General features: G+C 34.9%; 3 protein-coding genes and 1 long non-coding RNA gene across 5 annotated transcripts; 1 reads left to right on the top strand and 3 right to left on the bottom strand.

The window, feature by feature from the left end:
• Window positions 1-7,728: 7,728 nt before the first annotated feature.
• Window positions 7,729-13,676, bottom strand: LOC112006222 (uncharacterized). Of its 2 annotated transcripts, XR_002882306.2 has the most exons (5): window positions 13,405-13,676; window positions 12,222-12,416; window positions 9,523-9,594; window positions 9,203-9,270; window positions 7,729-8,004 (listed from the first exon to the last, which is right to left on the bottom strand). It is a non-coding gene; the product is annotated as an uncharacterized LOC112006222 (long non-coding RNA). The 2 variants fall into 2 exon arrangements; XR_002882305.2 differs by lacking the exon at window positions 7,729-8,004 and having other exon boundaries at window positions 8,919-9,270; window positions 13,405-13,674.
• Window positions 13,677-19,344: 5,668 nt separating this feature from the next.
• On the bottom strand, window positions 19,345-20,759 carry LOC112006220 (probable mannitol dehydrogenase). Its single transcript, XM_024038517.2, has 3 exons — window positions 20,235-20,759; window positions 19,989-20,142; window positions 19,345-19,743 (listed from the first exon to the last, which is right to left on the bottom strand). Exons 1-3 carry the CDS (start codon window positions 20,580-20,582, stop codon window positions 19,538-19,540), a joined length of 708 nt encoding a protein of 235 aa, XP_023894285.2. The 5' UTR covers window positions 20,583-20,759; the 3' UTR covers window positions 19,345-19,537.
• A 14,972-nt stretch (window positions 20,760-35,731) lies between these two features.
• On the bottom strand, window positions 35,732-39,734 carry LOC112006221 (probable mannitol dehydrogenase). Its single transcript, XM_024038518.2, has 5 exons — window positions 39,431-39,734; window positions 38,118-38,231; window positions 36,626-37,139; window positions 36,371-36,524; window positions 35,732-36,118 (listed from the first exon to the last, which is right to left on the bottom strand). The coding sequence occupies exons 1-5, from the start codon at window positions 39,526-39,528 to the stop codon at window positions 35,913-35,915; spliced, it is 1,086 nt and encodes a 361-aa protein (XP_023894286.1). The 5' UTR covers window positions 39,529-39,734; the 3' UTR covers window positions 35,732-35,912.
• A 20,208-nt stretch (window positions 39,735-59,942) lies between these two features.
• LOC111997560 (RNA polymerase sigma factor sigB) lies at window positions 59,943-65,622 on the top strand. The gene is made up of 7 exons (XM_024029660.2): window positions 59,943-60,354; window positions 62,431-62,621; window positions 63,157-63,759; window positions 64,141-64,371; window positions 64,525-64,665; window positions 64,780-64,980; window positions 65,129-65,622. The coding sequence occupies exons 1-7, from the start codon at window positions 60,246-60,248 to the stop codon at window positions 65,408-65,410; spliced, it is 1,758 nt and encodes a 585-aa protein (XP_023885428.2). The 5' UTR covers window positions 59,943-60,245; the 3' UTR covers window positions 65,411-65,622.
• The last annotated feature ends 6,467 nt before the right edge of the window (window positions 65,623-72,089 follow it).

Below are 72,089 nucleotides of genomic sequence, written 5' to 3'. Positions count from 1 at the left end.
GCAACCTACATCTCATGATCAGGTCCATTATTCTCTCAGGATTTAGAGTTGATGTAAATAGAAGTCGTGAGCTTTATTATTCATTTGACAGTCATTAGGAGAATAATAAATCTCACAGCGGTCCAGTTCAATATGTCTTAACTCTTAAAACATATCAACATACCAACTAGAAGTCTCCACTTCCATGATCAAGACAAATCATCTTAGTTGATATGTTATAGTCTTCGCAGATGAAATGCCCAATTTCATCACCGACTANTAATCCTTTGACAAAACGCACTCTACTTGTAATTGGGTAGTTCTAGGTGTTTTTAATACTTCAAGAAACAAGGTTTCAAGGTCAAGTGTTGAAGTCATCAAGTCTGTCCAAGAAAAAGCAAGCTGAAGTGCAATTTCGTTAAAGCTCGACACCTGCTCGATAGCTACCTCGACACCTGCTATTTGTCGAGATTTAAAAAGTCAGATTTTTTGATTTGATTTTCTTGAGATCCATGAATATGCTTTTGGGCCTTTTTTTCTCCAAACCCTAAACATATAAAAGGATTGTTTTAAGAGCCGTCTAGGGTGACACAAGTTGCAAACTCAGTGAGCAATCTTTGTTCAAGCAAATTGTAATCAAAAGACGAAGTTCTTAACCTAGTTTATCTTCTTTGAAGAAGTTGCTGTGTATTTGCACCATAGGCTTTTGTGACCAAGCATCTTCCTGATCTTCATTGTGTAGGATGAACTGAAGAACTTTGCAACCAACCTTTCTTCCTTAAGTTGGTGTTCTGAAGTCGCGTACTGGGATCCGCGCATTGGTTAGTCACGTACTTGGGAGCTGTGCATCAAAGGTGGGAACTATCGCTATAGATCAAGTCCAATTGGGTATTGGGGTAAGGGGTCAACTGTAGGTTGGTAAGGTACTTGGGATTTCTTTACTTGTAACCGCTTGATTTGATAATAGTGGAGTTTCGAGAGTGGTGACCTGAAAATCACCCAGTGGGGTTTTTGCCGCGAGGTTTTTCCCCATTCATAAACAAATCACCGTGTCTTTTATTTTCCGCTACATATTTAGTTATTTGGTGATTTGTTTGTGTTTCCACGCAATTGCATGATTAATTGATTAATTAACAACTTTGGCTAATTAATTAATTAGGGTTAATCACAAGGGGTCATTCAGATTGTGGCCTATCAATTACAAATGTTTCATATCTCATTATCTAAATTAGGTTATGATATAAAATATCACAAAAAAAAACTCAAAAACTTATATTTTATCCAATTTTATTACCATTATTTAGTTAAGCCCAAAACCGGCCCTACGAACCAAATAAATACATCCTATTCTATTTGAAGCCTAAGAATACTAATGCTTGGCAATATTTGAAAAGCCTATTATTCAAATCCATGACAAATGAATTTTATCAATGAAATTTAAATCCATAATCAAAGCCAATGGTTTAAACCCACGACAATTTATTTATCCAAAACCCAATTTACATTAACAATATCAAAGCCCAATTAGTAATATCAAAATCCAGTTCTCGCTGGCAATATTTAAAACTCAATTTTCATTGGCAACATCAAAACTCAATTCTCATTGGCAATATCAAAGTCTAGTTCTCTCTGGCAATATTTAAAAACTCAATTCTCATTGGCAACATCAAAACTCAATTCTCATTGACAATATCAAAACCCAGTTCTCACTGGCAATATTTAAAGTCTAATTTTCATTGGCAACATCAAAACCTAATTCTCATTGACAATATTAAAACCCAGTTCTTGCTGGCACTATTTAAAACTCAATTTTCATTGACAACATCAAAACTCAATTCTCGTTGGCAATATCAAATCCCAATTCTTATTGGCAATATCAAAAGCCCAACATACGTTGGCACTATTAAAAGCTCAAGCTAACTACTTGACACTACTCTATCAAAAGTCTAAGGTTATTAATGCTTGGCAAAATACTATATCATAATTATTTCACTTAAAAGTCCAATAATGAACAATACTTTAGATTCTTAAACATATTACTGTAATATTACAAGCTCATGGAATTTATGAATTATTTATTCTCAAAACCCATGACAATCATCTTATAAAAGCTCATGGAAAGTTATAATTATTAGACCCATGACATTTATTTATTTCATATTATAAACTCATATTCACTATCTATCTTATATTGCAACATTCATAATATTTATTACTAAAACTTATGGTAATTATTCATCCTATATGTTTATTATGATTATCTATAGAGAAACTAATGAGAACATCACATTATTCCATTATAGTGGTTGTTACCATATTTATTTAAAATCCATAATAAATATTATTTTTAAGAACAATATTGAAGGTCATTATTTAAAAAAACCCCAAAGAAAATATCATTTACAAAGTAATCCATAGTAAAAATTATGAGAAACTATACAAGTTGTTATTTAAAGCCCATGAGAATTAATACCCAAAATCTATCATAAATATTTATTAAAGATCATGGATTCATTTTATTTATAGTAACAACTAAAACCCATGAGGAGTAAAAAACCCATGGCAAAGCATGTCTTTAATGCCTATATTGTAGGCCCAAGAATCTCATGAAGAAGGGAATAAGCCCAAGCAAAAAAAAGGGCCACGTGGCCCAACTAAAATGCTAAAATGGAGCAAAGTTCCAGCCTAAAAAGGTCCCAGAAAGAGGCTTGAAAGTGGGCAACCAGCCCTTATTCATCCCTAACCAAAAAAACAACTAGAAACCCCTACAGAGAACCAAGCCTTTAAGGATGAATTAGGGGTTGTCCCATCAGTTTTCTACCACCCTCTACCTGACATGAACAGTGCCCGAAGGCTATCATATCAATTGAAGTCTAAAGGATGATGGGACTTCATCATCTTCGTCAAGACTGCACCTTTAGCGAAAGGGGAGCTGAAATCAAATTATCCAAATTTCAATAAATTGATGCTATAAATGATAAAAACGTTTAAGACATGATTCATGTGCCAAGCCCATGAATCTTAAAGGGGAAAAATTGGGAACATGTGGTTTGGAGGGCATAAAGGGATCTCCAGCGAAACTCCCTGAGGTAGAATTAGAGCTTGACACCTGACTTGAGGTGTTGAATCTTACTTTTTGGGGGTTCAAATCTCAGTTGCTACATTGTGATTTGTTCTTGATAATATGCCTTAGTCACATTGATTAAGCTCAACCCCAGAAATCTTGGCATTAAATGCAAAGCACTCTAGAATCCTATCATTACCCAAGGAAGCAAGGCAGCCCCTAAAGTAAATCTGATAGGCCACAATTTGAATGACCCTTTGTGATTAAACCAATTAATTACTTAGCTAAGTTATTAATTAATCAATTTATCATGCAATTGCGTGGAAGTACAAACAAATCACCAAAAACTAAATGTGCAGCGGAAATTAAATAACACGGTGATTTGTTTACGAATGGGGAAAACCCTAACAGCAAAAACCCCACCGGGTGATTTTCAGGTCACCACTCCCGAAACTCCACTATTATCAAATCAAGCAGTTACAAGTAAAGGAATCCTAAGTACCTTACCAACCTACAGTTGAACCCTTACCCCAATACCAAATTGGACTTGATCTGTAGCGACAGTTCCCACCTTTGATGTGCGGCTCCCAAGTATGTGACTAACCAATGCGCGGATCCTAGTACGCGACTTCAAAACACCAACTTAAGGAAGAGAGGTTAGCTGCAAAGTTCTTCAGTTCATCCTACACGATGAAGATCAGGAAGATGCTTGGTCACAAAACCCTTTGGTACAAATACACAGCAACTTTTTCAGAGAAGATGAACTAGATCAAGAACTTCGTCTTTTGATCACAATTTGCTTGAACAGAGATTGCTCAATGCTTTTGTAACTTGTGTCACACTTGACGGCTCTTAAAATAATCATTTTATATGTTTAGGGTTAGAAGAAAAGAATGCCCAAAAGCGTATTCACAGATCCCAAGAAAATCAGATCAGAAAATCTGAAATTATAAATCTCGATAGATAGCAGGTGTCGAGGTAGCTATCGAGCAGGTGTCGAGCTTTAATGAATTTGCACTTCAGCTTGCTTTTTCTTGGACAGACTTGATGACTTCAACACTTGACCTTGAAACATTGTTTCTTGAAGTATTAAAAACACCTAGAACTACCCAATTACAGGTAGAGTGTGTTTTGTCAAAGGATTAGCCAATTTACATAAATAAGTGACATATGTTCTTAACAAGTGAAAACACATATGTCCTAACAAAATCTCCTATTTCTGGCCAAAAATCTCAGGAAGATTAGCCTTGATCCATCATTTCTGATTAGTCCTAAGTTTTTGGATTCTTGTGAATTAATACTTCTCTAAAACCCCATTATAAAAACATAAACACCTCAACCCACTAGAGGACAGCTACCCTCTCTGAAACTTTGAGTTTGTTTGCTATTTTGCTCGTGGTTTAGCTTCCCTCAAACTCACCAATCATCATCTTTAGTCCACACTTATCTAATCTCAGATACTTTTTTCCCCCTTCACACAATCACAACCCATAAATGTCTCTCAACTAGTCATAAACAGCCTACCACTCACAAAAGGCCTTAATCTTAGCATTAATCTCATCTCACTCAAAAAAAGCTCACATTCATCTCATTCATGCCTTATAAATACACACTCACCAAAATCTTAGCTTAATACTTGCTGCACTGAGTTAGGGATCTTTCTCTCCCTTCATTCCATCCTATTTTCCCTATTTTATTTGTAATTATGGAGTCTTTAATCCTTATTTTTTATTATTATTATGATGAATGCCATAATATTTTGGATACTATGGAAGTTTTCCCTTATGTTGACTTAATAATAATAAGAAAAACATATGATTTTTACTATGTAAACACACTTATTAACCTGGAATTACCCTACTACTAAAGATAATACTGTACCTCTAGAAGACTGATTAGAACTATGATGTTGTGAAAGGACTAATAATATAACAAACTAATAGCAGTAACGTGTTTATTGTGCTTTATTATTGTTTTCTTGTTAGGGTGTAGCCTTTATCTCTTGCTTGGGTGGATTTACATAACACCGAAAGCCTTTGGGCTTTATTTCAAGGGCCCATTGTCGAGTTTCGGCTTAGCTACCTTATATTCTATTTGGGAATATCAAAATTTTCCCTTCAACAGGTATTTAATGGTATTTTGGTAATTTTGGAGGTGAAGAGGGTATTCAAGAAGTTTTAAAAGTATTTGGATCATATTGGGTTAAATAGGTGGGTTACTAATTAAATGGGTTGGGATGGTAATGGATAATTAATCTATATATAAGCGGGTCATAAATGAATAAATGGGTAATTACACACCCAACTCATTTATGACTCAATTCACCCGTTTGCCATCCCTACCTTAGGCTAGAACCAATTTTGTAACTAAAATTTGTACTAATTTTATTAATAAAACAATATGAAATGTCACCCATAGAAATATTACTTACTAAGGAAACTCACACACACGATCAAAGCTAATGCAAGAATCACGGCGTTAGTCCATTGATGATGATTGCCTAATCATCCCAATCTTTATTTCGATCCCTCCAAACCAAAAACTTCATAGCGTACCCCCTTTATGGCACTTTGATTCCTGCCTATGATGCAAAATTTAATAAAAAGAAAATTTTTTAGATATTGACCAAAAAAAAAACACACAAAGTCTTACAATTTTCTTGTACGAGTTTGTTTGTTTGTTTGTTTGTCTTTTTTTTTTTTTTGAAATCATTCCATACTTGCATGATAGTTTATTATCAATATTGTAAGCTACATCTCTTTCAAAATTTTAGTTAAATAAAAATTTTCTTGGCCTTTTCTTTTTGTTTGTAAGGGCCTAATAGATTGTTAAGAGGATCAAAATTTAAAGTCAAAATTTGACTATGAACTTAGTTGTAATTTAAGGCTACAACTCTTCTTAAAACAAATTAGCATAACTACATAATTTGAAACTGTAATTGTTAAATTGCATGTTCTTTATGTTTTTAAAATAAGTGTCAAGTTTCTTGTCAATTAGATGTTATTTATTATTCGATTTATAAACTTATTTTTTATGTATAATTTTATACTACAATAACTCAAAATTTAGATATATGATTGATAACATAACTATTGATCTTTGATATTTTTGAAAAAAAAAAAAATGTAATCTAGTGATGAATTTGTTAAAATTTGCATCCAATAAAAAAAAAATTAAAAAGGGTTGTAATTTTAGACTACAACCAAGTTTCTTGTCAAACTTTGTCCAAAGTTTAATCATGTTGGACCTAGAAAAATTTAGGGTGGTCATAAAATTTTTAAAATTTATATATAATAATTTTTTTTTCCAGGTCAGGGTGGTCTAGTGACCACCCTGGCTTCAATGTGAAGCTACCCCCCATCGACTTCCAAGCAAGGTATTTGTGGTACCTTCTGGGGCCTTGGTTCATGATCAGGGTGACCCCTAGGGTCGGCTCAAGGCCTAAGGCCCCTTATTAAGAAAGACCTCCAAATTTGGGCAATAAGTAATTTAAAAAAAATTGTGAGTAGTATATTTTTTGCTCTACTCTTAAAAATGTCCAAAAATTGAGTTATATTGGAAATATACAAATTTTATTATATAGGGCTTACAAATTAACATGTCATTAATCACATGAAATAATTCAAAATACCCATTTATTATCTTGTTGAAGTGCCATCAATCACGTTTATTGGCACATCAATTTGTTAACCTATTGTATTAAAATTTGTAGTAACATTTGTATGATCCCAAAAAAAATTGTGGATGAAAAATGTTAAAGCTATTACAAATTTTATTACAAAAAAAATTATAAATTGATGCGACAAAAATATAATTAGTGTCACTTAAACAATATAATAAATAAATAAATAAATATTTTAATCTTTTTTTTTATTAATTGGTGACCTATTAGTTTGTAAGACCTATGTAGTGAAATTTGTAATTTCTCTATTATGGCTCAAGTAAATTACTTGTATCGTATTAAAAATTATGAATAATGAATTTTAAATAAAAAATTTTAATTTACAACATTAACTAAGTTAATAGTAAATAAACTAAAGATTATACAAGTGATAGTAAAAATATAAAACAGTCATTTAAAATTACTGTCTTAGGCCTTAAATTATATTGAATTGGCCTTGACACCTCTTCAAGAACGCCTTGGATTCACTACAAGAAAAAGGGACTATTGCAACAGGACAAATGTGTTGCTATTGCGGCAGTTCCTCCCACCACTGTTGTGGTGCCGCTATAGATCTATTGTGGTAGTAACAAAAAACACTGCAATAGATCTATCGGCAGTTTTGGTCTATTGTGGTGGGCAGAAAACCGCTGCCATATGAGGTTAAAATTCGGGTCAATTGACCTTTTAGTAGCGGAATATGTGTGTTGCTATAAGTGACAACGTTTAGCGGCGGACAATAAGCGCCGCTATAGGACTTCATGTACGATCGACCATATGCACCTTTTAGCGGCGATTACGCCCGCCGCTATATGTGTGAAGCTTTAGTGGCGAGCTATAAACGCCTCTATAGGGCTTTAAATATAATATAATTCTAAACCTTTAGCGGCGCTTTTTGCCCACTGTTATAGGTTAAAATTTTTTCCCCCTGGGTTTAAAACCACAGTCCCATTACAAACAACCTGTAATAATTTTAATTTTACTGAAACAGTACCACAAATGAACTAATTAACAACACCACAAATGTCTCCAAACTAACATTATATTAACATAGAAATATATTATCAAATACATAACATTGTCTATGACCATCATTAAAGTTCCAAGCTAATACCATAATCAAAGTTCCAAAGTGTTTACAAATATCCTCTAATACTTGCAAAAAATGCAGTTGTAACAATGAAGTTCTTTATACACAAAAGAGTCCTCAAACACCAAGATAAAATCTATAAGCTTCTTTGGTGATGGGATGCAACTAAAGATTTTTGGATAGGTGGAGATTGTTGGACCGGAGGAACATCTTACATACAAATTATGATTACTCAATAAGTGCATATAAATGGAATAGAATGACAAGAAAATATTACCAAGAAAAAAAATGGGAACAAGTTCAAACAGTGTCCTATATATATATATATATATGATCTAACTGATTTGGATAGAATTGTAGTGCTACTTAACTGAGGGCTCTTGCAAAAGTCATATCAACTAATAGCTAGCATCAAATCTATTTTTAGCATTGCACAAAACTTTTGATTTCAAATGGCTAACTAAAGAAATTAAGTGCACCTGGTAAATAAATATCAAATGGCTAACTAAAGAAATTAGCATAGTATAAAATATAGTCAATAAACTAGAGGAGCATGCGTGAAAAATAAACAAGTACAGTCATCATAAAAATTGAATACTGAGACATGTTAAGGTCTCTATTATGGAAAATAGAGTTCCACCATTTCTAAGAATTGAATTACTTTTAATAAGTCTTTAAAGTAAATGTTGGAAGGTCCAACAGTTGGGGCATGTTACTATGTGAAACTATAAATCTCAAACCAATTAAAGTTGTGGTTTTGCAAACTAAAATGGCATGACTGGCTGCTTGGTTACAGAACAATTTGAAATGGGATAAATGCTACTAGCCAACTACATGCCATACATGCTAGATGCTATAATTAGGGTGGAATGTAACTTATCAAAATAAAATAGGGTGTTCTAAAGACAAAAAAGCAAAAAACCTAACATACTACCAACTGCTACTATCATTTAATAGCATCCAAACTATAAACATACTATAAGTATGTCTATCACATTCCAAAGTAGGCTGAGAAGAGTATTATCATATCTATGCTGGCCTAATTGACTAGTCAAGTGACCCAACAACTAGCTATGTTCTTAAGAAAATAATGAATTTAAACGTATGCAAAAGTTATCAACACATTTGGTAACTATAACATCATTACTAGCAATATTCTTTAGGAATGAACATCTCTTTAAATATACTATTTCATTTTAGCGTTCCTCATATGTGAAAAAGATAGAAAGAAGCCCCTAAAATGAATTAGTCGAATAAAAACAACTCAATAAGAATCATCCAAAATTACACAAAATAGTCAACACTCCCAATATCTTCTAAAACCACCTTATATCTCCATGCAAGCCACCTGCTTGCCCCAATTCAATAGCCCACCACAAACACACACAGAGAGAGAGAGAGAGAGAACCTTAAGTCACACAAACAAGTTCACTTGCTTTGTTCACACGAACTTGTAATGCTTCTTCTTTTTGCAATCTGCCAACAAGGAAAAAGAATATATATAAACACAATAAAATTATATTTGTTTTGCTTTAAATGTAGATTAGAAGTGGTTTAAATGTAGATAAAATGCATTTAGAAACTTTATATATATATATATATATATATAAGTAAAACTATTAGCAAAGAATAAAGATTATAAGAGAAATAGAAATTTGTGGGAAATGAACATCTGACGAAGGCAAAAAGAAATCTACAAAGTTGAAACAAAAAGACTGATGGACTGACCTTAATAGTGTCATAGTGGTTCCATCCAACCTTAGATGAAAGCTTGCCCAACAAACAATACTTATGTCCAACCTGAAGCCTCAAAACCATCATGAATGACCATCCTTTTGATCTTATCATACGGAATAAATTTAAATATGAATAAACATCAAATCATTTTCATTAATTAATCTAATTTAGTGCTGAATTCATAACAATCCTACCTCAATTCCTACCTTTAACATATAAGACTCTTAATGAAGTAATAGTCATTGTTGCAATTCTTATGCCTAACAATTCAAGTTAACAATATAGTTAGTTGGCAAACCAGTCATGGAACCTCAATAATCATGGGAAATGCATAACCATGTTTCATGCTAGAAACTTAAATAAAAGCAGAAGTTTTGATTTTGATTTTGATTTTGATTTTTTTGTTTCCCAATTTGTCTTCCCATGATGTTTTTGTGGGATGACAGCCTACATGATAGCCTCCAATAACCCCACCCCATCCTCCCTCTCTTATTACCTTCAACAAAACTTCTGCTAATAATAAATTTTTATGACGTGCTAGATGTAATAAATTAATTCACACACCCTTTTTGAGTATAGAATTTAGATTATGACTTGCTAGACGTAATAAATTAATTCATTGTTAATCACTGCCCTTCTTGTATTGGAAAATTAGTTGTGTTTTACAAGAAATCTTAACTCATCCCATAAATAGAACTGGTGTGCTAATTGTACTTTAATCAATGTTATTATGATATTAGAATTTTTATGGAATTTTTTTTATTTACAATTATTATAATTTATGTACTTATAAAATATAAAATTATGTTAACTATTTCAATTTTTTGGGTCATATTTATTAAATAGGTGAAACAAGTTGTCTTTACCTAGACACGACTCCAATGAGGGTTATGCTAGGAATGAGGGGTTTTTGACATGATTTTTAAATGAATCATGTTTGTGTCGACCCATGTAATTGAATCTCTCTACCATGACACGACTCTAACGATGCCTACCTCAATACAACATGCATATGACCCACCAACACAAATTGCCACCCCTATTCAATGCTCTTTTTTTTTTTTTTTGAGAAAGCCTATGTTCAATACCTTGTTGTACTTCTACCACACTTGTAATTATATTTACCTTACTTTTATACAACTCTAGCTAGGTTAAGGGCCTATAAGACAACTGTACAGTTATTTACACAACATAGTAATATGGTACATGTCAAAATGTCTGAAGAAAGGTGTGTTCAAGATCACAATGAACCTAATTAATAGGAAAAGAAAATGAAGAAATAAGCCCCCTGTAGTTACAGCATTACATATATGTAAAGTTGTGATTTACAACTATTTTATGTTGGCTTTAATTCCGTACCAAATTTGATTGTAATTATGATCAATCTTATGTATCCTGTATTTAATGTGGGATTTTATTGTAAGGGTTGTGTGTGAAAGAGAGTGTGAAGACTCAAGGCAAAATGAAGGGCAAGAAGTTTTCGTGAGTAGTTTGCGAGAAGCCTTCCCACGAAGTAAAGCATGTGCTTAGCATATGACTGGAATGCGAAGAGTAATGAAAGATGGTGACAACTGGGTTTCGCGAGTGTCTCATGGGTAAGGCCTTCCTGTGAGATAGTCGCGAAACATTCTGTTTTGCCAATTTGTTATTTTGATACACCCTGTCCCTAAACACACTATATATACCCACATTACCACAGATGTTGATGAGTGTTTTTCAGAGAGAAAACCCTAACCACAACCTTTAAAAGCGAGAGATTGTTATACCCACAATTCTCTACACAATCCATTATAGTTTTCCTCAACTCTTACCTCTCTATTTCCATATCCTTGAAAAGTTGATAGCCCAAACACTTACCACACCCATTCTGAGTGTCAAGTGAGGTTTTGGTGTTATTGGAAAGCATTGGAAGCAGCCAAGCTTTGGTTGATGCAATCGGGTGTATTACGAGATTTGGAGAACTAGACAAGACACAGTTCCGAGAAGTTTGTTGGAATAGGAGTTTAGAGGGCTTAGGTGCATTGGATAGATTAGGCTTGGAGGGTCTCTTGCTATTTATGTATTCCAACTGATTGTCTAGTAGATCGATTTACCGCTTGGAAGGCGGCGGAGAGGTTTTATATCAAGTATTTCGGTTTTCTCTTTGATAACACATTGGCATGTTATCTTGTATCTGCATTCTTCTCCCCTACTCTTTTAGCTTTTATTATTCTGCTGTGTTTTGTTGAATATGGCTTCGAGTAGTCTTATTATTTGTTCGCTCGCATTTACTTTATTCCGCACTTAGTTTAAGTTAGAGTAAAATCCATCGAACCGTAATCTTTAATTTGAGAGTCTAAATAACTATTGTGTTTTAACACATAACCGAGCTTTCAATATATGTTTGTTCTCCATCTCTAAACATTCAAGAGAAAAAATATAAATAAATTAAACAAACACCTCTTTACAATGTCAACTTACATATTATTTATTTCTTTATTCATATTTCAAGACCCAAACCGAAAGCACCCACCTGTTTTAAGGAATACCTTCACAAGGTGCAACTCATTAAATTCTGACTTTCTTTGTGACAGAATTGAAAGAAACCAATTTTAAACACACTTATTACCATACTCATGTAAAAAATTTAAGTAATACAGCAGCACAATTTGAATATTAAATATGGATAGCATTGTAAATGTAAAGAGTACCATGATGGGAATGTCGAGGCTGTGATTCGAAGATGGTGACACTGTATTGTGAAGATGTTGAATTGTTGTGGATGACCTGGAAGACATTGAGATGAAAGATAACTTGCGATGAAAGGTCCTGTTGTTAGGTCTAATACCACTGGAGAAAACTGCAAAGTGTTGCTAATAGTTCACTTTAAGCAAGGACACCATTCTCTGCAAGATATAGGGAGGTGCATGAGGCTCGGTAGGCACAATTTATAATTTAAAATTTTTTACCAAAATGGATCCTTTAAAAAGGTAGTATATCAAATTAACTCCTGAAAAGAGTGCTTGATAGTGTTAGTCCAACTCTTGCAACTCTCCAATAATATTTCTCTCATTTGTCCAAAAGACAACAAGTGATAACTGTTAGTATTTCATAACAATGGCTCACGAAACATTCAATCATATTCATTGTCAATACAAAATTAAGGTAATTGGAATCCATGACCAATAGTTAATTAAAATTCACAATACTTTCAAACTAATTAAATTCCTAAGCCACGTTTAAAAATTCCTCTTTCCAAATCTCACTCAGTATTTTTATCAAACAATTTATATTCCACTAGATTACGGCGTACAAAGGTCATTGATAAATTTTTATTAAATTAATCTAAATGGGATACATCCACCGTGCTGTGCGCTTTGTGATTACATCAAGGATGTCTTCCAACCATAGTACCATACATCCATAGATTCAATAACCCATGCATTGCATTTCATGTCACACTTAAGCCGACGAGGACTTTGGTCAGACAGATGGTGTTCATCTTGTACAAATAATAATAATAATAATAATAAAACTAAAAGCAAGAACTAACATAATATCAAGTACATTAATTCATTTATTCCAGTTTTATCAAAGATCAAAAGGAAAATGCCTAAGCAATTTTAAACACACTTATTACCATACTCATGTCAAAAATTTAAGCATATGTTCTCGTTAAAATTATTCAACAGAAAATAAATTAAAAATAATACTAATAATTCCAAGCCAAGAACAATAATGCATAAAAACAGGCACATAAGCCAATACCCATTTCAAGATTCAACTAAAATAACAAGTAAGAAATGATAAGAATGTCCACAACCAAAGAAACCGAACCAATCCTACACAGTCCCAAAAGGCTAACTAGAACGATCAAACCCACAGGTACGGTACCTGGAAATGGGCTTCGATCAGTGGCATTAGCAAAGGCACTTCCTCTCGTCGATGTGGTAAGTAGACGAACAGCTGGTCTACTCCTTCCTGAAAATGGCCCGTGCTTGATTGAGAGAGAGAGCCAAAGAGCTCAGGCGGCGGCAGCAGCTGGTGAGGATGGCCGGTGAGGATGGAGAGAAAGAGAGAAGAAGAGTGACAACTTAGAGAGGGGAAAAAAATTTTGGGGAAAAAACAAAAAAAGTCAGATTTGGGATGGTTAGATTGAGATAACATAACCATACAAGTACACAACATATGTCCATCACGTATCATACTTAGACTTGAAATCTAACCTTTGAATTTGAAGAGTGTAATGAAAGGTTAATTTTGATAAATTATGGTCACAATCAAGCGGTTGTGTTTGTTTTTAGATTCCTTAAAACACAACTGGATTAACCTAGTTAATTAGCCAAGTTATTACTTAGTTTAAATTTCGGATCTAAGTTAACATAATTATATAATCATATCAATGTAAAGTGCAGAATATAAAGAATACAAAGATATCATGACCTAGGAAAATCAAACCGGTAAAAAACCTGAGAAAGATTTAATCTAACTATCCTCAAGGTAAACCTGAATCCAATATGAAAGAATCGAAGTTTTACAATTGCGGCTTAGACCACTAACATCCTATTGCTATCCATCAGTAAAAAACTTACTGATATGACCATGTGTAAACTCTGAAACCACGAACTCCTTCTTTCTTGGATTCTCCAGCAAGTACAAGCACTCTCGCTTGCGTATCTTTAAGCTCTTTAGTGCAGCAACTGAATGATCATCAAGCTTTCAATGAAATCTCCTTCTTGATAATCCTAAGCATGTGTGAAGGCAACCACCTCTCAGATCTCACAATAGATTCACACACACAACAAATAAAGCAACGTCTAAAACGTGGCTAAGGTTTGCCTTTTATACCTAAGGCAAACATAAAACCCTACACGTCATATGGGCTTAGGGCTGAGTTGGAAATTCTACAGAAAAAACAATCTGCACAACTTTCAATCGATCGAGTCTAATTTTCGATCGATCGAGTCAGTCAGAATTGCACACTCAATTCTACAGTTAACTTGATTCCAACTTTACATAAACGACATACTTTGAGCAAGTCTAAAATAATTAGTCCCAATACCACTAGACTTGATGAAAGTAATATTCAAATATTGATCATTGGGGGTTTCAATCGGCTAGTGGCAGCGGTGAGTGCTAATAGAGAGAGGCCCAATCTAGGGTTTGAGAGTGAGAATGCTTGGTGGTGGTGGGAAGATCGATCTTTGCGTATTAAGATCAACGATGTGAGATTTTAATTTGAGAGAGAGAGAGAGAGAGAGTGTGTGTGTGTGTGTGTGTGTGTGTGGAGTGTGTGTTTTTAGAGGGATACAATTGGATGAGAAATGAAAAGGTTAGGGTCTAAATTGATAGATCTAGGTTGGGGGGGTGGGGAAGGAAAAAATTGGACTGATTATGGTAATTCAAAGGTTTATTACGACAGTCACAAAATTGCCGCTATAGACTGAAACAAACGCCGGTAAATCTTAGCCATAGCGATGGGTTTATGGGGCACCACTATAGCTAGGTATAACGTGCTAAAACATACATATTGTGGCACTCCATCAACCTGCTGCTGTAGTATGCCGCAAAAGACTAGATTTATAGTGGCGATCCACTTGAACGCCACAATAGGTGATGTATAGCGGCGATCCGCAAAAATGCTGCAATAGGTGACATATAGCAGCATTTTTCGCACCCGCTGCAAAAAGTCCACCACAATAGATTAATCTTCTTGTAGTGATTTATACCTAGGTAGTTAGGTTATTCTATGTAACTCGTTCGTTGTTTGCACACCATGTAATATGGTTGAAGTAGAAACATATGATTTCTTGTATTTTGCAAATTAGACTAGAGTGAAAAAACATGGGCATTTCGATATACCAGAAGAATGCTAAATTGTGAAGGAACTCCCTTGAACAATGAGTGTGGTTATTATATATAAAAACATAGAGTGATGATAATTACATACCATGTGTGTGGGATATGGGTCCGTTTGGATAGCACTTATTGTTGCTGAAAGTTGCTAAAAACTGATTGTTACTGAAAACACTATAGCAAAATAATTTTTAAATGTGTAAATAGTGTTGTGGAACCCACTTTTAATATTAAATATTGTGTGAACAGTGCATGAACAGTGCGTGAACAGTGCACGCACAGTACATGCACAGTGAATTTTGTCTCCAAAGTCAAAAAAGCCGGCAGAAGGAAAAAAAAAAAAAAAAAAGGCAGAAAACGTGAATCATAAACGTGCCGCAACTTTAAGTGCAATCCAAACGCAGGCTATGTACAACATGGTTTTAAAAATTGGACCAAATCGGCTGGTTCGACTGGGAATCGGACCTTAGTCCGGTTCGGTTATTATTTAAAATTGGAAATGAAAGAAAAACCGAGCAAATAGGACAAACTGCTAGTTTAACCACATGACCAAAAACTGGTGTGGTTAAACCGGTTTTAGCAATTCTTCATAAATACTTCAACTATTGTGTTTTTTAACCCAAGAAAAAAATAATAAATAAAAAGAGAGAGATCTTGTTTTAGATTTAAGAAGAAGAGAGATTTGGTTTTGAAAATTCTCTCTCAAGTATGAAGTGGTGAAGCCTAAGACACCCACAATGACCCAAAAACATCAGATTTACTTTACTTACCTTTTGCTCAAGAGAAAAAAGAAATTAGATTTACTATATTTTTGTTGAGGAAAAACCAAAGAAGCCAAAAGATAAGTAGATTTATAATGATCAGTCTGCTTCAGTTGAGGCTTTTTTTACTGCTTTTGCCTCTTGCATAGGCACTTATTTGAGAGAGAGAGAGAGAGAGAGAGAGAGAGAGAGAGAGAGAGAGAGAGAGAGAGAGAGAGAAAAGCAAAAATGAGATGGTAAAATTATATGCACATAACTATTGTTGAACCAAACGTGTGGATGTATGGATTTCAAAATGTGTGGTAGTTGGGATATTAACGTGTAAATGTGTGGAGGGGGAAAAAAAAAATCAAGAGGGCAATGATATTGCTACCTATTGGTACACTGACTTTTTGTTATTTGAAAGGTTAAAAATAACTAAAATATTTTATAGTGGGCTTATGGGTTATGGGTGCTTATATATGTATTTTTTTTTTTAGTTGAATTATTTTGAGCGGTGTCTAAAAGTTGGTAAGCTAAAGTTTAATATTTTACTATTATTAATTTTCTAGTTAAAATGACCAGTTATAAAATGATTTATTTATTTATTTTTATAATTATTTATGACGTTATAGGTTCGACCATCGGTTGAACCTCAGTTCAACCAAAAAATTGGAGGTTCAACCAAAAAATTGGTAACCAATCCCTTTTCGTTTCTTTCACCAACCAGTTTTAAAACCATGATGTACAAGTGCAATTGTGTTGAGCTAGAGTGTGTTCGGTTTTCAAGGTCAAGGGTGTTGTGGTTTAATGGTGTTGGTCGGTTCTCATGGTCAGAACTTGAATTTGAATCACTCCAACAAGCCAAAAAAAAGGGTATCTTGGTCAGAACCTGGCTTCATTGATTTGAATTGATCTCAAATATATGCGTATACATAAGTCACCCAGACCCGAGGTAAATCTTGGATGCATGAAACACCACTCTTAAGAATATGTGGAGTCCACATTTATGAGGCTTATATATATAAATGTAAGAACTAAGAAGGGTATCGTATCACTTGATGGATAAAAATCGTAAGATACTCCATTTGGAGATTTACGGGTCATATGAACTATTTAGCTGTTTAGTGGCGAGTGAGTCTTCTAAGCTGTTTTTTTTTTTTTTTTTTTTTTTTTNAATAAGACTAACAACCTGTTTTGATCATAGTTTGCCAACAATACAAATTAGAGTTCTAATACATTAGTTCCTAAGTATTTAGAACCTAACAGGTTGGATTTAGAGAAAGGCACGTCAAAGTTTAGTCAAAGTTGGTGAAACATAATCAAGCTTAATAGATGGTTCCGAGACCACTAGACTTGCTGAAATTCATATTTAAATCTTGATCAATAGAATGAAGAGTACGGTGGCATACTGGTGTTGGTGAAATTTGAGACCAATTGGATAGTTAGATTGAGTAAACATAACCATACAAGTACACAACACATGTCCATCATATGTCATACTTAGATTTGAAATCAAATAGTTAGACTTGAAAAGTATAATGAAAAGTTAATTTTAGTAAATTATGGTCATAATCAAACGATTGGATTTAGAGAAATGCATAGTCAAAGTTTAGTCAAAGTTAGTCAAATCCGATTAAACTTAATAGATAGTCCTGATACCACTAGACTTGGTGAAATTCATATTCAAATTTTGATCATTAGGATTGAAGAGTATGGTGAAATATTAGTGTTGGTGAAATTTGAGACCAATTGGATGGTAGATTGAGAGAATATATATAGCCATATAGGTATACAACACATGTCCATTACATGTCATACTTAGATTTGAAATCTAACTGTTGGATTTGAGGAGTGTAATGAAAAGTTCATTTTGGTAAATTATAGTCACAATTAAACAGTTAGATTTAGAGAAATGTACGGTCAAAGTATAGTCAAAGTTAGTTAAACCCGATAAAACTTAATAGATGGTCTCGATACTGTGGACTTGGTGAAGTTCATATTCAAATCTTGATCATCAGGATTGAAGAGTATGGCGATATATTGGTGTTGATAAAATTTGAGACCAATTAGATGGTCAGATTGAGAGAATATATAAAGTCATATAGGTACACAACACATGTCCATCACGTGTCATTCTTAGATTTGAAATCTAACCATTGAATTTGAAGAGTGTAATTAAAAGTTCATTTTGGTAAATTATGGTTATAATTAAATGGTTGAATTTAGAGAAATGCGCAGTCAAAGTTGGTTAAACCCGATCAAACTTAATAGATGGTCCCGATACTACTGGACTTGGTGAAATTCATATTCAAATCTTGATCATTAGGATTGAAGTGTATGGTGACATATTGGTGTTGGTAAAATTTGAGACCAATTGGATGGTCAGATTGAGAGAACATAGTCATATAGGTACACAACACATGTCCATCATGTGTCATACTTAGATTTGAAATCAAACCTTTGGATTTGAAGAGTGTAATGAAAAGTTAATTTTGGTAAATTATGGTTACAATTAAACGGTTAGATTTAGAGAAAAGCACGGTCAAAGTTTAGTCACAGCTGGTCAAACCCGGTCAAACTTAATAGATGGTCTCGAGACCACTAGACTTGGTGAAAATCTTATTCAAATCTTGATCATTGGGATTGAAAAGTATGGTGAGATATTAGTGTTGGTGAAATTTGAGACCAATTGGATGATTAGAGTGAGAAAAATAAACATACAGGTACATAGCACATGTCTGTCATGTGCCAAACTTAGATTTGAAATCTAACCGTTGGATCTGAAGAGTGTAATGAAAAGTTAATTTTGGTAAATTATGGTCACAATCAAACGATCGGATTTAGAGAAAGGCGTGGTCAAAGTTTTGTTTAAGTTGGTTAAACCCGATCAAACTTAATAGATAGTCCCAATACCACTAGACTTGATGAAAGTAATATTCAAATATTGATCATTGGGGGTTTCAATCGGCTAGTGGCAGCGGTGAGTGCTAATAGAGAGAGGCCCAATCTAGGGTTTGAGAGTGAGAATGCTTGGTGGTGGTGGGAAGATCGATCTTTGCGTATTAAGATCAACGATGTGAGATTTTAATTTGAGAGATTTTTTTTTTTTTTTTTTTTTTTTTTTTTTTTTTTTTTTTGTCACGCAAGATTCAGAACAGTTCTTCTACAGTACGAGGAAGAAAGGCAATGAAACAAATCTAAAGAAGGGAAGAGATTGCAAGGGACAATAATTCACTGAATGTTTAAAATCCCAAACCAAAAATCAATTTATTTCTCACTTATCACAAATACAACTCTTACATCTTTACCAAACTATGAGGAAGAAATGTTTCTAAAACTGAAAACAAGACTAAAAGTACCTGAAGATAACTTAATCCACTAAAAGGTAGTCGTCTCACTAGTGAGCCATGCTAAAAAGGCAGCAAAATTCAAGAGCTCAACTTCAATGTGTTTCCAATATCAATGACAAATCGGTATCTGACATCGGCTTTCACGAGTCGCTCCATGGCAGTGTTCACATAATCAATTGGAATCACCTCAATGTCAGCAGTAATATTGTGTTTGGCTGCAAAATCAATCATCTCTTGTGTCTCTTTCAGGCCTCCAATGCAGCTACCACCAACTATCTTCCGTCCTGTCATTCCAGAATATTTATTAGTACACAATCAGCAACCATAAGAGGCTTCCACCTAAGGGCAAAGAGCAATGAAGTAAGAGAAGATAGCAAGCACCTAAATGCCAATCAGCAAGCGCTCAAACAAGCAATTAGGCTTGTACAATGCAAGGGTATAGAACACACAAATTCTTATATGATTACAAGTCAATATCAGCTCCTCCTTTCTCCACCAAAGTAACAATTCTTAAATGTCATATGCTTACCCAAGAGTATAGGAAAGATAGGTAGCTCAAGTGGCTTCTCGGGTGCACCAACCATAATGAGCTTGCCATGTGACTTCAATAGACCAATTAGAGGTAGGAGAGGGTGCACAGCAGAGACCGTATCAATGATACCATCCAACGTGCCCAGAGCAGCCTATATAGTTGATAAAGTTAGAAACATAGATACAATACACTTATGTTTAACTCACTTCTACTTGTCAATGCAACATGTTAAGAACCAAATACCTGTATCTGACCTTGGTCTGTGCTAACCAAAAAAGAGTCTGCACCAAGATGTTCTAAAGCTTCCGTTTTCTTGTTAGGCGATGTACTAATCACTGTGATCTTAACCCCCATAGCTTTAGCAAACTTCACTGCAACATGGCCTAGACCACCAAGGCCAACCACACCCACATGCAAACCAGGTTTGTCAAGCCCATAAAATTTCAAGGGGCTGTACACTGTGATCCCAGCACAGAGAAGGGGGGCACCAGCATCAAGTGGAAGATTGTCTGGAATACGGATCACAAAGTGCTCATCCGCAACCATGATGTCAGAGTAGCCTCCATATGTGGTGGTTCCATCATGGTACATGGCACCATAAGTAAGAATCGCTTTGGGGCAGTAATTCTCAAGGTTGTTGGAACAGTCATTGCAAGAGCGACATGCTCCAACAAGGCAGCCCACGCCAACCTTGTCTCCAACTTTGAATCTATGTACCTTGCTCCCCACCTCTGTCACCACGCCCACAATCTCATGCCTGCATTATCCAATTCAGTTGACATGAAATCCATTCACGCATTTGATTGATAATGTGTTTACATGTAAAAAAAAAGATAAATAGCATATAAGTTCAGGCATTTTTAGGAGTGTTGAATTGAAATGGCTATTTCATTTATTTGAATTGTGAAAAAGATCTTGCAATGTTCGTGTTCATTCATCCAAAATTGGTTAGAAAAAAAAATTCAGGACATATTCTTCTTCCATAATTTTTTGCATTTAAAACTTCTCCTACTATAATTCTTCAGTTCTATCAATTTTTTATGACTCAGTTTGATCCCTGGCAGGCAACTGTATTTGGGACCTAAATGTCACAATTAAAAGCATCAATAAGTGTCAATCAATTGACTATAAGGCTATCAAATGTGCCAATATAAACCACTTATTTTATGCAAGAATAAATTAAATCACATACTTCCATTATTGTGACAATCAAAATTCCCAATCTCACTCTAAAAAACTCTATCTTAACCGCAAGACATTTGGCGCACTAATACGCACAAAAATGACATTTTTTTCTGAAAAAAACCCGTTGTGTTATATTGAACTCTGTGAGAGAGAATTTTTGCTTTTTTGTTTAAGGCTTTCCCTAAAGTAAGGAATAAAATAATGAGCTATACTGATAGAATAAAGTGTGTGTGTATATATATATATATATTATTTTTTTTTTTTCTAACTACTTGGATTGTGCTAAAATGGTATGTCTGCAGGACAACAGGGGAGAAAGATGTAACGTTCAAAATTCTTTATTGTGGAATATGCCACTCGGACCTTCACATGGTCAAGAACGAATGGGGCATGTCCACCTACCCGCTTGTGCCTGGGTATGTTTCTTAGAAATCATCATATTTTTATATATTATCCATTTGGTACTAGGTTGATACTTTTTTGTTTTGTTTTGGAGAAGGGTGTGATTTTGACTGACTAGACTTAATGGTTTATTGCTTAATTATTATATCAGGATTGAGTTGCCAAAAGAAATTCCGCAAAACATATCAGTTTTCTGATGCACAAAACAATTTTTTGTTTTCCTGAAACAGTTTAGAATACCAAAAGCTCAATCCTTTGACCCGATGTTTTCCTGAAGCATAAATCATGATTTTAATGATGTTGCTAATATTATCGTCTGTTTCCACAAATTCGGTAAACGTTTTATCATAGCTTTTCCCCTGTGGTCTCTATCACCACATAATGAAAATAATCTTTACCAAAAAAAAAAAATTGACAAACAATGTTAAATGGCTGGATGTCTCATTTACATGCAAATGAGTTGCAGAATGTTTGGCTTATACAGTTGCCTGCCAGGGATCAAANCCCCCCCCCCAAAAAAAAAAAAAAAAAAACACCCTCAACAAACATATATGGGTAGCTTTGAACTCAATCTACCAATTAACCATTTGAAGAAACTCACTCATGTTCTTCTAGGAGTTTTCTACTATCCCCATGTAGGATGACCATTCGGTAAAAGCCATCAAACCATTTGAAATAATGTCTATTTATAAAACTTCAATTTTATTTCTTGATATGGACAAAGAATACCCCATTACTTTTTTAATAAGAAATAATTTTCCTTCCATATCAAAGAAATATTTTTCTTCCACACCAAGCCCGATAACAAAACAAAACCCAAATAAGAATTTACGAAAATTTATAACAGTCTCTACTTGGACTCAAATTCTATCAAACAATTTTCAAGTTCTATACAAAATATCTCCTTGAAGAAGACAATTATTGTATTCATTGCCAAAGTCAATTTTGCGTGCAAATCTAAATCCCAAGTAATATTGTACATGATACAAATATCGCCTTTATGCCAAGATCAATATCGAGCTCTAATACCTGTTAATGTGCAATAGCAAAAACTCTGATACTAATTTGTTGTAATTTGGGGCTAGCAAAAATGTTTTCACCCAAATGAGAAACACAAGCACACAAGACAACAATGTTAAACGTGGTTCGACTAATTAACTTCAAGCTTTAAGTCCACCGGTGACGCCAATGGAAAAAATTCACTATCAACACAATATGAATTACAATTACTCTTATCTCACACCACTCACAAACTTTGCAAACTTAGACAAAATCTCTCACAATTAATTACAAATACAAAATGACTCACGAACTTCACGCAGTAAAACTCACAATCACAAATCTCCAATGCACTCATAACTCTTTTACACTAACAAAACAAACAATTCTAAAGCTATGTTAAATTCAATATATTTATATATTAAAAAAACTAGTGATATTACTCGTAAAATTGATAGGAATTTGTCAAATAGTGATCCATTTGACAGGCCATAACACAAAAGCTAAAAGGAAAACTATCCTTTACATGTAAACACACACAAAGTAACAAATATTAGACACACTTCAAAAGTGCACAATATTGATCACTTTTTGTGCATCTATAGTGGACGTTTACATTGCGAACATAACCGTAAACAATGTAAGCGTATAAAAGTCCATGAAAGCACGGTCCAAAGTTGTGGTCTGGGGCATTGTGGCGTTGAAGCCAAAGGAATCCAAACAAAAGCTGACCTTTTATTTGTAAATGGTATGGTAAAAAGTTACAATGACAGAAAAGCATTTATAGTGCCTCCAACAACTAGTGGAAATTTCTGGAATATGACTTTTCAATGTTTTAAATGACCAAAATGGCTCTTCTAGGTCATTCCAATTTCGACCCGTTGTAACAAATAAAAGAGTCGGTGAGAAGCTGCAATCATGAAAAGTTTCCCCACTCCCAACTATATATTAGCGTTGTCTGTAAGTCCGTCTGAAAATCTGATGAATCCTTAAATCCTAATTACTATCACTCGCATTAGCTCATCGAATACGTCAGTCCAGACCGAAGGAGCATTATATATCACACGCTCCTTAGCGGACCAGACAGTGCCAGCCATACAATCATAATATCTCTCTCTCTCTCTCTCTCTCTATATACCCCAATGGCCCAGTGTTCGTTGTGCTTATAAAATCATATTATTGTTCGTTTTTGTTTCATAGTTGTTGCTTAATTTGTACTGTACATGTGACAAGGTTAGAGAAAACTTAAATGGCGAAGTCACCAGAGGTTGCACACCCCAAGAAGGCCTTTGGCTGGGCAGCCAGGGATTCTACTGGGATACTCTCTCCCTTCAATTTCTCTAGAAGGTCATCTCTCTCTCTCTCTCTCTCTCTCAAACATTCCATCTTGTCTGTTTCACTTATGTTTTAGTTCTTGAAAAATGTAAGGAATTGAAAAAGGAAATGTTTATAAGTGACTATCAACAGTTCACACAAATACATGCTACGTGTTGTACTCATTTGGATAAGCCAAAAAGAAAGAAGAGGAAAAAAGTGTTATACTCGTTTGGGAAAAATCTAAAACCACGAATGTATGTTAGTTTGTTATAACAAGTGTAGCAGAGATTTGAATCTTGACTAAAAGATATCAGATTATAACATTATATTACATCCAGCTATACACTTAAATTCACAACATGCTTAGTGTAACATTGTGGTTAGTACAACTAATTTTTTATTTATTTTCGATCATTAAGTTCCTGTGGTTGATCATGATGCAAATACTGCAATCCGATCCCACAATAACACCCAGGATTGGGTGCCAATTTTGTTTTTGTTTTTTTTTATACATTGATAGTTTTTTTTTTTCTACATTAATAGTTGAGAGTAAGAGGATTTGAACCTAAATGTCACAATTAAAAGCATCAATAAGTGTCAATCAATTGAGCTATAAGGCTATCAAATGTGCCAATATAAACCACTTATTTTATGCAAGAATAAATTAAATCACATACTTCCATTATTGTGACAATCAAAATTCCCAATCTCACTCTAAAAAACTCTATCTTAACCGCAAGACATTTGGCGCACTAATACGCACAAAAATGACATTTTTTTCTGAAAAAAACCCGTTGTGTTATATTGAACTCTGTGAGAGAGAATTTTTGCTTTTTTGTTTAAGGGGGGGGGTGGGGGGTGGTGTGGGTCAGTGTGAATGTTATTGGGTATATTGGGACTTTAGGTTTATGAGTTTGTATGAGTGTGGTTTGTGAAATATTTTCTCTATGTTTACAAGGTTTTTGAGTATTGTTTGTGTGAGTCTGTGAGTTTGATTTGTGAGGTTTGATTGAGTTTAGAGTTAGCAAAACTACATTAAATATTGTTGGATAGTTTGGTTGTTTTTCTTGTTTGTGTGAAAATGCTTTTGCGGGTCCCATATCACAATAAATTGGTATAAATCTTCTACCATTGCATAACATAATTTTTAACAATATTAGGTTGATGAATCTAATTTTTATAAGTTAAAAAAAAAATTCTATCTAATTAATTCAAAAAATATAATTTTAACTAAAAGTTAGTTTTTAAAATATTAGTAAACGAGGTAAACAATTTTTGTCACTATATTTTACTTTATATGATAAAAAATTAAATTAGACAATTAGTTAGTGAATAAGCTTAAGCTTATTCCACACACACACACACACACACACACACACACACACAAACCAGAATTAAACATTTAATCTATTTTATTGATGAGCTTGAGCTCAACTTATGTTTGAAATAAAAATGAAATAAACAACCCATAATTTTTAATACATAGTTGGACGTAGTTTACCGCCTTAACCGTTCAGAAGATAACAACTTTCAATTCAGTAAATATCTAACAAAACCTCTTATCTTTATAACTTTTTTTATAAGATGACCCTTGAAGCAACTCAAATTTTTAGAGGCGGATTCCTATTGCTGTGGGCCAAACTTTAAACAATTCTAAGAAAAATACACCACAAAAATGATAAGAGCCCATTTAGTAAATAAGTTTAAGTAATATTATTTGTAATTTTTTAAAATACATATAAGTAAAAAAAAAAATATAAATATATATAATATTATTTAAAAATTAAAAATAAATTATTTAACGACTCTACTAAACCAGGCCTAAATCTTCCTAAAAGGTTTTGAATGTTTGGTCCCCAATGCATTCGAAACGTTGAATGTTGGGTTTGCCTCTTAAATGCCAATTTTTATGTGCATAACACCTCCTTAAATGCGTTGGACAAGCTGTGGCCACCGGCAACAGACATGTGTACGTGGCATGAACTGTTTGATGGTGAATATTTTGTCTGTCGTTAAAGATTTAGAACGTGTCTAGCTACGTACGGTGTATTTAAAAGTTTATAATGGTGGTTGTACGTTTTTTGAAATCACATGTGAAAGAGGCTTTGATTTAAAGCCATTATTTCTTCCTGATCGAGCTGCTACTAGCTAGGGCCTCCACCATGACAACAAAGACCAATTGTTACATTCCTTTCACCATTGTCCCAACTCCCAAACTGAAGCATCTAGCTAAGATTCATTGTTCCTTTCGAATTTTTTTTTTTGAGGAACTTGTTCCTTTCGATTTTGCAAGGGATAATTAAGTTGGTCCTGTCCTCTTGCTCTTCTTGCTTCACTTTTCAGTCATCAAAATGATTCTCTTCCAACCTCAAGGAAATGACTTAATGATTTTTAAGATCTCATGATATATATAAAGTTTTTAGTTCGAAACCTCTAGAATCTCTCTCAAGGAATTTCTCCCTGTTATAAACCGGTGAGTGTGAAATGGAGGAATTGTATAAACTCAAGAGTATAGTCAATTACTCAAAGAAATTTGGACACCCGTGTTTGTCCAAAAAAAATGATCCTCTTCCATCCCCCGTGTTCATTAAAACTTTGCCCTTATTATTAAGTAAATCAACCTTTTTCTCTAGTATTTAGTATTTTAACTTATTAAGCAACTACCGCTTTCATAACATCAAAGAAACCTAATGTCTTTATAGATGAGGTACGGATGCCTCACTATCAAGGTTATCAAAATCGGGATCCTACGTAGGATCGTAAGAGGTAGGTAGAATCATAGATTGTAAGATCGGATCGTAGATCGTAATATCTTACATATTTTCAGATTTTAAGCAAAAAATCTATTGATAGTGACTTTATCTGTTATATAATCACTTAAAATAAGAATCCATCCATTAAAAAAAAAATTGCATCATAAAATGTAATTTGCACACACTACATTGTTCTTATGTCGTTCTAACGAAACAAAATATATTTAACTTTTAACATAATGTATCTAAAAAGTTTAGTACATGTTTAATTAGCAACTAAGTACCAAAATATTATCTACACATATGGAAAATGTTTTCCAAATTCTAAGTTCCAAATCTAAAATAAGTTAGGCTAATTAGCATATAAAAACTAGCTAACTACAAATTTATAATATATAATCCAAAAGAGAATTCTCAATCTAAGGTAAACTAGCTAATTACAAATATGAAATCCAAAAGAGAATTTTCATTCTAAGGTTCTTCTAATCTAATCACTGTCATTGTCACATCCCATTTCATCATCTAAATAATTTAGGTTTTGTTTTTGAAAACGTTAAGCTTAAGTACTATAGGTTTTTTTGAGATTTTATGTTGACATAAGGGTAAATTTGGGACTTCAATTCATTATTGGGCTTTTGATAATCTATTGGGCTTGTGGGTTTAGGTGGATTATCTTACTCAAATGAATCCCACTTAAAAAAAAAAATAATAATAATAATAATAATAATCAAGCCAAATGGTAGGATCGGTAGAATCCCATACGATCCTACGATCCTATGCGATCCTACACGATCCTACATATGATCCTACCATTTTTGCGATCGTGCTATGATTTTAAACTTTTTGGTGTGGTGAGATTGTAAAATCATGCGATTTTACGATCCGGATCGCGATTTTGACAACTATGCTCACCATACAGATGCCTCGTCAAAGAAAACAACTTTTTGCTCAATAATTGATTTTTTATTTTTTATTTATTTTTTGCGGCTGTGACATATGTCACATTTTGGTTAGGGGCTTGACCTAAGTTTTTTGGGTAATTAAGTCCAATGGGTTGTTTGTTAACAGTTACTATTGTTTTTTCCCTTAAACAATAAACTAGGGAAAAATATATATATTTATAAGAAAAAGAGATTTTTTTTTTCAAGTCAATGTTATATAGATTTTCTTATTTATTTATTTGTTTTGGCTAAATTTAAAAAAAAAAAAAAATGTTATTTAGGTTCTTAAACATATAAATAGAGGTGAAGATATATGCTAGTGTATTATATATCACGATGACCAAACAAATACAATTAGTAAGATTTAAAAAATGTGTTAGGTAATGCATAGACAAGCATATTCAATAATAAATCAAAGTCAATATTATGTTGTAAACAAAGACATCATGAAATAAATAAAAAAGTGAAATAAAAAGGGAGATAAAATTATTTTACTTGCGTGTGCCAATATGGATAAGGAGTAACTCATCTTTCTTTCTTTGTAAAAAGAAATGCAAAAAATAGAGACAAGATGTCAAGCTCAAGGATTCATACCAACAAATGTGTTTGACACGAGGGAGTCAATTTCATACTGTAAACTATTTCGATTTGACCAAATGAACGAAATATTTCGGTACCAATTGATACCGCTATACTATTTCGAGTTTACCGCTATTTATATATTTCTATATATAAATATATATATTTATTATTTATGTAAGTAAGAAGTTATTAATTTTTATGTTTATCAACATAAAATTTAAAATCCACATATTTTATAAGCCTAGATATTAGCTTAAGTATAGTTATGAATATATTAGATTAATTTTTTTTTTTTTTGGGTACTGGCCAATACGCAAAATACCAGTTGGTACAGTCGAAATAGGCCAGTATAACCCGGTATTTTTTTGGTACGTTTTGGAGGAGTATTGGTACCAATTTAATGGCTTGTATGATATATCTCCTCAGTACAACTAGTATCGGTACGATATTGATTGACTTCCTTGGTTTAACAACAACTATAATTAGATCTTGGTCATTGTCACATTAGTAATGTGCAAAAGAATTAAAGAAACTTCAATAAAGATAATAAACATGAGTTTGTTTCTTGTGAGATATTAAGTGAAATATAAAAGATGAAAAGAGATCAGTTTAAGGAGTGAGAGAGCACTTGGAGAGTCCCGCTGAATTAAAAAGAACCAGTTTCGATGTGATTTTAAACTCAAGTAGGGACTTTCAGGAGAATGGACTAATCTAATTTTGCACCAAACTAGACAATCGGGTTAAACTAGCTCAATTTGGTTTGTTAATAAAAGGGGAATTGTGGCTTTTGGATCTACTAAAACTTTGTTTGGTTGCAACTAAGAGGAAAGAAAAGAAGAAATTAATAAAGGTAAAAGAATAGATAAAGAAAGGAAAGGAAAACACTTCTCCCATGTATGTTTGGAAATAAGAAGAAAATAAGAAAAGAAAAGAACATAATTAATATGCTTTCCTATGTTTGGTTTGTAAGGGGAAAGGACATGAAAGCATAATTAATATGCTTTTTTTAATTCTATATCCACGTGAATTTGAAAGAGATGAATTTGAAATCTTGAACAAAATAGTAAATTTCTTGCCATGAAAAGTCAAGGCGTTAGTTTTTTTTTTTTTTCCTTAGTTGCAACCAAATAAAGTTTTAAGGTTTGACAGAGATGAATGCACGCCCAATAGATGCAAGGCCTATTCTACACGTGTTTGGTTATTGCATGGTGTCTTATTCTTGGGGATTATGGCCATTTGCAAAATTTTAATTGTCTTACGATTGATGAGAAAAATCATTTTATTTAATATGTCTGTGAGATTCTCCTTGTACTTAGTTTATACACTTGTACCCCTCTTGGGATTGCAAGCATTCCAGGTCTTATTCGAAGGCTACTCATGAAGCCCATAGTTGGGTGTCAAAATGCCTTTTAGGCCCTCTAAACCTAAACTGCTTTATCTTCACCAAGAAAAGATACAAATGAGTTTAATCCATGCGTTTGGACTTTGTTTGTATGCGTGTCATAAAGCGCGGGGAAAACAAATTGAGTCATCAACAATAATATATTAACTCAATTGTAGGAGTCCTTTTCAAATTCTTGTAAATCTAGGCTACGAATTGATTCAGATTCCTGTCCCGATTATAAGATGCGATTTGTTGATTTGCTGCAGAGAGATATAACGGGGATTCTCAAGTATTTGATGATATGGAAGCCGGAGTGGAATTCATCCAAGGATCTTCTGAGGAGACTCGGCTGGTCCATGGTGGATGCTGCAATGATGAATCCTAATCCAGTGGAAGTTCCGTTGGGTCAGTTTGTTCAAATGAATATTCTTATGTGGAATTGCAAGGGTGCACTAAACCCTGATTTTAAAAGAAGGATTTTTGAAATGACCATTAACCATAATCCAGCAATTATGGTGATCACGGAAACTAGGGTGGGTGGAGACAGGGCTGAGAGGATTATAGCTGACCTTTTGTTTGATGGCTTTATCACTACGGAGACCATTGGTTATGCTGGGGGCCTTTGGGTGCTTTGAAAAAAGGAGGAAGTGGATATTGATCTTCTTGCAACTACGGAACAGGAAATCCATGCTACTGTTAAGAAATAGCTAAACTCCACAATCATCCCTGGTTGATGCTTGGTGATTTTAATGAAGTTTTGAGTAGTGAGGATAAATATGGAGGGAACCAAATAATTTAAATAGGGCCATGGAGTTTAAGGATTGTTTAGATAACTATAACTTTTTGGATTTGGGCTTTGCTGGCCCAAAGTTTACCTGGACTAATAAGAGGCCTATCACCAGCCTTATTCTTGAAAGGCTGGACAGATGTTTTGCTAATCCCAGATGGAGAATGTTATATCCTGAAGCTACGGTTACCCATTTACCTAGGACTTTCTCAGATCATTGTCCTGTATTAATTGAGTTGATGGGTAATAGAACAAATGTTGTAAATAAGCCATTTCGTTTTCACACCATATGGTTTCTCCATCCCCAATTTCCCAAGGTGGTTGAGGAAGCTTGGTCTAGGGATAGGTCTCTTTTGGCAGCTATTTCTGAGTTTACCATTAAAGTGAAGAAGTGAAATTATGAAGTTTTTGTTAACTTGTTTGCAAGGAAAAGAAGGGTGTTAGCTAGATTGGGTGGAGTTTAGAAAGCCTTAGCTTGCAATCCGTGTGAATCTCTTCTTAGATTGGAGAAATGTTTGATTAAGGAGCATGCTGGGATAATCCTTTAAGAGGAGGAATTTTGGGCATTAAAATCTAGGTTGAATGCTGCCACTTTTGGGGATCGAAATACTTCGTATTTCCACATTACTACAGTGGTTAGGAGACAAAGAAATAAAATTAGATTTATCATGGGCGGAAATGGTAAATGGCTCTATGATGAAACGAAAATTAAGGATCATATCCAGCTTGGGTTTTCCAAACTTTACACAACTGAATGTGTGTGGCTCGATTGGATTCTCATGTTGCTAAATTCTCTTGTTGCTTTCTTTCTGAGGAGGAGAGAGGATGGATGGGTAGAGACGTGAATGATGTGGAGATCAAAGATGCCTTGTGGACTCTAAAACCTTTTAAGGCCCCTGGACCTGATGGATTGCATGTGGGGTTCTTCCAGTACTTTTGGCAAGATGTGCAAGCCTCGGTTTGCCTTGAAGTTAAAAAGGCCTTCACACTAGGTACTATTCCGGACTACTTGAACACCACTTTGATTATGCTCATTCCTAAGTGTAATAACCCTAAATCTTTGGCTAATTTTAGGCCAATCAGCTTGTGTAATTCGGTGTATAAAGTTATTACTAAGGTGTTAGTTGCCAGGATTAGGCCTTTACTTCATAATCTCATCTCCCCAATTCAGACTGCTTTTGTTTCGGTGAGAAGGGGAGTGGATAATGTTTTAATTGCCCAAGAATTAATTTATACGATGGACAGAATGAAGGGCAAAAAGGGCTATATGGCTATGAAGGTTGATCTTGAGAAACATATGATAGATTGGAGTTGAGCTTTATTCAAAAAGTGCTCTAAGCTTTTCATTTTCCACCCAACCTAATTAAGATTATTATGAGTTGTATCTCGACCACTTCCATTTCTCTGTTGGTGAATGGTAGTGCTCTTGAAGCCTTTTACCCCTCAAGGGGAATAAGGCAAGGAGATCCTTTGTCTCTATACTTGTTCATCATGTGTATGGAGTATCTATGTTATCTTAATGAAGAAAATTATGCTGAAGGATTATGGTGCCCTCTCAAGGCTTCTCGTGGAAATATAAAAATTTCTCATCTATTTTTTGCGGATGACCTTAGTCTTTTTGCTAAAGTTAATAATGAGAATTGCATAGCTATTTTGAAGGTGTTAAGGAATTTTTGTATGGAGTCTGGTTAGAAAATCAGTTGTGAAAAGACTAGGATATATTTTTCCTTAAATATTGGAGCTGATTTGAAGGAAAGTGCTTGTGAAAAACTGGGTATGTTTGAAACTACTAACTTCGGGAAGTATTTGGGGTTCCCTTTAAAACATAAAGGAGATCCAAGGGGCCAATTTAATTTTGTGGCTAATTGGGTTATGAAAAAACTTGCTGGATGGAAGATGAAATTTCTGTCATTTGTTGGAAGAGCTGTGTTGGTTATGTCTGTTATGTTAGCCATTCCAAATCACGTCATGCAAGGAGCCACCTCCCAATACATTTGTGTGACAAGTTGGATAAAATAAATAGAAATTTTTTGTGGGCGTCAACTAATGAGAAGCGAAGAATGCATCTTGTTGGGTGGGAAAAGGTTATAAAGGCCAAAGAAGAGGATGGTTTGGGGATCCAATTAGCTAGAGCTAAGAATATAGCTCTATTGGTTAAGTTGAATTGGCGAATGTACCATGAAAAGGAGGTGTTATGGACAAGGGTGCTTTTGAAAAAATATTGCTCTAATACTAGGAGCAATTCCAGAAATTCGGATGGGCTTCCTTCATCCCCTAGTTGGAATGCTATGAAGGTGGGCTTCCCCATTTTTTTCAAAGGAATTTGGTGGAGGGTTGGGAGTGGATCTAGGAAGAGCGTATGGATGGATAAATGGATTAGGGGGCAGTCCTTGATGGAGCTTATTGAGGGGCCTTTAACAAGGGAGGACATGAAGTTGACTATAGCGGACTTTCATGTTAATACTGATTGGAAGTGGGAGGTTTGTCCTTTGTTTTGCCTTTCTCGGTTAAAGAGATAATCTGAGCCATTCCAGTTTAGAAGTTCAATAATGGGGAGGATACATTAATGTGGAAATTTACGAAGGAAGGAGATTTTTCAACAAACTCAGCCTATTTCAGTGTAATGGCTAAATCGGGAGAAGCTAACACTTTCAACGGTTCCTAGATCTGGAAGTTAGACACTCTCCCTAAGATTATAGTTACTTGTGGCTGTGTATGCATAATAGTGTTCCTGTGAGGGAGGTTCTTGCGTACAAAGGGATCAATTGCAACATTCTTTGCTCGATATGCAAGAATCAAGTGAGTCTATAGATCATGTATTGAGGGAATGCTTGTTTGCTTGTCATTTTTGGTCTAATATTGGGACTCCTCATCCCTTTTTGTCCACGCACACTCAAAATATGGGGGATTGGGTTTATGAAAACTGTCACAGTAAACAGGTTCACATCAGCCACATTCCTTGGAGTGTTATATTTCCTTTTTCCATTTGGAATCTCTGGAAGCATCATAATAGAATTGTTTTTGATAATGCCCCTCTTAATCTTAATCTTCATAGCTATTGCCTTAACTAAGCTGTGGAATTTTTCTTTTGTGTTGGTAAGGTGAGACAAGTGAATCAGAGATCCATTATCTAGGTGAAATGGTCTAAACCACCTAAAGGGTGGTACAAATTAAACACAGAGAGGGCTTCTTATAGGAACCCAGGCCGAGCGGGGGGTGGTGGACTTATAAGGGATTGTAATATGAGTTGGTTTAAAGGGTTTGCGAGGTCCATTGGATTTGCTACCAGCATTACTGCTGAGTTTTGGGCTTTAAGGGATGGGTTAAAGCTGGCTTTGAATGCAGGAATCCAAAGGTTGATTGTGGAGCTGGATGCGAAAGTGGTGGTTGATCTTGTTAAGTCTAATGCAGTCATTAATAAACCATATGCCCCTCTCTTATATGACTACAGGTACTTAATGAGAAGATTTCTCCAGGTCCAAGTGACTCATGTGTATAGAGAAGGCAATAGATGCGTGGATGCGCTTGCTAGATGGGGCGGTTCTATGGCTGGAATTTTTGTTGTGTTTGATCAGCCACCAAGCTCTGATATTTTGGATTTAGTTAACTTAGATATGGTTGGCATATATATGAATAGGATAACTGAAACTGTGCTCACCTCTAGTGTGAGTTAGTTTGTGTTTGTATTTCCTTTTAACAAAAAAAAAAAAAAAAAATCTAGGCTATGAATTTACATGACAGTCTAATCATTATAAGCCATGAGTAACACAGTCTCCAAAGCTGTGTATGAAGACCTCATGATAAGGTACTGCCTCAATAGTCTCTAGTATATCCTTGCAAGCCCACTAGTGCTTTGCATCAAATATCTCTGCTGAATGGTTGATGCACAATTGCTTAGAACTATTGCTGTGGTTGACCTTGTCTGCTAGTGATGATGCTGCTATGCTTGTACTAGCATCAGTAATGCTACAAACCAACTTGTAAAGTTGTAATTTACAACTATGTGTTTTGTTAGCTTTTATTCTGTGCCAAATTTGATTGTAATTTTATTCAATCTTTTGTACCCTGTATTTATTGTGAGATTTAATTATAAGGGTTGTGTGATAGAGAGAGAGTATGAAGACTCAAACTATTGAAGACTGAAGAGGTTTTCGCGGGTAGCTCACTACTTAGCATCCCACGAAGTGATCTATGTGACTTACACATGCTAGAATGCGAAGAGTCAGGACAGGATGAAGACGGCTGTGTTTCGCGAGTAGCTCATAGGTAAGGCCTTCCCGCGAGACACCCGCAAAACATTCTGTTTCGCCAGGCTGTGCTATCTGATACACACTTTCTGTGCCCACACTATTTATACCCACATTATCCACAAATGTTAAGGAGTGCTTCAGAGAGAAAACCCTAGCCACAAACATTGAGAATTAGAGATTGTTATACCCACATTTCTCTATACAATTGCTTGTGAATTTTCCTCAACTCCTACCTCTCCATTTCCATACCATTGAAAGGTTGATAGCCTAAACACTTACCACACCCTTTCAGAGTGTCAAGTGAGGTTTTGGTGCTGTTAGGAAGGCATTGGAAGAAGCCAAGGATGATAGATGCAACATGTAGCTTGTTGCGAGATTCGGAGAGCTAGATAAGACACGGTTCCAAGAAGTCTTGTTGGAATAGGAGTTTGGAGGGCTTAGGTACATCAGGTAGATTAGGCTTGGAGGGCCTCTTGCTAACCCATGTATCCCAACTGATTGTTTAGTGGATCGATTATCGCTTAGAGGGCAGCAGAAAGAATTTTCGCAGAGTTCTTCGGTTTCCTCTTCGATAACATATCGGCGTGTTATTTTGTGTTTGCATCACTCTTCCTTACTCTTTTACATTCCATTTAATTGCTATGTTGTCATGATTATGGATTAGAGTAGCTTGTTTGTTTATCCGCTCGCATTTATACTATTCAGCACTTTGTATTAAGTTAGTGTAAAATTTATCGAGCCGTAACTTTAATTTGGGAGTCTAAAGAGCTCTTCACATTTTTGAGCTTTCACAACTCTTTGCTCTGTTGGCTTGTACCACTATTAGACTACTGTCCTACACTAGTCTTAGCAGATAAATCCCTAAACCTTGACCAAACTTCATCAGTTTTAACAACAATAATATATTAACTCAATGGTAGGAGTCCTTTTCAAATTATGAATAAATCTAGGCTACGAATTTTGTTTTGTTTGGTTCTCCCTTTGTTGTTGTTTTTGTTCTTACTTGGCATACAAAACTTTCACTTTTATAGAATTTACGTATCCATAATGATCACACACACCCCCACCAAAAAAAAAAAAAAATCATATTCCTGATCTAAAAATGGGGAAAGAGATTACAAGGGACACAATAACATCCTGTTATTTAAAACGCAGACAAACAAATCAAATTTATTATTATCTATGTAGAAATGAGACTTAATACATTGATCCCTTGTTCAAAAAACAGAAAAACAATACGGGGAAATAATGGAACTGAGACAACTGAATACATATCATCAACTTCTCAGTGAGCCATACTCAGAAGCTAGGCAGCAAAAGGTCAAGAGCTTGACTTCAATGTGTTCGCGATGTCAATGACAAATCGATATCTGACATCCGCTTTCACAAGACGCTCCATGGCAGTATTCACATAATCAATTGGTATAACCTCAATGTCAGCAGTTATGTTGTGTTTGGCTGCAAAATCAATCATCTCTTGTGTCTCCTTCATGCTCCCAATGCAACTACCACCAACTAGCTTCCTTCCTGTTATTCCATGACACTTATTAATACAAAATTCTCAGTGGAACTACAGATATAGCTGCCATACGAGGGCTGATGAAAAAATATGAAATGACAGCACCACATGAATTCCAATTAGTAAGCACTAAAGCCAGCAATTAGGCTTGTACAACACAGTCATAAATTATACATAGATTCTTATATGCTTATTATATTAACAATACCATATGCCCTTTTCTTTTCGAATATAGAAAATGTTAAAAGCCACATTCTTACCCATGAGTAAAGGAAAGACTGGTAATTCAAGCGGCTTCTCTGGTGCACCAACCATAATGAGCTTTCCTTGTGACTTCAACAGACCAATTAGAGGCAGGAGGGGATGCATAGCAGAGACTGTATCAATGATACCATCCAATGTGCCTTGGGCAGCCTAATATGGTCGATAAAGTTAGAATCTTTGATACAAATTACATTATTACAGTAACTTACATTCACATATAATGTCAATGCAGCATGTTAATAACTTTGTACCTGCATCTCATCTTGGTCTTTGCTAACCAAAAATGAATCGGCACCAAGATGTTCCAAAGCTTCCTTCTTCTTGTTAACTGAAGTACTGATCACTGTCACCTTAACCCCCATAGCTTTGGCAAACTTCACTGCAACATGGCCTAGACCACCAAGACCAACCACACCCACATGCATACCAGGTTTGTCAAGCCCATAGTATCTCAAGGGACTGTACACTGTAATCCCAGCACAAAGGAGAGGGGCACCAGAATCAAGTGGAAGGTTGTCTGGAATACGGACCACATAGTGCTCATCGGCAACCATGATGTCCGAGTAGCCTCCTTGTGTGATGGTTCCATCAAAGTACTTGACGCCATAGGTGAGGATCATATCGGGGCAGTAATTCTCAAGTTCGTTGGCACAGCTGTCGCAAGAGTTACATGCTCCAACCATGCAGCCAACACCAACTTTGTCTCCAACTCTGAACTTTTGTACCTTGCTTCCCACTTCTGTCACTACACCCACAATCTCATGCCTGCATTGTCCAATTCAGTTCACATGATTTCCATATGGGATAATAAAAAAAATTAGAAATTAATTAAAATCCATTCACTGATTTCATCCAACAACACATAAGAAATAGCATCCAACTTGGCATGTTTTGGTGTGTTGAATTGAAAAGGTTCTTAGATTTGAGAGAAGTGCAATATAAGTGCTAATTCATCAGCAATTGATTCCATGATTTTATGGGTTTTAAGTCTTCTCCAACTGTAAATTCAATACTAACAGTTTTCTATTATTCACTGCAATCCTAGCACTGCAGCACACAGCTTCTATATAAATTAAAAATCTGGTTGTGCATTTCATTTGTAGTACACTAATCTTACACAGACAATGTGGAGGCTACAGAAACTTGGATTTGTAGAATAGTCAAATAAGTGGTACGCTATCAAAATGGGTCATATGTATTTTGTATGGCTATAAATGCACCAGATGATGATTGAATGATTAAACGGAATTAATAAAGCCAAAGTCTCTAGATAACTAATGTCGTCTAAAAGACCTGGCTAAATGCTTCTCTCTATATATATAAGTCCTAATATTAGGTCTAGTATAATAATTACGATTGGTAGAAAAAATTATTATTTTTGTATGATTGGTATAAAAATTTTACTTTTTTGTGATCTGTTTATTTTAATAAAATGGATAGGTAAAGAAATAAAATGAAATAATGATTGAGCCGTTTTCATTCTACTAATTTGATTTTTTTTTTTCCTTATATAAGACTAGAAAAAATTTAAATCTTATCCAAATTAATTTTTTTTATGCAATAAAAATTAATTTTATCTTTTACTTTTTTATCTACTAAACACATACGGTCAAAATAATTTCAACTCCTTATTTTTGAGAATATATATATATATATATATAAATAAGAAAACAGTATTGTACTGTCCACGTATATATAGTAATACTATAAATGATAATAGACTAATAGTCATGGAAAACCTACCCAGGAACTAGTGGGTAAGTAGACATGCCCCATTCATTTTTGGCCATGTGGAGGTCAGAGTGACATATTCCACAATATAAAATTTTGAATGTTACGTCCTTCTCTCCTGTTGCCCTGCAAGTTCCAAAATATCAATTTAGTACATATATACCATGAAACCTTCATAAAATAAAGTTCGCCCCCCAAAAAAACCATAAAACCAATAGGAGACTGTTGGTTAATTATTGACCAATCACCATAAGCACCAATTCAACTAAAAAAAAGGGGGACATATCTCCATGCACACCATGTTTAATTGATCAAATAAATTCATTGATTTTTTCGTTATATCGTCTCTAAAATCTCGCAACGATCAAATAACATGAAATGATAATAAGAATAAAATAAGATGAGCTTTCGGAATAATCTCGCACTTGGGTGCTATTTTTATATGAATTTTACGGTAAAATCTGTTTAATTTTGACTGGCTCTTAAAAAAGAGTAAAAGAAGACTACGCTATTTTCTTCGAAAGTTCATGTTTGTGGCTGAGTTTATAGTTTGACCCCAGGCATGCTACCTTATCAATTAAAAAGTATGATAGAAAATAATGACTACAGCGTACAGAATGTTCTTTTTTCGAGTTTATATAGGTAACATGTGCTTTAGTACAATTGTTATTAATTAGGAAAGTTTCAATATTACTTTTATACCGTCCAAAAAGTTAATTATTATTTTGTTTTATAAAAAATTTTTAAAAATAAAAAAATTTCTTAAACTAATACTTTATATAGAACATCGGTTAACATTTCATTATTGTTTCACTCCTTTTTCTTTTTCTTTTTTTTTTCTTTTTTCTTTTAGATAAAAGAGATAGAAACTTGCTTCACAATCTTAATGTGAAGTAAAATGTTTCACATAATGTTCATAGTCTTATATGAGATGTACATAATTGACACATAATATAAAAGAGTGTGAATACTATTAAATGTGAAATTGTCGGACTTTGAGTCGTGACACTCAATCTCAAAATAAATTTGTGATAAAGAAAACACATTTGTTAGAGCATGAGTTATGTTATTTTACCTCAAAACCAATTAATGATGAAAAAGAAAAACTCAAGTCTTTTACCGCACTTAAAATTGCAACTCACATACCTATTTTTAGATTAATCATAGGGAGCCCATATTACAGTCTCTCCCAAAAAAAACAATCAAAGCCTCATTACAAAATACAAAATACTTTATTTTCCATTTTCTTAATACTTTTTGAGAATCAAAATTATAGATTGAAATGAAAAATGAAACAAACAAGAGTAGTATGAGAGAGAGAGAACCTTCTTGAGAATTGGAAGGGGGAGAGGTGCCCAGAAGTATCCTTGGCAGCCCAGCCAAACGCCTTCTTGGAGTGCTCAACCTCTAGTGATTTTGCCATTTCTCTCTTTTGTCACAAGTAGAAAGAAACTAAGAAGGCAGAAAGAGAAAAGCTGAAAGAGTAACTAGAGACTAGAGAGGGATAGAATTGCTAATGAATAGGGTCCTAAATTGTGTGAGATATATTTATAGGGCATGAGGAGGAAGTGGTTGGGTTTTCTCTTTGCGCGGGCTGACGTATTGGGTGAGCTAACGATAGTTAGATGTAGGACAGGCGGACATTCTGACTAATTTCGTTTCTCCGACCAAGCCATTTACTGGGAGGAGTTTTCACTTTCCATCTTAGCTTGATACTTATCTCTTATTTGATGGAACTTGCAGGCTTAATAATGACGTTGTACTACAAACATTTTAGCTCAATTTTCTCGTGTAAAAGATGCCTTTCAATTTCCAGCGCAAAGAGAAAATGTATGTAGTAGTGTAGTACCTTTCACTTTACACGAGACATTTTAGAACAGATTTTATTTGGATTTTAGGTCTCACCATTTTGGATTTTGCGAGTTATTTTCTAAATCGACTTTTGACTATTTTCACCCAACTCATTGTTTGGCTATTGAAAAGATTCTTCATTTTTCAATCACATGAGAATTGTGATAGAAATTGTATTCCTGAACTTTCTCAAACACAAAAGTTACGTATGAAAAATTCGGGACTCTGTTCCATGAGCATAAACTTACTGTTTAGAAAAGACAGTGGCTTGATCTCAGTAACGATACTTCACATTATCTGGGACTAGTGTTTCCATTTCCCTCTTTACTCTGTATACAATGGTATTCTCAATTCCTTTACATGAAAATTTATAAGATATTATCCATATCTCTTAAAATACATGATTCATTAAATCATTTACACAAGTTATATAACTATTGAGAAGATCGCGTGACTAAAATTGCATGAGATTGATTTGCTGAAATAGGACTTTAAAATAGTATGTTCATTTTCTTTTTCTTTTTTTGAAGGTTGAAATAGGATATTCTGTTTAGAATATAAGATAGTCTGTCATTATTTCGAATGAATAAAGAGGGATTTGGATCACAAAATTCTATGGCTCTTGTAGAGAGTGCTACTGTCGATAGAAAAGATATGCAAACAACCAAATGTCTCGTCACAAAGCTACCATTTAGAGAGTGCTGTAACTCATAGCTCTCACTCAAGTTGATTGGAAAAGCAAGCACATTAGGGGAAAAACAAAAATTGAAAACTTCACGTCGGAGGCAAATAGTGCTGATGAGATCAATTTGTTTCCCGATCAGGACTGTGACATAGGGTCCCTATCCTATTTATGTGCCCTTTTGATTTTGATTTTTTTTTTTCTCTTGGTTTAATGATAATTTGAGTGATTATTGCATTTTGACTATATAATGTAGCCAACTCTAATATTATTGTGTATTATTCATTGAAAAGTTTGATGTGGCTTGATCTCGAAATCTAGTGATTCGATTTAAGTACTTAAAGTGTTTAAGCACTTTTTTATCCTACCGTCAAAATGACGATTTTACCTTTTAGTTTAACTTAAAGTGATGTTATTGTCTTGGTTAGTGTTAGGTTAAACGATAATTATAAAATGGGGTGTTTATATAATGCTTATCATTGATGGAGCTTGCAAAAGCGAACACCAATGTCAATAAACTTCTTATTCATGCCAAAGGTTTTGTAGCTGAATTGGCATCTCCTTATGCACAAAGTGCTTGGGGTTTAGAAGAAAAATGATTCGAGCTGCGGAGTTAGCAGTATATTGTAATAATTTCTCAAAAAAAAAAAAAAACTTCTTATTCATGAAAGGGAAAGTTTGTGAAGCAACATGCATTTCGTAATCTCTGAATTGTTGCATGCTACCTTATCAATAAAAAAAAGATATCTCTCAACTTTTCAACTAGGGAGATTTAAAGAGTTTGATTAAAAAAAAAAAAAAACCTTTTCATAATAGAGGTGGCTCTAATTTTTTTTTTTTTTTAAATGGTTTAGAATTGCTTATCCGTGAAAGGGATGATTCTGAAAAAAAAAATGGTTTATATATAGTAACTTATCTGTAACCCGGGCGATTCTAAAATTGTTGAACAGAAATACAAAATTGGTTTTAGAACAACTGCCCGTAATTACTGGGGCGATTCTAAAAAATAATAAACTGAAAATGCGTTTTAGAAAAATTTATCTGTGAAATGAGAAACCTATAAAATTTTCTTCCTATTTTGAGAACATAATTTTGTTCATATTTTGATTCGTCCAAAGTTGTTGACACCCATATATAATCGTTTGGAATTTAAGGTCTCAACTAGATGGTCATTTCTTCCTAAAAAAAACAAAAAAAAAAAACAAAAAAAAAAAAACAAAACAAAACAAAAAAACAAAAACAAGATGGTCATATGAAGTTTCTCTCGCGCAGTGGGAAAGAAACTTTGTTCCCACCTAATTTGTATACAAATTTTGTCCTCTCTAAAATATCTCCATATTACTTTATCAACAGTCAAAGTCGTCTGATTTTATTATTCCATATTTTGAATGACCTCTTTTGAAGTAATTTTTTTTTTAATTATTCCAAATATATTTTTTGAAGTAATTTATAATGATGAGTGATGAGGCCTTTTCTCAATTAAAAAAAAAGTGTTTATTATACATAATTAATTTTAGAAAAAATGGTAGATTACACCCTTAAAATTTGAGGATATTTGAATTTTACACCATGAAATTTTAAAATTTGAATTTTACCATTTGAAATTTTAGGTATTTGAATTTTATACTGACATTTTAGAATTTAGATTTTACTCTCCTAAAGTTTAGGAGTATTGAATTTTACACCTGCAAATTCTAAAATTTCAAGGTGTAAAATCCAAATGCTCATAATTTTGGGAAATAAAATCTAAATATTCTCAAATTTCGATAAGTAAAATCTAAATTTTGAAATTTTAAGATGTAAAATTCAAACAACCTCAAATTTAAGGGTGTAACTTACAATTTGCTCTTAGTTTTAAACACACGCAAAAAAAGTAATTAAAATTGTACTCGAAATCATGATTTTAAACTTATGAAGTAATTCAATTACTTCTACCGAAAAAGAAAAAAAGAAAAGAAAAAAGAAAAAAAAGAAGAGTTATTAAATTGCTATTTGCATGTTTGTAAACTAAAGTGTGTACAAGAAGTTTAATAAAAAAAAAAAATATCCTGATGGCTGGTCAAAGTCGTATGATTTTTTTTTTTTTTCCCTTTTCATTTTCAATGACCTCTAGCCACCTCTCATGTTCCCATCCCAACTTTTTTTTTCTTTGTCTTCTTGTCTTGAAGTTAATGAGACAGACTTTTTTCGCTTCCATAAACAAGTCCAGATTCCTACATCAGTGTTCATAATAAAAATTAAAAAAAAAAAAATCCTACATCAATGACCAAAGTCGTGAATTGCTTTTTATTCGAGAAATTTCGCAGGACTGCATTTGTTGATTCTTGTATGTTTCCTTAACAACCTCGGTGCCACTAAAGTCATATGATCAAATTATGAATTGGGCCCTAACAACCACGTTTTTGTCATTAATAAGTGGTCAGCGCCAGTGTTCTCAACATTTTTTTTTTTTTTTAATATTTAAAATTTTAAAGGGAACTGCGCTAGTGAGGGACTATTTGATTGGTAAGTGCTCTAACGAGGGATTCAACAACTTTGATGTTGCGAATAGGTAACTTTAACAGTCAAAGGTAACGAGTACTAAAGTTTAATTGGCATTTCTGGTGTTTTTAACCATAGTATAATTCAAATTTACTGTTTCTCAACTATCAAATTATCCAAAGAAAAAAAAGCACCCCACAAACTATCCAGGATATCCTAACCTTCCATGAATTCTGTTACACCGATTTCTTCATTTTCTTTTTAATCAAGTATTTTGTTTTTTTCCTTTTTTTTTTTTTTTGAATACAGATAATAACTATGATAAAATCTGGGGAATAATTAATAAAAACAAGAAATGGAATCCAAACAGTCCGGGCCTACCATATGAGATACATATATAGTATATCATATTGGCTTTCTTTACAACACCAGGTGAGGGGTCAGTTCAAAGCATACGGAAAATACAGTAAATATATATATATATATATAATAGGCAATATTAAAAAAAAAAAAAATTTGAATGGAATCAATTAGGCTCAGATTGTAAAATTATCTTCGTTAGGAGACTAAATTTGGTCCGAATTCAATTTATCAACATTAATTAATTAAGTGACAGAGTTATTAAAAGATAAAGGAAAATAAAAATAAAAATAAAAAGCCACACACAATAATGCACTTGTTTATGATTCTACTTGTGATTAATGACCTCTATCTTCCCAAAGTCATGGATTACAAAATATGAGATGCCAACCAGTCTACTTCTGAGGAAGATTCAGACCTAGACAGTAATGTTAGTGACATAAAAGGCTTCACATGCCCATGGTTGTGGGTTCGAGTAGATAGTTCTTGTTTGGCCAAGGTTAATCCTTAATACCACCATTATTTCTCCACCCCTAAGTGTGTGTATATATATATATATATATAACAGAAGCATTTGAATTTTTGTTGATTTTGACACATTAGCTTTGTAATCCTCACAAATTTATAATAAGCCACATGCATCACGAAGCAAATTTTTGCAACATGAGTTAATGGTTAAAGGTGGACAACAACTAAATCCTATCTATACTTAGTGGTCCCCCTTTTCGTATTACCACTAATGCAGAGTAGACCACCATGGTTTTTCTAGACTCCCAGGTGCGCCTAAAATCGCGTAAGGCAAAAAGACACTAGTAGAAATCATTTGGGCGATAGAGTTGGAATTGCATGAAATTTGGCAGGCTGAAGGGAAATGACTTTCTAAGCAATAGTCGTCGTTTTGCCATGAGCTACCCCTTAATTTTGGTGAATTTCTCTATTTAGGCCCAAAAACTGTGATTTTTCTATTTATACTAATTTTTGTTTCCTTAATAACTTTTTGCTCAAAAGTCAGAATAAGGTCCCGCTTGTTTTAAGACAACCCTTAATGCCAGTAGTTTATGATTTTGTATGTAACTCAATTTTTTCATTTTTGATAAATTTTGGTATTTTGCCACCTAATCTTATAATTAGTTCAAATTATGGTTTCAGACATTTCCTAATTATCTTAGAGTTTTATTTTCTTGGTATTTATATGTTTTGTAGCTGTCAAAGACAAAACAGATTATTATTAATAAAATTGCGTAGTTTTTTTTTTTAACATTTCTTTGGTTGATTCTAGTTTATCACCTTGTGGATTCAAGGAACCTTGTGAATTTGAGGTTTACTATCCAAAAACTAATAGTTTAATTTTTGTCTATTGATGAGGAAAATTTTATACTAACCCTGCAAATGGACGATCGGTCCTTAAGGACGATCGATCCCTAAGGGATGACCAATCCCTAAGGGACGACCAATCCCCAAGAAACAAGGAGTCCCATGGGGACGATCGGTCCCATAGGGACGGTCAAATCATGGAGGACGATTAGTCCTAACCATGGACAACTCCTAGAGGACCGTTAGGCCTAACAATCCCTAAAATCGTGATGACCCATCACCTAGAGTTTCCACAAGACGTTCAGGGTGCATCTACGTGCCCCTATATGGAAACTACTTGCGCACCACGGCCAAAGATCCTGTCACACAATCAAATCTCTCATATATGGAAATGTGATCTCGAATATCTTGGGACCCTTCTCTCTATAAGAAAACCTCTCTGAATCAAGGGATTCAGGTCAACTTTCTACCACTATATAAATCCTAAACCTTACCCTCCTCAAGGTATGTGAATTCTCTTTAGCTCTTGCACTCTTGAGTTCTTGGAGATCCTTCTATCACTTACTTAACTTTCGGAGGGTCTTTGGCCGATACCTCAGAGGTGCCCTTTGATTGGTTCTTCTTTTCTATTCTTTAGGTACCTCCATTGGCGAGTGTGTGGACGATCAACTCACAGACGATTTTTAAGCATCATCAATTGGCACCATTTATGGGAACGTGTGATAAGTCATATCTTTGTTTCAAAGACAAAGAGTTGTATGGTCTAGACACGATCAATGGCCATCACCAACCAAGAGACCAAGAACCCGTCCAATGCGTTGGAGAGACAAGTGCAGACCCTCACTGCAGCGATTGAATGAATCACTCAACGGAACCATGAGTTGGAGCGACAGTTGGAGCAGCAAAACGATTGGGAGCTGAACAATCGGAACGTCGAGCAAATAGGGACGAACGCAACAACGACCATCCCCGGCGAATGACCATCAAGAGAGGTACGACCAAAAGGAAAGCAATGTCGTCAGTAGACGTGACCAGTAAGATACTAGTCATCCCACCGAGCTGGAGGTTGGCGCATTCGGAATGGTGCAAGAAATGCAGATAATGAAAGAAAAGATGGATATGATGATGAGCGCCATGAAGGGTCGAGTGTCCACTAGCTTGGACGATTAGTCCATCGTACCGACTCTCCTTTCACTACACTGGTTGCATCTTTCCTTTTCCAACCAAATTCTGAATGCCTCAAGTGGAAGCTACGATGGATCGAGGAACTTCCTCAACCACCTAGAATCATTCAAAACCCTCATGCATCTCTAAGGGGTCCCGAACGAAATTATGTGCAGAGCCTTCCCCACCACTCTCAAAGGACCAGCTCAAGTATGGTTCAGCAAGATAACTCCCAACACATCTCCACTTTTAAGGAGTTAAGTGGGCTTTTCGTCACATATTTCATTGGAAGTCAGCGATACAAGAGATCCTTGGCAAGCCTCCTAAACATCAAGCAGCAAGATGACGAGAGCCTGAGGTTGTATGTCACTCGATTTAACAAGGAAGCACTACTAATCGACGAAGCCAATGATAAAGTCCTAGTCACTGCCTTCACCAATGGACCCCAATCCGAGAAGTTCCTATTCTCGATTTACAAGAATGGCCTAAAGACTATGGCTGACATGTTGTACCGAGCCACGAAGTGTATGAATCCTAAGGATGCTGTGATTGCCTGGGGAGGTAGATCGAAGAAGTGGCAAAAGCATGATGATATCCGACTGGAAAGGGGAAGGAAGGTAGCCAGAATAGGCGATAGGAGGACGAATGGAGGTTAAGTCCCCTACCAGGGCAAACAACCAACTTCACTCCACTCGATTAAGTCCTGATGTAGATCAGGGACGACCCTACTTTGGCATGGCTTGGTAAGCTGAAAGGGGACCCAAACAAAGATCAAGGAATAAGTACTGTCGTTTCCACTGCGACCATGGACACAACACCTTCGATTACTATGACCTAAAGAAACAGATAAAGGCCTTCATTAGACAAGGAAAGTTACAATAGTTTGTAGGGCAAGAAAGAGCAGGAAAAAACCTGCCAAGGGACCAAGAGCCAAATCGAAAGGTTGAGGAGCGACCCAGGGCACCACTTGGAGAAATAAGAGTGATCGTTAGAGGAGGTGCGACGATCAAATCCTTGAGGAAAGTAAGGAAGACATACCTATGGATGGTGCAAAATGTTCAACTCACTGGTCACTTGCCTAAGCTTTCTCAATGGACGATCTGGTGATTAGCTTCACTGAGGAAGATGCCCGACGAGTCCATCACCCACATGGCGATGCATTGGTGATTAATCTAACCATTGCAGACTTCAACACTCGACGGGTCCTCGTGGACAATGAAAGCTTTACAGACATCCGCTACTACCCAGCCTTTCAGCAGATAAAGATCGCTAAGGAACGGCTCACCCAAGCGGATGCCCCTTTGGTCGGCTTCGGCGAAACGAAGGTTATGCCCGTTAGATCCATTACGTTGTCAGTCACCATCAACACCTATCCACAGGAAATCATAAGAGATGTCACTTTCTTAGTAGTCAATTGTTAGTCAGCTTACAATGCCATCATAGGGTGCCCAACGCTCAATGCATGGAGAATGGCTACATCCACGTATCACCTACTACTAAAATTCCCGACAGAGTATGTGATAGGAGAGGCCTGGGGGGATTAGGTGGTAGCCCAAGAATGCTATGTAGCCATGCTGAAAATGGATGAGCAAGTAACTACCATGAACATTGAAGAGCGACGAGTAAATGTAGAACCGATGGAGGAATTGGAGATCATCCCCCTGGACGAAAAACACCTGGATTGGGTAACTCACATCGGCACTCAAGCCAGCCCATCGATTCTGGATGGGCTAATCCATTTCCTAAGAAACAGTTTAGACATCTTTGTTTGGAGCCATAAAGATATGCCTGGGATCGACCCAAGCATCATGGTACACCAGCTCAATGTTTCCTCATCTTTCTCACCCGTTCGTTAAAGGAAACGAGTCTTTGCTCAAGAAAGGGACAATGCCATAGTCGAAGAAGTTCGTAAGCTATTGGATGCCATTTTATCAGGGAAGTTTACTATCCCGAATGGCTGGCCATCCTGGTCATGGTCAAGAAAGCAAATGGGAAGTGGAGAATATGCGTGGACTTCATCGACCTAAATAGAGCTTATCCAAAGGATAGCTATCCCCTCCCACGGATTGACCTCCTTGTGGATTCAACTGTCGAACATCGACTGGTTAATGCTANTTTTTTTTGTCTTTCATCTCTTGATTGAATGAACTTTTGGGGACATTTTCCCTCCTTGTTTTTCTCAGATTAATGATTTTTGGTCATTTTGATGCACTCTCTAGACTTCTTTCTTACCTCAATGCATTTGCACCTTTCCGTACTTGATGAATCTTTCCTTTTTTAATGAAATCTCTTTTAGATGAATCTTGTTTTCTTCTAGGCATGATGAATTTTAGGCTCTTCAAACTTGATGCACAACTTTTTTTCTCTCACATTGATAGAATTTCATGATCTCTTATCTTTAACTTAATGAATTCTCTACTCGTCTTTCATGTCTTCTAGGAGAGCTTTATCAATTAGCTTCAATGTTACAAGGTTGAGTCCTCCTCAACATGAGATTTAAGTATGCATAACTTTATTTTTCCCACCCCAAGTTTAGATTTTAGTGGGTTCATGCAAAAAAAAAAAAAAAAAAAAGTCTAAATATTTGAAGGCTCAAATGGGCTAGCAATGGATGATGAACATTCTAAGTAATAGGAAATAATTTGGTTTAACCAAAGATAGCCTCCTATCCCTAGTAATGCTTGCTTGTAGGGACAGTGATTCAAGCTCTTTTAATAAATTCATCTTAAAAGAAAAAATATGAATGCTCTAATGACGTGAAACAAAAGACTTTTGAAAATTTGATCAAGGGCATGTATTCTTGGGATTTTCCGATGGATGGATTCTTTTTTATTGCATTTTAAGACCATTTCTTTTTATATTTTAAGTCAAGTAGCAAAAGTCTTTACATGGATCAAATGAAATTAATCATTCCTTGGTACAAGTTGATTGCTCAAGTCTTTAAACATTAAGATTTAAAAAATGTTTTGTCCAAGGGATCCTCATGTACCATTTTGAAAATGAGACTTCATTTTTTTTTTTCTTTTAATCTTGAAAAAAATTGGGTCTTTTTGAAAAATTCACTAGGAAGTTCAATCGTCCTAGTTCAAAGATGTTTTTTTAAATGACTCAAAGGCCCAATGCCCCTAGTCCAAACACTTTCTCATTTGAATTTTTTTTTTTTTTTTTTTGGGAAGATTTGGGAATCTTGATTTTTCTTTTTGGAATTTTTTTTTTAAAATATATACATGAACAAAGTACATCAAATGCTACATGGATTTTTAGAATTCAAAGAAACATAGAAACATGGAATAAAAAAAACAAATTTTAAGCTTAACCATGATATTACAAAACAAATGTGGAGTGAGGCAAAGTTGGGTCGCTTGCTTCTTCTTGGTCCATTGAGGATGCTTAAGACTTGGTGGGCTTGAACCTTGATTATGATATTTTGGTATTTGCTTGAAATAGCTTGGATTTGCACTTGGAAAGTTTGAGCCTTGATTATGATCTTTCGGTATTTGCTTGAAATGGCTTGAACCTTGATTATGATCTTTTGGAATGCTTGAACCTTGCACTTGGAAGGCATGCATCTTGTGAGCTTTTGGCCTTTGATGTTAATCATGCGTACACACTTTCGATAGGCTCAAGTGTTAGGCTTAGAATGATTCAAGAAACGATTTTGGGTTTCTATACCAAGTAGAGTTCAATCATAGGCTTTTGGCTTGAGTTCATTCACAACATACAAGGTTCAAACAATCATGATGGGTTCAAGCGTTAGACTTGAGTCATCATGGTTCAAAAGCCAAACACATGCGTAATGAAATGCAATTAACATGGACCAACTTAAAGGTAGGTTCTATAAGTCATTACAACATGGGCAGAAAGTGGGTTAAAGGTCCCCACAAGCTAGGACATCATACCTCTTAACTTGTGACGCCAGGAGCGCCGCATTGGTCCGAATAGTACAGTTTGTCCCTATTAACCACCATAGCATTACCATGATGATCCTTGCGCAGTGGGTGGTAGGTTCACCGCTGGGTATGTAAGTCTCAGGAAGACCACAATCCACGGCTAATACTATCAGGCTTTCGAGCTAGCACACAAATAAAATAAATTTCATTTAAGCAAATGATGCATGACATGCAATATAATGACATATTAGACATATTATATTCAAAAAGCAATAAACAAACAATGACATGGTTAGCCACCTTAACCTAATTGAAGCTTAGCCCTCAATATCCCTAGTGGGGTCGCCACTGTGAGAGATCGCGCCCCCACGTGAATGGGTGGAGTCATGTTATTGCCTCTCAAAATGGAGATTCGACTGATTATATTTTCCCCTTTAGATTAAGGGTTTTACAATGGAGTTGCCACTTATTTAATTATTGGAATAAATAAGAAAATCAAAATTGAAAAATTCATCATTTTATTTATTTGAAATTGAATTTATATTGATCATAGGAAATTACATAGCTTTGGTCCTAGATACAATCCAAGATAAAGTACATGGTTTTATTTCCTAGTTACAATCTAAAAATCGAAAATTACATGGATAAGTATTTGATCTACTAACCCTTGATCTAAGCTCGGAGGCTATGTGTTGGAAATTTAGACCCCTTAAACACATAGATTGCATAGCCTAGATTAATTAGCCAAGTTGTTACTTAGTCAAATTATGCAATTCTAGGTTAAAGCAATCAAATAATCATATCAAGATATAAAGCAGCGGAATCATAAATAACACAAGATATGATCACCCAGGAAACCACTCGGTAAAAACCTGGGGAGGATTTGACCCACCGATCCTCAAGGCATAACAGAATTCACTATGAAAGAATTGAAGTTCTTACAGAAGGACTACAAGCTTCCCGCTCGACTTCCTAATGCTACCCACCAGTAAAACTTCCTGACACGACCACGCGCAGGCTCCGAATCCACGGACTACTTCTTTCTTGAATTCTTCAATCAGCTACAAGCTCCCCGCTTGCTTTTCTTTTTAAGTTCCAATGGTTGCAACTATAATGATCTTCAAGATGTTGAAATCATCTCTACCTTGAAAACCCTAAGTTTTGTGTAAAGGAAGTCTCCTCAAAGATCTCACACGAGATTCACACAAAACAGCAATGTATGAGCAACAAAGCAATATGGACAACCCTTAAAAACGTGGCTAGGGTTTAGTTTATATACCTAGGGTAAAAACACAAAACCCTAAACGTTTAATGAAGTAGGGCTGAGTTGGAAAATCTGCAGAAAATTCAACCTGTGCGATTTTCGATCGATCGAGTCTATTCTTCGATCGATCGAGCCAGGCCGAAAGTCCCAAGTACTTCTGCAGCCACTCGATTCCAACTTTACAATATTAAACCAACTTTGAGCAATTCTAAACAAGATTAAATACATTGTTTTGATCATGGTTTGCCAACATTACAAATTAGAGTTCTAAATACAAAAACTCCTAAGACCTTAGAACCTAACAGAAAGGGCCTGGGTTGAAAATATCATATAAAAGAACATCTTTTTTAGAAAAAGGGGAAGGATGATGCTAAACAAAACATTAATATAAAGGAAAGGAGCTTTCTATCTGGGTAAAAAAATGGACCTTTCTCTCTTTTGGTAGGACAAAATGTGAACCTACGTCACTCTTTATAAAGTTATCTTAAGCAGATTTTAAAAATAAAATAAATAAATAAAAGGTTAACTATAAGCAATATTATACCATGTAATCACTTTAATTTGTTTAATGAAAGTTTTGAAAATTCCATCTTTGGAATAAATATTTTTATGTTTTTTACATGAATGTCAAATTTAGTTAAAATTAAATTCTCTTTACTATTCGATCCAAAAACTCATCATTTATGCATAGTTTTAGAATATAAAATTTTGAAATTTAAATATTTGATAGAGCATAGTCATTGAACTTTGATCATCTTGAAGTTTTGCAAGTATAGAAGGTATAAGAAGAAAATATAATTAAAAGTGATTTTGTCAAATATTATATCTAATAAAAAATATACTAAGTAATATAACATTATTTAAAGTTATACCAAGTGTAATTTAAACACAACTTTGTATATATATATATATATATAACCTTTCATACACTTTAAACTATAAAGTGAACAAGGGAAAATTTATGTCAAATTTATAAATTTTTTAACATCGTCACAATTTATCAAAAAGGGCAACTCTTAGCCCTAGTTTGGGAGAAGAGAATAGAATGGAATGGAAATGAATGAAGATAATAATTTTAGAATATTGTTCCATTCCTTTGTTTGGGAGTTTTAATGGAGAAAATGAAAAATCCATTCCCTTATTTGGGAATTTAAGTGGGAGGAAATGAAATAGGTAGGAGAGAAGACTCATTCCTTTCTATTCTCTTAAAACCTCAAATTTTCATTTCCCCAAAAATTAGGAGAAATAGGAGAGAGTGAAATTAGATTTAATGAATTTTTTACTAAAACTTCCAAAATACCTCTATATATTCAACCATTTATTTTAAAGTAGGGATCTAATAGTAATATTGTCATAAAATGATTCCATTTCATACCCTTTATGTTACTACCAAATATCTAATTAAGGTTAATTCCATTTCATTTCTTTCTTTTCCATTCCTCTCCCTTGCTTTAATACATTCTATTCATTTCTATTCCATTCTCTTATGAACTCCCAAACGAAACCTTAGGTTATCTTGTATTAAGTATTAACAAGTTTATCAAAATTTAAAATTCAATTAAGATGAGTTGAATTTTTTTAAATATATCATGAGAGCTCTGAAATTAAAATCCTTTTTCATTTTATTAGTGATTTTTTTTTATCATAATATTTCATAAGTTTATAACGAGCCAACTTTGTTTCATATATAGCTTATGATGCATATTCTATAGTATAATTATTTTTTTCACATTTGTTTTTTCAAAAGTTTATCTATGTTATGATGTATTAGTTAGTTGTATATCCTTGTCTTCTAAAAAAATTGTATGTCTATATGTTGGAGAATATAAGAAATTATCCCTCATATAGTAATATAAAATAATGATTAATTTAATGTTGAATAGTTGTAAAAAGGTAAGTGATAGAAATTGTGGTGTGGATTACATTGCTCTCTTGATGAGGACGTTCATGCCTTTTTGGTAAAATTACTAGTAGAAACTAGAATGAGATTATTAACATTTCCTCTCTCATTTGGATCAAAATCTTTTAGAATTTTTATAGTAATTTATCTTGTAGAGCTCTTTAAATCCTCACATTCTTTTTACAATTAAAAGGAATTAAAGTCATCAAGTTTGAGTTTTGTAAGTATTATTTTATGATTATGTTAGTGGATTGATGATGTGATATAATTTTAGCATTTTGCCATAAATTGAAGGTGGAGATTCAAAGGACTTGTCATGGTAGAGTGTTTTAATAATTTTTAAAAGATATTGATCTTACTCAGGAGCGGACGTCATAGATTAAAACTATCTAAAAAAAAAATCTACAAAATATAATGCCTCTTATGCATAGGAAATAGAAAATAAAATTTTAACATTTTATGAGTAATAAAATGTAAGGAGGACGTCATTATAGAAACAAGCTTATGAAAAAGCTTGCATTTTAAGTGATGGAGAAAGATTTTTCGTTCATGTGTGATTTGTAAGCCTAGCCAGTGAAATATTGTTCAATACTCTGGGAGGAGCAATGTTGGCTCCTCTCACTTTTTTTTTTTTTTTTGGGAGAAAATTATCAGCNGCCTCCTGTTTTGTCATGCAAAGGTGGAGGAGGTGAAATCCATTCAAACTATTTTGGAAGTGTATGAAAAGGCATCAGGTCAACAAATAAATGCGGGGAAGACAACTTTGTTCTTTGGGAAAGCAGTGAGAGAGGAGACCAAAAATTCCATTAAAGTACTACTTGGTGTGCCTGAGATAAAGCATTATGAGAAGTAATTCGGACTACCTACAGGGGTTGGTAAAAATAGAAGAGCAAGTTTGAATTATATAAAAGATAGGGTATGGGGGAAATTGCAAGGGGTGGAAGGAGAAATTATTATCATAAGCGGGGAAGGAAGTGCTCTTAAAGATGGTGGTCCAAGCTATTCCCACTTTTGCAATGGGATGCTTCAAACTCCCAATTGGGTTGTGTAAGGATATTGAAATGTTAATCAGGAAAGTCTGGTGGGGACAACAGGGGGAATGAAGGAAGATACATTGGAAGAATTGGGATACTCTTTGTAAACCAAAGATTGAAGGAGGTTTAGGGTTCAAGGATTTGGCAAAATTCAACGATGCAATGTTGTCCAAGTAGGTGTGGCAGCTTAGTCATGATACAAGCTCACTATTTTATCTGTATTTAAGGCTAGATATTTCCCTAATGGCACCATTTTTTATTCCAAACAAAATCTAGTTCTTATGCATGGAAGAGTATCTTGAGGGCAAGAAAGGTGATGGTGATGGGAGCAAAATGGAGGGTAAGGATGGCAAATCAATAAATTTTTGTGGATAATTGGTTACCGGTAGTTTAGGTGGTAAAGTAACTCATGTCCAATCGGGTTTAAAGGAAAATATAAGGTGGCTAAGTTGATATCATCGAATAGGGCTGCTGGAATGAACAATTGGTGGAGTCTCTATTTCTTCCTTATGAAGCTCAACAAATTAAGGCGATTCCCTTGTGTATGGTGCCTAGTGGAGTTTATTCAGTTAAGTCCGGATATAAGCTACTCTGTGAAGAAGGAAGAAGGGATGTTGCATCGGGTTCAAGTAGAGAAGGAATGGCTGCACTGTGGTCTAAGATTTGGAAGTTGAAGGTACTGGGAAGATACTTCACTTTTTATGGAAGGCCTATAATGACTGTTTACCTACTAAGGTAAATCTCATGAAGAGGAAAGTTATGGATGACTCTCATTGCAAGCTGTGTGGGAGGCAACCTGAAGATACAAAGCATGCGTTGTGGAGCTGTGAGGGTGAGGAGGGTGTGTGTGTGGATTTAAATTGGTGAGTGAAGATCTGACAGATATAGAGACGTTTTTAGACCTAATGGAGCTGTGCTTGAAGAAACCAGGTTCAGGCAAGCTATTTGGGATAACAGCGTGGCACATTTGGACGCATCGTAATAGAATTAGGCTGAGGGAGAAAACAATACCGTTGAGTGGTATCGGTGAAGCTGCAAAAAATATTTGCACAAGTGAAGGCAGTTCGTGAGGTTAGGGAAGCTCAAATAGTGGTAAACAACCACTTAGGTGGAAATGGCTCCCACCGACAGCAACAGAGTTCAAAGCAAACTTTGATGGAGCGTGGTTCTAATGAAAGTGACGAAGCTGGAATTGGAGTGGTGGTGAGGGACTCCGCGAGTCAGGTAATTGCTACACTAGCCAAATAAAAAAAAAAAAAAAAAAAACCTCATTCCCTGGACTGTTTGGAGATGATGGCAGCGAGAAAAGCAGTGGTTTTTGCACAAGAGATTGGCCGACAAAAATGCCAATTCAAGGGTGATTTAGAAACTATCATAAAGGCTCTTAATGGAGGGGATATGTCCTCTTCATATTTTGGCATTTAATTAGAGATACTTTGATTGTTGTTAATTAATTTTTGGATTTTTATTTCTCTCATATTGTAAGGCAAGGCAATGTCATGGATATGCCTTAGCCCAGAGAGCTCGTTTATCTTTTCCTTTACTAGTTTGGATGGAGGATGTCCCATCTGATATTGTTGCTTTTGTATACTGCAGATTACCATATTTCTTAATAAAATTCCTATATAGGCGTGGGCCTGTTTCTCAAAAAAAAAAAAAAAAAAAAAAAAAAAAAAAAAGCTACATAGTCATCAATGCTCTTAGCATGCCAAGCCAAGACTGGACATAAACATAAAGAGCCTTGTACAAGTGGTATTTAATGATATTGGTCAAAATCAAATTACCCCAAACTTTTAAAGGTGCAATTTGTAAATTATTCTTAGATTGAAACTATAGGATTTAATTACTTGCAAAGGACCTAGCAACCGTTCCTCTTCCTCACTCCCTTTTTGTTCCATTTTCCTCCTTTTTATTCTCTTCCTTACTCTCTTTTTGTTCCATAACCTTTGTTGATGCCCATTTTTGCAAATCCATACCTAAAAGCCTATGAGGAAGAAAGCCCAATAAGAAGCAAGACTCAAAAGCCCATATGAAGGAAAGCCCAATGAAAAGCAAGGCCTACCAAGAAGACCAAAGAGCAAGAAAGGTCCGAAGAAAGAAATGCAAGAGAAAGTGATTTGTAGCAAAATACAGATCTACCATCAGAATACAGTTCTTCAGCAAAATGGTTTAGGCAGATCAAGGCAAATTGGACCAAAAACCCTTTTGATCCAGTCAACATTATTTGGCCCACAAAGGCCCAAATCCTTTTGTATAAAATAATATGTGTGAAAACTAATATGAAAAAAACAATGAAAAGAAAGAAGGAACAGCAGGAAGTGTCAATAGCAGGAATTGCGTTAAGGAAAGAAAATCCAAACCAAAGAAAATGACAAACACAACATAAAACGCATGAAGAATAAGACAAGGACATGCAACAGAATGTAACAATGCTATTTTGCTATGGTGGAAACAGTGTGGGAATGAAATAAGACAAAAGTAGAAGAAAATAGTGAGGCAAGCACACAAGGGTCGGAGCACCATCAACTTGTACCTAGCCAATACAAGGGAGGTGGGTCACGGTCAAGGGGATTCAAAGGGCGTGGTTTAGTGTGGGAGGAAATGGGGTCTATATTTAGTTTCTAGTTGTGAGTCTGTGACTTCTTTTGGAAATATACCCTGCTGGGATTGTATCTTATCCAAAAGATGTAGTAGATGGCTAGGACCATTTGATGCATGCCATAGAGGTAGTAATAAGGTAGTTCAATCCTTATCTATTTGAACCCAGAGGTGGAGATATACAACAAGAATAAACAAAATAGAATTTTGTCATGAAATGAGTAGCGGTGGAGTGAGAACATACTAAGTAGTGGTAGTGGCTGGCAACCAGTAGGTTGGTGGGTAGTCCTAAAGGAATGCTCACAACAAACCAAAAACAATTGGTAAAACCCTAAGGGTAAAAGGGAAAATCCTATTGAATTAGCTCACTATAAAAATGGGAGGTAGCAATAAATGAAAAGGAGGAACCCATGGTAAAAGAAAGCAATAAACACCTAGGAGGCATTTAGAGGAGAGGCACCCAAGGAGAGGGGGATCCAAAAAGGAAAAGACCTAAGGGAGAAAACAATCCATGACAAGATAGTAGTCAGAAACTAAGAGTAAAAATAACAAAAAGAAAGAAAGAAAGTGGTAAAAAGAGAGAAAATATGGCAGAAATAGGAGCATGCATCAATAGACCATCTTTTTCCTCTCTCCTAACAAACTCACTCTTTGAAGTCCCCTAAAAGTAATAACTAGTAATCATTTAAGCTATTCTCCAAAATGCACAACTTTAATGGAGAAAGCCTATGTCAAGATTGTTCAAGTTGGGGTTTGGGTTCCTTCTTGGTTTACTTATTCTATGAGAAGATTCAATACTTTATTTCGATTGCAAATATATTTGATTTCACTCGTTAGAACATATATTTGATGTATTTAGTCGTTCTACTGTAGCATCTTTTTTTTATCACATTTGCTGCATCAATTGTCCTGCTGTAGTATCTTTATTTGCTGTACTAGTTATTCTGCTATAGCACCTTGTTATTATATTTACCTTGTTAGCTATTATACTAGCTAAACCTTTTCTGCTGAAGCTTTTTTTTTTTTTTTTGTTATTACGTGTTTTACTTTTGACACGAACTAATCATTATCATGTCATAAGTATATATACATATACCTTGTATCTCATGTTCTGTAAAATATATTTCTATATGTATGTGTGTATACGTATGAGTGCATTTACGAATATATGTGTGTATATATTTGAGAATATGCTAAGCCATGTAAACTAACGTTTACTTGATGAGTATTTTCTTTTGGTTTTAAATTTTTTTATGTGCAAGAAGTAGAAAAGTACTTCTGCAATAAAAAAGAAAAGTAGTCATTCATGTTGCAGAAAGTTTTACTGCATGGCAAAAGGTTTTACTGCGTAGTAGAATGCTTTAGTGTGTTGCAGAAAGCTTTAGTGCACAGGAAAAGCTTTATTGCGCAACATAAAACCTTACTACGCAGTAGAATGTTTTATTGCACAACTGAAAAGTCAGTCTGTGGCAGAAACTAGAGAAAAGTTCATTCTGTGGTAGAAATAGAGGATAAGTCCTCTTTGTAGCATCTTCCCTTGGACTTTGGACTCAATATTTGCACACAAACTAGCAACGGTAGAATGGTACTTTGGAACTCATTCCACGGAGTGCCAGGCCCAACTTTCTTCTTAGAAAATGCCTAGACTAAGCGTTGTCCAATTACATCAAGACACATGTCTAAGGTACAAGAAACATAAAAAGAACCCTCAACACCCTTTCCATCCATCTCCTTTAGGAACCATCGAGTTCTATTACCCCTCAAGTTCAATGCCTAAAATAGCCTATCTCATGGGTGGATCGCTTAATTTTTCAAGTCCTCAATTTATGTGAGAAAAACTTTTGGGTCTTAATCAAAGGACAAAATGAGCTTTAAGCTTGATCTATAAGATAGAGAAATTTGAGCATCTTGTTCCATTTTCCTTCTTCTTCTTTTTTCCCCCTCTTCCTTACTCTCTTTTTGTTCCATACCCTTTCCATCCATCTCATTTTGGAACTACCAATTATAATACTCCTCAAGTTCAATGCCTAAAATAGCCTATCTCATGATCACTTAATTTTCAGGTCCCCATTTTATATGAGAAATTTTTAGATCTTAATCAAAGGACATAATGAACTTTAAGCCTAGTCCATAAGATAAGGAAATTTCGAGCTTTTTGGACAAAGTCTTGTGACATTATAGACTTTTGTTTAAGCCCAATTAATGTAGAAAAAGATTAGGGCTTTTTATGCCCAAATGGTATCGTGATGGCATTTCGGTTGTTAAGTCCGATCTATGTCATGGAGAATTTTGGGCTCAATATTTTGAGAAAAAAATATGAATCTTTGTTGGATAAAGGATCATCTTGTGTAAGTTTAAGGTTTTTTTTTTTTTTTTTTGGGTCCAATATTTTGAGAAAATTTTATGAATCTTTCTTGAATAGAGGATCATCTCATGTAGGCTTAAGGTTCTTTTTTGGGCCTTCTTTGAGCTTACAACATATTTAGTGCACAATCTTAAGTCTTTTGTGCTTATTAATGATGCGATATGTCTGTCCAATGAACCTATATCTTGTGACACGTGGAAATAGAAATGATATTAGAACAATAGTTACTTTTCATTTTAAAGAATAAATACGATCAAACAACACAATTCCATTCCTACTTATCAAACGAGTCATAATTAAAAAAATATTGTGAAGGTGGGTCCCATGTCCACACATCCAAAATCTTATTAGAGTCATCAATAAGGTCTGCTTACCCTTATGTAGTCGCTAGTCTAAAACTTGGGTGGTGGAGATGTGAAGTTGCAAATTGTTACTTTTCATTTGTGATCAAAAGTAAAAATATCATAATAAGATCTAACATTATACAGAATTTCACAACATTTAAATTTTTAAATAAAATGTTGGCTACACCTTTGAATTTGTAAGATTTAATATAAATTATGAAATAAATTCATTTTAAATATGGATGATTCTTTTTCATGAACCCCAATGTCAAGCCCATTTTAAAAATCCACAATCACACAATATTATTTTCGATGTGTTTTCAATTACCAAATTGAATCCCAAACTAGTGACAAGTCTATGATGCAAAACTTTTTCTCAAAAAAGAAAAAAGAAAAAAGTCCACGATACAAAACAATTTTTTTTTTTAAGAATAATTGCATTTGGCTTTTTTCTTTTTTTTTTATTTTATTTTATAATTTTTATTTACAACTCACAAGCAGTAGCCACAACTCACAAGTCATTAGTGTTGCTCAAAAGGTCCAAAATTGAAAGGAAATGGTAAAATGGGCTGGCTCGTAAAAACGTGGGCTGGCCTGGCTAAGCTAGACATTAGACTTTCTCTCTCTTCCTCACTCACTCACTCCTAGCCCTCAGGCAGACATGAGACATCCCCCACCTCCTTATCCGTTCTTTTATCGTCAAAACATCAAATTTCCAACACAACTCTTCTCTTCTCTCCTGTTCCTCTTCTCCTCTCCTCTCCTCTCCTTTGCCACTAAAAATGCTCTGTCTTTCTCTCTCTCATCCATCTATGTGGGAACAGATTTTTCTTTCAAATTTTGAATAACAGAAAAAACCAACATCATAATCAACAACAACAACAAATACTAGGATGTCTTGTTTGCTGCCACAGTTCAAGTGTTATACAGACCCCTTCTCTATCCAGTTCAGAACTCTACACTCTTACACTATTACTACCACTCACTCTCACTCTCAATCCAGTGAGTTTTTCTCTCTCACCCATTATAATAATGTGTTTTTCACTCTTGCCAATTCTGCTTATTTAAATGTATTAGCATTAGTGTGGATTGTATTTATATCTGTTTATTTGTTAAGTAGCTCAAAACTGATGTTGTTTCTCACTTTGCTTATGGAAGTCTGTTATTGGGTTTCTGGGAACTTCACAAATGGGATTTGTTTCACCTCATGAGATACCCATTTTGACTTTGTTCCCATTAGGCTTTCATTGGGTAATCTTGTGGGAATGCCTGAATTGTTAACAGATACCCAGTTTTATATGTGAAACAAAATGCATTAGAAACTCACTTGTTTACTAGTTTGAATCCATTTGAGTAGAAGCATAGTTCTTAAGCAGTTCAAGTCAAACAACAATAAATCTAATATAATGATATTTTAGTCATCATTTCTTCTAAGTATATTACCTTTCATCCTATGGGCATTTGATAATGTGGGTTGATTTTTCATGAATGAGAAAAAAAAATTTAATCAAAGCAAGTTATTGCTAGATTGACTTGGTCCTCAGGACAGATATATTTTGCTTTGGTGGACTGAGGAACTCATTCGGCAAGTTTGTGCAAATGCATAAATAAGTGTGATATGTTTTAAGCTTTGTAAGTAGAACCAAATGTTTTCACAAGTTCAATTCCATTTGATAACAATTTTCTGGAGCATAGTTCTGACAGAATTCATATCCTGCATTGTAGTGTCATCCACTAATATTTTAATCATAATTTTAATTGGAATTTTAAAAATGAAAAGAGAAAGAGACATCTTCCTCATTAGATCCAGCATCTGAATTTATGAATTGGCATCTCTTGATGGAAACAAAAAGAGACTCACAACAGTTATTTTCTTCTCTTCCTCCCTTTTGTTGTTGTTGTTGGTGATCTTGTGCTCTAGGGCTCTACCCTATGTTTCCAAAAGTCCATTTCTTTTTCCTTAATGGTCCGTATGGATTGAGAGGGAGGGAGGGGGAGTAGAGTAGATTTGGCCCAAAATTAGGCCAAATCTACTCTACTCCCCCTTCTTTCTCCCTCAATCCAAATGGTCCCTTAATTTTTTTTCCCCTTAATACAACTTTTTGGGATGGCCTGTGAACTTATTTGTATTATTACTTTTGTAACTGAAGATTTTAGTAAGTTGTGCAAAGCTGTACTAAGTAAGTTGTACAATGTTACTATTGGGCTAAACCATATTGAAGCATGACAATTTGTTATAAACAAATAGTTAAGATGGTTAACAATACCAGATAATATTTTATAAAAAAAGTTTTAATCTGTATAAAATATATTTATTACAGTTGAAAATAATTGATCTATCACTATACTGACAGAAGTGAGCATCCAGCAAAATAGCATTTGGTGGCTAGTCTACTGTTGCTAAGGCGATTACCTTATGATTTCTCATATTGTCAATCTATTCTCTCACTTTGGATAACTACCTAGATGCCAGCAATCTTGTTTGTAACTACAGTCAACTGCTCTTTATCAATGATTCAAAAGCACAGTGCATTACCAGGAGTAGTTATTAAATAAATTGTGTCTATATCAAGTAGTGGACTTTCTGTAACGTTCCTTATCCTAGTTATCTAGCTCCTTTGCTTCCCAATATCTAGCTTGATGGGCCATGTACTGTTTACAAAGTTTGATCTGGGTTCAACCCTCAATTATATTATGCTTTCAGTTTTAGCTGGGAATAAGAGATATTTAAATATGTAAAGTACCTTTTTAAAAAAAAATTGTTTTTGAGTGCCCAATGTTTCTGTTCTCAACATATTGATTTGGAATATAGCCTCTATATCATGTAGTCTTTCTGTTAAATGATTTTCCTTCAAGATTCTTCAAAATAGTTTGCTGAGTTGCGTTTAAATGTAATTCTTTATATTCATCAAGCATATTTAATAGCATAAAATGTCTTAAAGCTGTTGACAAAGGGTCAGACTTACTGGACAGAATACAGCAAAGGTTTTATTGGCTTCTGATGTTTTTAGCTGGCATATTGAGTCATAGATCTTATTGGCATTATTTTGGTCATGATCAATTGGTTGGAACATGCAGCAAAAACTAGAGAGCCTATTTTTTCGGGAGCAAAATGTATTTTATCCACTGCAGCACCTTCAACATCCACAGGAACTACTACATTACTTAATATGGAGAAGCTGAGATTACCTTCTTTAGAAACTAATTCTGACTCAGTCACTGAAAACAGACCATGGACATACACGGGGGCAACCCGTCCACCCGCAGAGGTCAGAGTTGTTCATTTTGGTATAAGTTATTATTGAAGATTGGGAATTTGGACTATGTTGGAAATTTTCTGGATTGCACATTGAAAGAATATTTTTATATTTAATTTTACTTTATCTGGGTATAAACTTACATGAGTTACTTCTTATATATGATGATGATTTTGAAATGCAGTTGTTCAAACATTGGTGCATATTTTGTTTTTGGTTTTAAGATGTGCATTGGGTCTTAGCCTTTAACCAAGTTGACATTTTTCAGTCATATTGTAATGGTATTTGTAGCAAATAGCCCACCATCTCTCAGCCTGGTTTTGGAGAAATACTGTTCCCAAAACACTTGTTTTGAATTTCATTCATTGCTATGTGGCTAGATTCTCTTACCATTTTGATATAATTTTTTAGTTGCCCATTAACTAGCATCCTTCTCTAGTTAATCTTGAATTCAAAAATTAACTAATCTGATTCTGATAGAAATTCTAAACAACACTTTCAAAATAGTCACTACATATATCAAGTAGCTTTGTTGTTTTATCTTCAGGTGAAATTTGAAGCAACATTAGCAACAGAAACGCTTCTTACAAGTGAAGAGGCAGTGATAGCTGCTGCTGCCGCTGAAGCTGTTACTCTTGCAAAAGCAGCTCTCAAGGTTGCAAAGGATGCAGCCCTGATGGTTAAAAATAGTGACTCTGCAAAAGCAGATAGTGTGTCTCTGATTTCTCCTGAAGCTGATGCTTTACATTTCAAATGGGTTCAGCTCATGAAAACTGATCGAGCTGGTACAGTAGATCTGGTGGAAGCTGAAGCTGGAGTTTTGGAAGACCATTCTGAGCAATATGTTGCAGAAGAGTCTGATGATGTGGAGCCAACCCGTGAAGAACTTGAAGCTCTGCAAGAGCAACTTTCCAAGAGTAAAGCTGTAAGATCTAGACGCCAAACAGAACGAAAGGCTAGAAGAGCCAGAGCGGCAGATAAGGCTGCTGCCAATGTTGTGTCTGTGAAGCCTGGTTCTACCAGCCGGAAAAAGCGTGCTTCTTTACAAGATGTAGACTATTATGATCCATTGCGTTACTTGAGAGCAACAACCAGCAGTTCTAAGCTTCTTACTGCAACTGAAGAACTAGAGTTGTCTGAAGGAATACAGGTGTGATTCCAAGGAGTTTGAGAATTACTTTTCAGCTCAGGATATATGTTTCACCCTTATCTATAAAAGATCCACCCTTATTTTGATTGGTATCTATTCAAATGATTGTTACTAGAAACAGGGTCATATGAAGTGATCTGAAGAGTGCAGGCTTAAAATTTTTATTGAAAAATATAGTGTTGGCAATGTTATACAACTAGAAGTAAAACTTGAAAGCATACTAATTGAGTTCCCATTTCATCTTATTTCCAATACATTTAAAAGCAACCAACGAAGCAATATTGTTTGGATGTTTGTCCTGAATTTTGGATATTTTTCCCACTTCGTTTCCTTGATTTCTGATTCTCTTCTGATGTCTCTGCCACCCCCTATATAATGTAGGACATGCTGAAACTGGAAAAGCTCCAAGAGGAGCTTACTGAGAGATGTGGCGGTCAGCCCACCTTTGCACAATGGGCCGCAGCTGCAGGAGTTGATTCAAAAACCCTGAGGCAGCGCTTAAACTATGGTATTCAATGCAAAGACAGAATGATTAAAAGCAACATACGGCTTGTTATATCAATTGCAAAAAATTATCAGGGAGTTGGGATGAATCTCCAAGATCTTGTTCAGGTATTTTTCTTTCTTTTATATGCAGCCAAAGGAATTAATTGCATAATCTAATGTAAAAATCCTCATAAAGGAAAAAATATGAATATTTTGTATAATCTGCCAACCTTGATGCTTTTAAATTTTAACAGTCAAATCTCGCTCATTGACTTGCAGGAAGGATGTCGAGGTCTTGTAAGAGGTGCAGAAAAGTTTGATGCTTCAAAGGGTTTTAAGTTCTCAACCTATGCTCACTGGTGGATTAAACAGTCAGTTCGGAAGTCTCTTTCTGATCAGTCCAGGACAATTCGGTTACCTGTGAGATTCCCTTTCATATTTCAATTATTCTTACTTTTACAAACTATTAGTGATAGTTTTAGATGAGTGTGCATAATATTTGCATTCTTTCAATTGTTATTTTTGTTTAAACAGTTTCACATGGTGGAAGCAACATACAGAGTGAAGGAGGCTAGAAAACAATTGTATAGTGAAAATGGAAGACATCCTGATGATAAAGAAGTTGCAGAGGCAACAGGGCTGACAATGAAAAGGCTTACATCTGTATTACTGATTCCAAAAGCTCCTAGATCTCTGGATCAGAAGATTGGCATCAACCAGAATCTTAAACCTTCGGTCAGTCCTATTCTTCCTCCCCTTCACCCTTAGGCCAGCACCTTTTGTCCAAAATTTTGTCGCCTTATATATTTTTGCATATTTTTTGCTAAGAAATTGCATCGCATATTTTTAGTTTTCTAATGGGTTCATATGTCTTTCACCGCAGGAAATAATATCAGACCCCGAAGCAGAGACAGCAGAAGAGCTGCTGTTAAAGCAGTTCATGAAGCAGGACCTGGAAAAAGTACTAGACAGTCTTAATCCAAGAGAGAAGCAGGTCATCAGATGGAGGTTTGGAATGGATGACGGAAGGATGAAGACGTTGCAAGAGATAGGGGAGTCTATGGGTGTAAGTAGAGAGAGAATTAGGCAGATTGAGTCATGTGCATTCCGTAAACTGAAGAACAAAAAGAGAACCAAAAATTTGCGGCAGTATTTGCTTCCATAAGCCCCCATCAGATACAGGAATTAGATTACTAAAAAACGGTGCTAGCTTACCTGAGGTTTAGAAGGCTTGTGTTGCTTTTATCTATGTTTATAATTTATTTCTCCACTTTGCAGGACAGAAATGTGTATAGAAACAAAAGCTTTTGAAATTATGCATTTTTCCCCATTCTTTGAAGTAGTTCAGGACACTTACAACTGAAAGTTTCAAAATCATTGCTGAAGGCGCGTTCATAGAGAAAATTGAAGCTTTCTTTTCCAATTTTTGATGTATCATGAACTTCCAGGATGGGATAGATGAGCGTAAAGTGGACTATTTACCCTTGAGGTCTTGTCTAGCTATCTACCATGCTTTTCTCTCTAGACTATGTGTGTGTATATCAAATGGGCCATGTGAGGGTGACATTTTATTTTTCACCAATTTTGAGTAAGACATGGCAAAACAGGTTGAAATTCGCTAACCCAACCTGAACCCGTCCGTTTTGGCTTGTTCCAAACTTGATTTTTTTGGCCCGAATTAAGTATGGGCCAACCCACAGTCTGCCCCTTTTTTTTTTCAGGCCAACCTAACCTGACATGTGGCCTGCCTGTTTTTTAACCCTTTTTTCTCCTAAAAAATATTTAAATACCATATGGCAAGGTGTGCTAGACTGATACTAGCTCTAGGTACATAACATTATCATGAAATGCACAATCAACTTGTGTGTTGTGTCCCCTATTTATTAAAAAATAAATAAAGGATTAAATTAATGGGAAAAAAAATGCAAAAGGAAAGCTAAAGCCTAAGGCGTTGTTTGGATTTTGATAAACTTAGTTAACATATTTCAGATTTGTTAACTCATAACCCAAAATCGGTGAACCCACAAGAACAAAGCTTGTTTGGATGATTTATCAAACACTTAACTTAGTTTTTTGGAATATGGGTCAACAAATTCAGAAACAAGTGAAATATGAGTTTTGTGGCAGTATTGTAATTTCATTCTCAAAATGGACCCACTGCTCAATGCCTTGTCTAATCACCAGCTCTCTTTCTTTTTTCTTTTCTTTTTTTGTTCTTTTTATTTCTTTCTTTCTTTCTTTCTTCTTTTTTTCTTTCTTTCTTCTTCTCTTCAAGCCTGATTCGCTGTTTCTTTTTTTTTCTTTTTTTCTTCTTCTCTTCACGCCAACTGCTCTCTTTCTTCTTTTCTTTCTTTCTGCGCTCTTTCTTCCTCGCCTAACTTCTTCTAACCCGTCCCTCTCCTTATCCTCTCTAAATCAAAACCTCAAGGTTGAAGCCTTTAAGTTCCTCTCTCCACTATCTCTATTTCTTTCCTTTTCTTTTTCTTGTTTTTTCTTTACCTATGGCCGAAAATCTCTCTCCCTATTGTTGGTTGTTTGTGGGTTTCGGGATTTGGTTGATTTAGATTTGAGGATTTATAAAATGAAAATTTGATTTGGTTGTTTGTGGGTTTCGGGATTTGGTTGATTTAGATTTGAGGATTTATAAAATGAAAATTTGATTTGGGTATTTGCGGGTTTGTGTATGCATGTTTATGAGATTTGTATTTGTGGGTTCTGATTTGGCTATTTGTGGGTTTATGAATGTATGTTTATGAGATTTGTGTCTGTGGGTTCTAATTTGAGTATTTGTGGGTTTATGTTTGTTGTTTGGGGTAGGATTGTTTTTGTTGCCTAAAATCTCTATGTTTATGAGCTGAGTTCGTGGGTTCGGGTTAGCTTCTTTCATCTGATGCATGGGGTTGAGAGAAATGAAAGAAGAAGAAGTTTCAGAGAAAAATGAAAGAGGTGTGCCAAGAGAAAATTTCGCGGGTTGTACCGTTATCATTCTAAACAGAAAGGCACGATGGCTCCACAATTTTTGAGTTAAACTTGGGTTTTAAGTTGAAAACGAAACTCAAATATCTGAGCCAAACACATTATTGTATGAGTTAAGAAAAAAGTAGAGAATAAAATATGAGATATGAGAATGTGTTGGGAGTAATGAAAATTGAGATATGAAGAGAGAGATATGAGTGATGTGAGAACCAAATAGGGCCTAAAGCATTTACTGTCTAGTGTCTACACAGATTACACTACCAAGTAAACAGCACTAACTACCAACTACTAAGCTCTACTTCTAGTTATAACATTCATTAACTAATACTACTAACTACTTGTTGATACCCACTTTTTGACAAAAGGCCTAGTAGTAAAAGAAGCCCAACAATATAAAGAAAAATGAGAGAAAAAAAAAAATAGTAAAGCAAGCCCAGCAAGGCAAAATGGCAAGAATAATGGTCAGCAAGCCTACAAGAATAATAAGAGGTAAAGAGGAAATAAATGGCCGAAGAAACCCAAGCAATGAAGTAGTAAACCCATGGGGACACTAAGAGGTAAAGAAGAAGTTAATGGGTCAAGGAAGCCTAAGAAATGAGTTAGTAAATTCATCGAGTTGGCTTAAAGGCTAATAAGCCCGAAAAGTAATAAGACGTAAAGATGTAGTAATTGGGGAGAGAAGCTCAAAGGATTTAACAAACGCCCATTGGAGTAAAAGAGGTAAAGAAGAAGTAAATGAGCCAAGAAAACTCGAAGAATAAAATGGGCTGACACAGTAGGAATGTTGGCCAACAAAACCCAAAAGAGGTAAGGATGTGAAAAGTGGACTAGCACGACAGAAACATCAACCCATAAGCCCATAGGTAACAAGAAAATAAAAGAGAGGTAATGATATAGCAGAAGCAACGCAATGACGTGGAAGGATCCCCAGCCAAAAAGCCCACAATTATAGGAAAGAAGATAGGCTAAGCAGGGAGGAGAGGGCCTGCACCCAAGCAATGCCCAATCTAAAGAAAAGATGGAAGGCAGAGAACGTGAGCCCAAAGCCCATATGTCTTTCACGCCGCAAGAGTTAAATACCTACCAAAACATACAACAGAATCAGACAAACACGGAAGCAATAGCAAAGGCGTGAAGGCCAGAAAAGTAATAGATTCAGACAAAAATGGAGCATGTACATAAGGCCCAGCATCACCTACTTGTACCCAGCTAATACATGAGAGGTGGGTCATGGGTCAAGGGTATGAGAGGGTGTGGTCTGGCGGTGGGTGTAGACACTGCATTTTGTACCTCTTACGACTCAGGCCCCCGTTCCCCATTGATGCCCAAATTCCAAAGCCCAAGGTTGGTTTAAGGTCTAATCAAATGTTAAATTGACTTGAGATGTATTAAAATGGAAAATATAACTTTTAATGAAGAGCAAAAATCCATTTTTGAAAAATAAACGCCAAAAACAACCCATGGTTTGCATATGCAGGTTTGTGCCTGTGTATGCAAGCCACACGCCACATACACAGGCACAATTCTGTGTACACAGCTAGGGTTTCTGAGATATAAAAAAGACAAGTTTTTTGCATTAAATACTAAGATTTGGAATAAATCCCACATCGTCTGAGAGCCATTCCAAACCCTTATTTTTCAACTATATAAAGCCTTACATGGTACCTTTTCAAAACACACAGAAAATCCAAAGGGAAAACCTAAGATTCACTAGAAATAATGAATCAAAGAGGGAGTTTTTCACAAACACCTTCAAGTCAATTTTTATTTGACTGGGGCCTTTTCTGGCCTTGATCTTTTGAGTTTAAGATTACTAATCATGTTTCTATTGACTTGCGAATAGAGTGACTGAGGGGAACGGTTAAAATCAAGCTTGAAAAGCTTCGTGTTTGAGGTATTGAGCTTAACTCTTTCTTTTCTGCCTTCTTGTTATATTTTAATTTGTTTCTTTGCTTAGTTTATATTTATATATGTTTGTTTAGGTTAGTTTTATGCTTTCTTTATTTTTTTAAGCATGTTAGGCAGTTAGATTTAAGCTTTCAAGTCTTGCTCTATTTTTCTACTTGTCTGTTTTATGGGTTAGGGCTCAGGCGTGTTTGCATGCGCATACTTTTGTATGCACATGCAGGCTCGAAGTATGCGTACTCATACAACTAGCATGCGTACGCAAGCCTATGTATGTGCACGCATACTTGTGCCTAGAAACCCTAATTTTGATTTTCTTGTTTCTTTTTCTTTGTTTGTTTTACCTAATATGCCTCTGTTTTAACCTTCTTATATGTTTTTGAGTTTCTTTTTGGCATAAATGCACTTTTAGTCTCTACATTTTGCACTTTTTTCATTTTAGTCCCTACATTTTATTTTTACCATTTTTAGTCCCTAAACCAATTAACACGTGACATTTAAGTCCTTACTGTCAGCCAACTAATGGGAAAAGCAAAGGTAGCAGACATAACACCCTATTAGCTTACGTGACACTGATGTGGCAATTAAAATATTATTAAAAAATATTATAGCATTCTTATATGCCACGTTAGCATTTTAATTTTTTATAAAAATCCATGTCAGACAATTTAAACCAAAAGATAAAATAAATTAAAAAACAAAACTTATATATATATATATATATATATACATATATATATATATATATATATTTTTTTTTTTTTTTACTTTCATTATTTGTTCATCGTGTTCTTCCTATATATTTTTACCAATTTTTTTCCTTTTCTTTATTTTTTCTTTTTCTTTTGGAAACCCACAACCTCACAAAAACTGAAAAACACGAATGAATCTTTTCTTTTCTTTTGTTTTTTTCATCTCTCTAGAGTCTAGTGGTTAATCTTTTGTTCTAAACCCAGATCCACCAAGCCACTCCCTTTCATCTCCATTGAATCAACTACGTCTTCTTCCACCATTCTCTGATCAAAATCTCTCACCTTTTCTCTTACAAAGATCCATCCCTTTTCTGTTAAAGTTGATCTTTGTAAAAGTCCTAATCGGCAAATACCATCCATTTGGAGGTGGAAAGCTCCGATACGATCGACAACGTGAAGGCCAAGATCCAAGATGAGGGAGTCATCCGAATCAACATCATTTAATCTTCGCTGGAAAGCAATCGAAATGTACTCTAGCCGATTACAGCATCTAGAACGAGTTCATACACAATGCGGCGACGATGCGAGGCTAGATCCTTAGGGTCAAGCTTGAGACGAGGAAATCCGGATTAGAGGATTTGCGGTTGATCTGTGGCCATGGTCCAGGCTTCGTGGTGGATCTGTGGTGTTGGGCGATTGGGTTGTGGTGAACATTGAATATGGGTTTAGTAAATCTGGGTTTATGTTTTAGTTTGAATTTGGAGATTTTGGCTAAAATTTATGGAATTTATTTGATCTTTCTTAATTGATGGTATAAAATTCACTGTGATAGAAAGCCAAATAGAAGGTTAGAATTTAGAAACAATGTGATCTGTGTTGATTTGAAATTGTCAGACAATATTAGTGTTTGATTATCTAGAAATTGCAACAAAAGAATTAGAATGAAATTTTGTTTGGATAGCAAGAAATTGCAAGAAACCAAAATAACAATATTCAGAAAATAAAAACGAAATTTGTAGAGCCATTTGAACTTCTGCACTGCAGTAGATCCATGGTTGAACCACAATGTGAGAAGGCAAAGTCTATCCTGTAAACATGAAGAACAACTTCAGTTCTTACGAAAAAATAATGAAACTAATAATAATAATTTAAGTTTTGTTTTTTATTTTCTTTTCTTTTTTGGTTTAAATTGTCTGACATGGTTTTTTTATCAAAATAAAATAAAATGCTGACGTGGCATGTAAAAATGCCAAATAATATTTTTTTAATAATATTTTAATCGCCACATCAGTTAATAGGGTATTCCGTCTGCCACCTCAGCTTTTCTCGTTAGTTGGATGATAGTAGGGACTTAAATGTTACACGTTAATTGGTTTAGGGACTAAAAGTGGTAAAAATAAAATGTAGGGACCAAAATGAAAAAAGTGCAAAATGTAGGGACCAAAAGTGCATTTACGCCTTTCTTTTTCTTTGTTATTTGTTTGTCATTGTATGCTAGATTAGGGTTTATCTTTTTGTTCCTTAGTTTTAATGCCATGCCATTCATTCACATGTCCATTCATTGATGCCATAGGTGCTGTGATGCAATGAGGTAAGCAAAGGTAAGTCATGCATTCACATGTACATGCATATTGTTTGATAACATGGTTTGATGATGAGCATGAATGTGTTTGGTCGAGCAACGTGTTCTTAATGATCTTCACATTCCCAATGTGATCCTTTGATGTTTACATGTTGCTGCCTTGGATGAGATATATGATATGATACTAGATGAATGTTAGTGGATGATATGTATAATGATAACATGTTAGGGTTTATGATGTGATGATATGCATGATTAGATGAATGCTAGGGTTTATGCTTCGATAAGAGATGCCATGATAGATGTATGCTAGGTTGATGAGATGCCTCGATAGATGTATGCTAGGTTAATGAGATGTCATTATAGATGTATGCTAGTTTGATGAGTTACCATGATACATTTTATGCTAGTTTGATGAGATTCCATGATAGATGTATGCTAGCGTTTGTGATGAGATGATTGCCATGATAGATGTATGTTAGGTTTTCTTGATGAGCATGATTAGATGTATGGTTAGGGTTTGGGATAAATGATGTCATGTTATATGCTTAGATGTATGCTAGTGTGTGTATGAGTTAGAATACAAGTATTGAACATACTTTTAATAAGGTTAAGATATAAGACACAACGATGGAAGACCAACCTTAGGGTTGGGTGGTCTTGGGTGCCTAACACCTTCCCAAGAACGT

This window comes from Quercus suber, unplaced genomic scaffold (assembly GCF_002906115.3).
Source record: "Quercus suber isolate HL8 unplaced genomic scaffold, Cork oak 2.0 scaffold_378, whole genome shotgun sequence".
NCBI classification, from domain to species: Eukaryota; Viridiplantae; Streptophyta; class Magnoliopsida; order Fagales; family Fagaceae; genus Quercus; species Quercus suber.
This window is presented reverse-complemented; position numbering and strand designations above follow the sequence as displayed.

Coding starts and splice junctions, on each gene's coding strand:
- LOC112006220 (XM_024038517.2), bottom strand. CDS start 20,582: ATGTACCATGATGGAACCACCACATATGGAGGCTACTCTGACATCATG. Junction 20,143..20,234: donor CAGACCAAGGTCAGATACAG/GTATTTGGTTCT, acceptor TCAACTATATAG/GCTGCTCTGGGCACGTTGGA. Junction 19,744..19,988: donor TATCTTTCCTATACTCTTGG/GTAAGCATATGA, acceptor CTGGAATGACAG/GACGGAAGATAGTTGGTGGT.
- LOC111997560 (XM_024029660.2), top strand. CDS start 60,246: ATGTCTTGTTTGCTGCCACAGTTCAAGTGTTATACAGACCCCTTCTCT. Junction 62,622..63,156: donor CAACCCGTCCACCCGCAGAG/GTCAGAGTTGTT, acceptor TTTTATCTTCAG/GTGAAATTTGAAGCAACATT. Junction 64,666..64,779: donor CCAGGACAATTCGGTTACCT/GTGAGATTCCCT, acceptor TTGTTTAAACAG/TTTCACATGGTGGAAGCAAC.
- LOC112006221 (XM_024038518.2), bottom strand. CDS start 39,528: ATGGCAAAATCACTAGAGGTTGAGCACTCCAAGAAGGCGTTTGGCTGG. Junction 37,140..38,117: donor ACTTACCCACTAGTTCCTGG/GTAGGTTTTCCA, acceptor TGGACAATGCAG/GCATGAGATTGTGGGTGTAG. Junction 36,119..36,370: donor AGTCTTTCCTTTACTCATGG/GTAAGAATGTGG, acceptor ATGGAATAACAG/GAAGGAAGCTAGTTGGTGGT.